At 44.1% G+C, this 69,492-nt stretch overlaps 5 protein-coding genes across 11 annotated transcripts; 3 read left to right on the forward strand and 2 right to left on the reverse strand.

Annotated features, from left to right (window-relative positions):
- Positions 1-685: 685 nt before the first annotated feature.
- LOC115056390 (acyl-coenzyme A thioesterase 4-like) lies at positions 686-5,306 on the reverse strand. 4 transcript variants are annotated; one of them, XM_029522780.1, is made up of 11 exons: positions 5,257-5,306; positions 4,406-4,602; positions 4,230-4,329; positions 3,965-4,155; positions 3,521-3,690; positions 2,966-3,085; positions 2,561-2,643; positions 2,363-2,456; positions 2,122-2,202; positions 1,558-1,699; positions 1,321-1,457 (listed from the first exon to the last, which is right to left on the reverse strand). In XM_029522780.1, exons 2-11 carry the CDS (start codon positions 4,599-4,601, stop codon positions 1,321-1,323), a joined length of 1,314 nt encoding a protein of 437 aa, XP_029378640.1. In that variant the 5' UTR covers position 4,602; positions 5,257-5,306. The 4 variants fall into 4 exon arrangements, with proteins under 4 accessions (XP_029378641.1, XP_029378640.1, XP_029378639.1 ...); XM_029522779.1 differs by having other exon boundaries at positions 4,406-4,625; positions 5,257-5,302; XM_029522778.1 differs by having other exon boundaries at positions 4,406-4,644; positions 5,257-5,296.
- Positions 5,307-9,419: 4,113 nt separating this feature from the next.
- On the reverse strand, positions 9,420-11,922 carry kbtbd13b (kelch repeat and BTB domain containing 13b). Its single transcript, XM_029522372.1, has one exon. It carries the CDS (start codon positions 11,920-11,922, stop codon positions 10,477-10,479), a length of 1,446 nt encoding a protein of 481 aa, XP_029378232.1. The 3' UTR covers positions 9,420-10,476.
- A 3,286-nt stretch (positions 11,923-15,208) lies between these two features.
- Positions 15,209-19,567, forward strand: LOC115056470 (serine/threonine-protein kinase pim-3-like). 3 transcript variants are annotated; one of them, XM_029522925.1, is made up of 7 exons: positions 15,215-15,248; positions 15,338-15,408; positions 16,181-16,299; positions 17,037-17,087; positions 17,186-17,549; positions 17,954-18,130; positions 18,213-19,567. In XM_029522925.1, the coding sequence occupies exons 2-7, from the start codon at positions 15,339-15,341 to the stop codon at positions 18,404-18,406; spliced, it is 975 nt and encodes a 324-aa protein (XP_029378785.1). In that variant the 5' UTR covers positions 15,215-15,248; position 15,338; the 3' UTR covers positions 18,407-19,567. The 3 variants fall into 3 exon arrangements, with proteins under 3 accessions (XP_029378786.1, XP_029378787.1, XP_029378785.1); XM_029522926.1 differs by having other exon boundaries at positions 15,209-15,408; positions 16,187-16,299; XM_029522927.1 differs by having other exon boundaries at positions 15,209-15,408; positions 16,199-16,299.
- A 984-nt stretch (positions 19,568-20,551) lies between these two features.
- Positions 20,552-24,329, forward strand: ftsj1 (FtsJ RNA 2'-O-methyltransferase 1). The gene is made up of 11 exons (XM_029523269.1): positions 20,552-20,585; positions 21,248-21,386; positions 21,500-21,569; positions 21,691-21,811; positions 22,131-22,209; positions 22,298-22,350; positions 22,423-22,476; positions 23,006-23,108; positions 23,197-23,280; positions 23,627-23,730; positions 23,862-24,329. The coding sequence occupies exons 2-11, from the start codon at positions 21,266-21,268 to the stop codon at positions 24,033-24,035; spliced, it is 963 nt and encodes a 320-aa protein (XP_029379129.1). The 5' UTR covers positions 20,552-20,585; positions 21,248-21,265; the 3' UTR covers positions 24,036-24,329.
- A 1,144-nt stretch (positions 24,330-25,473) lies between these two features.
- LOC115056733 (bromodomain-containing protein 1-like) lies at positions 25,474-35,673 on the forward strand. Of its 2 annotated transcripts, XM_029523422.1 has the most exons (12): positions 25,474-25,768; positions 27,982-29,372; positions 29,817-29,973; positions 30,066-30,194; positions 30,636-30,764; positions 31,562-31,874; positions 32,107-32,859; positions 32,939-33,065; positions 33,342-33,472; positions 34,561-34,655; positions 34,986-35,140; positions 35,250-35,673. In XM_029523422.1, exons 2-12 carry the CDS (start codon positions 28,000-28,002, stop codon positions 35,437-35,439), a joined length of 3,552 nt encoding a protein of 1,183 aa, XP_029379282.1. In that variant the 5' UTR covers positions 25,474-25,768; positions 27,982-27,999; the 3' UTR covers positions 35,440-35,673. The 2 variants fall into 2 exon arrangements, with proteins under 2 accessions (XP_029379282.1, XP_029379283.1); XM_029523423.1 differs by lacking the exon at positions 34,561-34,655 and having other exon boundaries at positions 35,250-35,405.
- Positions 35,674-69,492: the final 33,819 nt, after the last annotated feature.

A 69,492-nucleotide genomic window follows, 5' to 3' on the forward strand; every position in this document is an offset into this window, starting at 1 on the left:
CCGCCCCACAGAGACAGAGCCAGGCGTCAAGTCCAAGGCCTGACTTTGAATAACTCTTATAGTTTCTTTCATCTGATCATTTCTGCAGCACATTTTAAAAACAGCAGGGCTGCTGCACGAAAAATAAATGAAAGAACAACGAACTTCTCATTCACAAGTCACACAAATCTGTTTCCCGTCCATCCTGGAGTGAGCAGACAGACGCAAAAACAACCAGACAAACACGACAAAAATGTTTCCAACCATCAGACATAAAAGGAACCAACTCAGAAAATGGATCCTGTGTAATTTGGTATATTTGTTCATTTAACCTTGAACGTCAATTCAAAACAAACATCACGATGGAATGTTTCTGCAAAAGGAGCAGAGAAATGTACTGTAAATGTACTGCCAGCGTAATGTGGTCAACGTCGTGGAGACGTAGGTTTAATCAGTAACTTTAACTCTGCCAACATTGTTGTCTACACAGAAACACGTTTTTCGGTCCATACCTGAACAGGAAATGACATTCAAGCCTCTTCGTTTCAACGGATTCGCCAAAAGCTACATTTATGCAGTTCTACCTTCAGCTGCAAAAACAAACTTCTGTGTACAAACAGAACAGACCTCAGAACTCATCAACTGGAGCGTCGGTCTGCTCCCACCGAACCTCCAGCTGATGTTTATATGATCAATGACCGATGGCTCGTACTTCCAAACATATTTATTCATTTTGAATTTCCTTCGTGTGATGGAAGAATGAGGCCAACATTAAAAATCAACAAAACGTGACAACATAAACCCAACGTGATGGAAAGACTTGATGATGTTGATGATGTTTGATTGATTGATGAGACGATGATGTTAAATTACATTCATGTTTGTTTTTAGGAACAGGAAGTTTTTGTTTATGATCAGCCGGTTTTCAGTCTGCGGAGGTCAAAGTCAGGAAGTCTGCTGTCCTGAATTCAGCCGACAGCTGACTGGATCTAAAAATGGAGCTTTAAACATTAAAAAAAGAGTTCAGATTGTGTTGAAGTCTATGGGAATATGACCCTCCTCCTCCTTTCAACACAACATGATGTTCATTTTTTAAAAGATGCTCCATTTAGTGGAAAAAGGGAGGGGTTGGGGGCGGGGCTACCCACAGTGGAGTAATAATAAGAGTGAGCAGGTGTTCCTGATAAAAAGTCCGTGACTCATCTTTTGTGCCGATGGTTGAGTAAAGTTTCACAGGGAAGTGCTTCAGCTTTGTTGAACCACATTTGGCGTTTTTACTTGCAGAATCAGTGACGGCCAAAAATCTTCTCTCTTTGCTGCTCTGTTAGCCACCATCTTTGATTACAGGTTGGACAAAGAAGTCGCACTGAGGTTCCTGCTGCCGTACAGATTCTCCTTCAGAAAGACCAGCATCTTCTTCCAGGCGTCCTCCTGAGCACGAGAATGTCCCACTGCGTTTCCGCCCCAGATCGCCATCTCTGCCAAAACAGTCAGAAACGTGTCGCACCGTGAACTTTGACCTTTTAACCATTTAACCAACCAGAATCTGCGGCTTCGCAGTCTGAAGACAGAACTCACGTTTCTCACGTTGGGTGACCGATCTGAAGGAGCTGGTCCGGATGTGCGGCGTGTATGGGGGTTCGATCAGGTGACCGGCGTTCGGGTACGAAAGGACGGTCAGCAGGTGGCTGTTTCCTGCTCGCTCCATCATCTCCTTCATCTGGACGACAAGAAGTTTCTTATTTTTATTTATATATGTATAGATTTGTTTTGTCTGAAAGGAGCTACAAAGTCTAGTGAAAGACACAACAACAGGAAGTCAGCTAATGCCACTAATGAAAAAGGAAATGTTAATTATTGCAATAAACCGAAGCCCTTTAGCAGCTCTTCTGATTCTCAGTGAAGAGAGAGAAAAAAAAAAATCTGGCTTCACCTGAAATACTTTGACTATCAACATCACCAACGGCACCGACAGAGCGGAGAAAAGTTCTTTAAACTTTACAGACGTTTCGTTATTTCACGTTTTTAATGTCGAAATAAATAAGTTTAGTTTTGGCCTTTTTGGAGTTCCATACATCCGATTTCTACTGTCACACTTTTAAAACCTTAAAATCCCAAAAATCAGCATTTCAGTGAACTCACGTCCATCGCAGACTCGAGGGCAGGCCAGTTCTGATCGTCCTCACCAACAACCAGCAGCAGAGGACACTGCAGTCGTCCCACCTGCTCAGAGACAGACAGCAGCGTGGACACACATAAACGACATGTTTGTTAGCTTCATTTACACTTCTAATAAACGCAAATGAAAGTTACGTCTCCTTTTGTTGCGTCATCTTTGAAAGCAAAAATTCAAAAAAGCTAAATGAGGATGAAACAGACTCACGTCCACTTTGAGTGACGGGTCGGTCGGGATGGGCAGCAGCAGGTTTCGCATGATGCTGTGGTTCTCCTCGTTGAACCTGATGTTCGCAGCGTTCCTGATTGGACCCCCCCCAAAAAATTAACTCAACTCATGTCTTTCCATTTGTGGGGCTCAAAATATGAAGAGTTCAACAACCATCTGACTGAATCTTCAACTCACTTCCTGAAGAAATCCATTAATTCCTCCAGAGAGCCTTCGACCGGCTGCACGTGACTGCTGCTGATACACACCACACACCTGAGCTGGGAGACACACACAACAACACAAACACAAAGCAGAAACTTCAACTTCAGCCAATTTCTTTGGTCTTTGAAAAGCCAAAATTTGCTGAATTTAAAATAATTTAGCTCAGGCTTCAGTGAAGGAAAACTATCAACGATACAATTATTACGTTGTTTTAAACATAAAAGATTTTAATATTTGATCATATAACAGTTCTGTCATATAATCTTTAGTTAACTGTTGTCATTTATGTCTTGGACTCAACAATGAGCAAACTTGTTAACAGGTAAGAACTCGAACTCGCTGCAGCAATAAAATGGAGGAAATCATCATCAGACTTACCTGCATTGCTTTGGAGTAGGCGGCCATTTTGAGGGTGACACTGGTGCCGAAGGAAAGGCCCACCATGGCGATCCTGCTGCTGAGGACCTGAGGATGCTGCTCCAGGACTCTGTAGGCTGCCTGCAGAAGGAAAACACACCACAACAGGGATATGACGCACAAACACAAATATGAGTCCTTTTCAACAGGCCACAGCTCTCCTGGCAGCTGATCTGTCGGTTATAACATTTAAGTCGAACTTTGAGTCTTAGCTTTTTTATGTTCCTGCCTATAAAATGTAATACTGGTAATCTCGCCTGATCTCCTGGAGGAGGTTTTTTTTTTTTTTTTTTTAAGTGAGTTGAATGTTAACCGACTCCATTGTATGAAAACCCTCCAAGGCATATTTGTACTTTGTACTTTGTATAAACCCTAACCCTGAACTTTGTACAAATTAAAACAGTCGTCTCAACAGTTTAATTGTGTCCTTCCTTGAGCTTGATGCCGGACTGTTAACATCAGCAGTGTGAAAAGGTCAGAACTGATCACCAGGCGGCTTGAGCTACTCAGATTCACCTCAAAGTACGTGTTGTCCACCATCTTCCCGGTTTCTCTGGAGTATTTTGGCGTCAGGTAATCCAGGGCCAGAGAGGCGAAGCCGTGGGAGGCCAGCAGCGCCGCCCGGTTCTCCACCAGCTGCCCCCCGCCCCCCCACAGGTCCAGGAGGCCGGGGAAAGGTCCGGGTCCTCGAAACGCCAAAAACATGATCAGCTGCAGCTGTATGTATGTATGAGCTGTCCCTGCCACTTCAGATTTAACTCGACAGAAACGTTCATTTTTTCTTTGCCATCAGCTGAACAGTGATGAATAACGATTGTTTGTCTACATGTTCTGATGAAAATGTCAACAAGCTGAAAAAAACTAAAGTCAACATCTCCACCAGTTCGATCTGTGGCAGGAACCTGTCTGAACCCGAACCCTAACCTGACGGCAGGCCTGGACCCCCTCCTCTGGTCCTACCTGAGGGCAGGAACAGTGTCGCAGTCAGCTGGTCCTCTGTGATGGGGATCCTGCGGACCCCCGGAGCCATGTACCAGCGCTCCACCAACACGCTATCCAGCGACTTCTGATCCGCAAAGCCCTCCGTGTGGTGACCCTGGTACACCGAGACGGTGACCTCCATGGGAGTCTGGACGTTCATCTTCCTCAACCTGAAGGTTAACGGGAGAATCAGCTCCGGTGTCAGTAACTGGTCAGTCACTGATTTGCAGACTTTTAAGCTCACCTGAGCCCAGGTTTGCTGCCTGGAACTGTCCTGAGACTCCACAGTAGGCCCATTGGTTCAACCCCAGAATAAGTCCCGCCCAGACTGGGATCCTCTGAAACTGGAAGGTCAAAGGTGTGGAGAGTTATTCCTCATGTCTGTGTCTTATTTCCAGGTCTCTGTATCGGACTGCGTACCGTTCACGGTCCCAGCGGCGTTGGCGGCGTAGTGACCAAACGCCTCCCAGCTGTGTCCGTCGTCGCACCGATGGAGAGCGTGGACGGTCAGCCAGAAACCAGAGGGGGCATTCTGGACCAGGACGGTGAACTTCTCGTCCATGAGTCCTCTGGATGGCTGGACTGACAACATCACACAAATCTGTCCCCTGTCCATCCTGAAGTGAGCAGACCGACCAAACTAACAAACAAACAAACAACTGAGACAAAAAGGAAACACAACAGATGGTGGTGGAGTTTGACCCGTCAGCAGCCGTGAATACTGAAGCACACTGAGACAGCGAGGCCTCTGTCGGTGGCTTAAATTCTTCTTTTATATTCTAACTCTCCTATATTCTTCTCATTTGTTCGACGCTGCTGTGATGTGCATATTTCACCACGAGGGACTCAATAAAGGATTGTCTTACCTTTCCCCTGAAAATAAAACAGCGTCACTGACAGCAAAGGCACGCTGACCTGCAGCCAAACAGCAGCAGGATCAACAAGAAACAGAAATCTTTAAATCTGCTTTTATTTAATCACTTTGCATTGTTCTGCTGTGTTGCATCAATAAACTTAGCCTGTCTTAATAGAAAGAGGGAAGAAGAACCAGAGAAATTCATGTGTAAATGTGGTTAATTCAACAGGTCTGGATCGTTTCCACAAACCAGATCGAGGGAAACCACTTCCTCACCAGTCTGTGGTCCGCAGAGTCCCTTTAATTCTTAAAAAGCTAAGAATTAAATCTGTAAATGTCACAGACACGGAGCAGGAGGAGGAAAACCTGCGGGGCCCTCAGTCCGGATCACACCGGACCCGGAGCGCGTACTCACCTTGGAACTGCGATCCGTCTCCCGGAGTTGTGTTTGCGCGTTTGTGTCGTTGTGAGTGTGAACTTCAGCACAGACCAACAAAAATTGCAGTCTCCTCCCACGGAAAGAGCTTCATGTCCGGACACAAGGCGGCGCCATCCGGCTGCAACTTCACTGGATGATGATGAAGATCTATTTAGGAGAAGTTAGATTTTACCAATCGGTAAAAAGTTGCGTCACACCCACAGATCTGGCAGGAAAAGCCTCCATTACATATTCTACTTTATCAAATAATAATAATAAGAAGAAGAAGAATGGTGTCTGGAGGGCACCAACTGCAGTCTGCTTTGCTCTTCTTTCTCAGAAAGACTTCTGACATTTATTAATCTTGTACTTGTTTTATAGCTGTGCTCCCATTTCTCCCATTTCTCTAAAATATCATCAGCTCTCATCCTGTAAAGAGTTCTCATGGCAAGTCGTTCAGAAAATCTCATGTTTGCCTTCATTCTTTCTGACAGCAGTTTGTTTGTGATGCATCTAAATATCTTTATTAAATATCATGTTGGTGCGTGAGAGGAAAAGATGAGATGCTGGATTCATCCAGAAAAAGGCCAACAGTGTGGTAAGCTTAGTTTATTTTAGATTAGTTTGGCACATGGAATAAATGCTTCTCTGAGTTTCATCAGAACACAATAATCTGCAGCAGCAGAACGTTTTTAAATGTTGACTGTTTGAGTCTTCGTCCCTGAACCCGACGCTCCGCCATAACGGAGATAAATGTTGGTGGATTTATCGCTGGGATGATGAACGACCGTCATCTCCCAGCAGCCCCTGGGAGGCTGCGAGGCTAATTACAGCGATAACAACACAATATGAAGAAAACATATTGAGACGAGTTAAGAGGTCAAAGGTCAGCTGTCTCCGGCATGCTGAGAAATGTTTCCCGCCACGCCTCCACGGCTGTCTGCACACACACACACTAAATCACTGAATGGTTACAGGGCGGCAGACAGAAAGCTCTTCTGCTTTAAAATATATTCATACACTTAATATTCATGGGAGTCACACATCATTGTCTGACGTCGGGGGGGGCGGGGGAGCAGGCAGGGGAGGGGGGAGGAACCTCATTTAAACAAGGAAGCACAAAAGAGGGGACACCTGTTACCATCTGGACTGAGACGCTGGTGTTTCACTCTTTTTTATTTATGAAGAGAGAAGAAAAATAAAACTTTAATAAAACGTGGAACTGATGTCAAAGTCAGTGAAAACACAAGCAGGAAAGAAAAATGTGTCGTGTGAGGCTTCTGTTCTTATTTGTGAGATTATTAGATTAATACCGACGCAGCAAACGTTTAACAGCCAGTTTTATTTACTTTGTATACAGTCGGATGGATGTCGTAAATATCTGTGTTCATTTTTTTGGTTTTTCTCTTTAATCAAACCTGAATGAGATTAAACGCTCATCGCTCTCTTATAGAAACACCCAGATTGTCTCTAAACCTGGACCTGGACTCTGGACTCTGTCCGTCAGGGAACATTCAGTTGAAGTCTATGGGAAAATGTTCCCGTTTCTTTCTCATTATCTCATTTCTAATTATCTCAGCAAACGCTTTCCTTCTGAGTTCATGGTCCCAGTTTCCACTTTCATGTCTTTCTTGTCCACTTGTCCACTTGTCCTCCACTGACCCTCTTTGTCTGAGGGTCAGTGGAGTAAAAAGGACTTCCCTCTGAAGGTGCCTTAAAATGAGGTGAACAGCTTTCCTTTCCCTCCTCGTGCTCGTCGTCTGATTCGCTGCGTTTCAGTTGTTAATCCTCCAACACATCTGTTCCCAAAACCGAACAAAAAAAAGACTGTCTCACTGTGTCAGTGCGGTGCAGGAGAAGCTGTGTGTGTTTCCATTTAAGGCCGATGGTGCTGAAGCAGCAGGGAGTTGAAGCGAGGACACGTTGGCTCTGAGCGAGTCCAAACTCACGCACATGTAAATACACATCAGCTGCTTCAAAGGAGGAAAAGGAAGGAGGGGGGGCAGGAAAATGGACAGAGACTAATAGCTGTGACGCTGCTGTTTCAATATTGTGTCCAGTGAAATGTTATCGCTGGCCACACACGGGGGGATGTGTTGTGTGTTGTTGTATGGAGGATGCTAATAGCAACACAACACTGGCCTCCCACACGGCACACTGCGCAGCCAACAGCAGCAACAAGCTGGAATCAGTCACTCTGTAATCTCCACCACGTGTTTAATATCGTAATTACGGCGCCCAGTGCCAGCGTTCCCTCACGCTAACCAACATTCTGTGGCTGAACTCAAACAAACTTCGACTTTGTGCATCACCACAGTCACATCAGCAAAAGGTTTGATTTCTGGAGAGAGCTGCTGGGAGGTGGACCTCAGAAGAACCCCCAACCCGCCATGACATCACCGAGTGATTTATGAAGCCTCCACTTTTGTTTTGGTTGTTTTCAGTCCATATTCGAAGGTGGAGCTGAAGTGGAGGGGGTCTGACCTCCTTCCTGCTCTGTTTCCCTCTAAATGGAGCATCATTTAAAAAATGAACATCATGTTGTGTTGACGACTGAGACCATAAACTCATCAGGAAAACAGGAGGAGGGACATTTTCCCATAGACTTCAATATAGGGTGGTATCCCAAGACACGGTCTGACCAGTGGAGTCACGCCCTGATGTATATTGGCTAGAAGAAACGTTAAATGCAGATTTTCTTTTTAATGGAAACTGTAGTTGATAAAAAATGATGGATTGAAGTTGTATGTCATTTAAGGCGTGGCCACAAACCACACATGCCCCGCCCATTTTTGAAGAGATTTCTCCACAGAGAGCGAAACGACGTTTACGGACTGAACGTCTGAAATGACCGGTCTTTGTGTTGGAGGCTGTGAAGACCAGAATCTGAGGTGTGGGTTGGTCCTCCTGATGGACGAGGAGCGTCTTCGCCTCTAATCCATCAATTACACAAACGTCTTTTCAGGCTAATTAGAGAAATGGCTGACTGTCGACAGCTGGTTTCTTGCTAATGTTAATTTTTAGGCCGCAGATACAAATCAGGATGTCGAAGGATGAATTGAAGAGTTTGGAATAAGGTAGTATTTATTAAACTGAACAATGAATATTTTCAGATTTTTTATTCATTCTACAGCCTAAATCAAAATCTTCAGGTATTATAATCTGATGATTAATCCATAAATAACTGGTGTTGCTGCAGATTTTAGGAATACTGTGCTGAGGAGACAGTTTCCAGGAAAAAAAGGGAAACTCTTCAAGAAGTGACAACATTTGAAGGGTTTTTAGTTTTTAGTTTCTTTTCCAGGATTGGAAACATTCGATTTATCATCTTCAAAATCCACTTCTCCTTTTTTTTTTTTTTTTTTTTTTTTTTTGGGGGGGGGGGGGGGTACTTTCTTTGTGTCCATTTGTATTTTATTGCAGTCATGAAATATTTGAATCCTGTTTCTACCACTTTTTTTAAACATTGCGTACATAAATCTATAGCAGATTTTTGTGTATCTGTAACAGCAATAAGAATCTCAGGTGTAAATAATAGATGTCTGTAAAGGTGAAGGAGGATTTGAATGTTTGAGTTATTTTCTGACTCATAAATATGTGTGATCGTATTTATACTGACCTACTTCCTCCGCAGTGCTGCTGGGATGAAAACACATTGAATGTAAACACAGAGGTCATAAAGCGTGAGTCATCTCTCTGACCTCATATGGCCAAAACAAACACGCTCGTCTGTTATCAGACTGTTTGCCGTCATGTTTCCTTCGACCTTCTGTTTGTTGATTTGGAAAATCTTTGTCCTGAAATATTAAACGGCCCAACCTTTGGCCCTTGCACATCTCCGACAGCTGCTGGAGGCGCCGGCCTGATCTGAACAACTGAATTAGCAGCAGAGTCGACCAAACCTAAGATGGCCTCGAGGGAGGGCCTCTGAATGATTGATATTGTAAATATGTGTATATAAGTATGTAAGTATTAGCACTGATATATTTATAGCACAGTGTAAATTAATAGCTGGTTATATTTGGGAGGAAAAATTCCATTATTGTGGTGATGTTGGAGTACAAACATAAATTTAGTTTAATTTCTTCAGATTGAGGCATCGTCCTGAACTGACCCGTCATCATGTGGTCAAACACCAATAATCAGACTAACGTCCTGGTTTCTGGCTCCGCTCCCGCCCTGACCCCGCGGTCAGACTTCACATCGCCTCCTGCTGCTGGCGTCCCGCCCAGCTGCCCGCAGTGCCTGGCTCTGCCTGCCGTGGACCTCCATCGTCATCGTCGTCAACAGCGCCCGGTGCCAACAGGAAACAGAGGCTGCTGCAGGAAACAGAAGCTCTGTGTGAGGCCGAACACTGGAGCCCACACTGATGAAAAACACATTTATTTAACACGTTCTGTCCATGCTGGAAGATCTTTAGTCCAACAGACGGCATCTAAAATTCTGGTTTCTGCTTTCTTTCGATCTTTTCCGATGGAAACAAGTCCAATTTAACGCAATCAAAAGATTTACACATCAATAAAGTGTGACAATAGCAGGACCAAACTGACATTACAGGTTGAAGCGAGTCCTTGGCCTTTATTGGAATGACATCATGAGAGGAGAACCCCCAGTTTTGTTTGCATAAAATTCTCTCGCAGAACATTCACAGCTGGCTTTTGTTAACTTTTCCAAATAATTCAGAACACGTCAACAGAAACACAGCTGAGGGGATTTACCCTGAAAGGACACGTGGTCCAGTTTAATCCAACTGTTTGGATAACGACGGACTGCCCATCAGGGGGCAACTCCACTGGCTGTAAAAAGTAGAAGTAGGACTGTATTGAAGCCTATTGGAAAATGTCCCTCCTCCTCCTCAGTAAACATTTATGGTCTCAGTCTTCAACACAACATGAATTTTTTAGATAATGCTCCGTTTAGAGGGAAAGGGGAGGGATTAGGGGGCGGGGCTACTGGCTGATTGACAGACTGGACCAGAAACAGTGACCTGATGGAGAAATTTCAGCCAGAGGCTTCAAAATGGCGACTCATAAACCAAAAGGTGACAACGCAGAGGGTTCGGCCTTCGGTAGATTTCGTTTGACTCCTCGTTTCACCAAGTTCTCTCAGATTTGTTGAGAACATTTAAATGTTGACCGATAGAAATGAAGCTATAAAAACTCGTATAGAACTATAATGACAGGTTTCACTTTCAAAAGGTTCCCAGAGTAAATGAAGTCACTGCTGCAGTGTGAGAGTGTTTGGCAGCCGGAGCAGAAACGTCCACACGGATCCACTTCTGGGAAAACCCTTCATCTGCCGTCGGGGCTTCCAGGTTTTACCGTCGACGGCGTACTCCAGAGTCATGGTCCGGTTGAGGGTGAGCACAAAGTCCCCTCTCACCACGGCAGTGAACAGTGAACCTTTGCTGTTGGCGAAGTGTCCCGGCAGCGTCGACCACTGGCCCGAGCTCAGACTGTAACAGTCCATCAGGCATCGCAGGAAGTCGTCCGAGGGCCCGTTCCTCATGACGTAGAGGTTGTCCCGGTGGCCGACCATGCAGTGGCCGTAGCTCTGGTGCCGTATCAGTGTGGTAACTAACCGCCACTCATCTTTCCCTGAGACGTATTCATAGATCTCTGTGGTCTCCATCGGCCTCCACAAACACACAAATATTCTTCCCATAGCTTTGGTGCAGGCTGCTCCCACCGCTGGCCGAGGTAGGTGAGCGGCAAACCCCCACCTCCCTGTCCTTACGTCGTATGTCTCCACAGATGACATCACTGTCCGCTCATATTCTCCTCCAATGGCGTAAAGACGATCGTCTACGCCCATAAGGCTGAGATTGTATCGCAGCTGAGCCGGACTGGGGATCTTGCTCCAGACATTGTCGTCAACGCTGTAGCAGAAACTCGAGTCCACCACCTGTTTATGAACACCGTGAACTCCCCCAACGATGTAGAGGTTGTTGCCTAAAACGGTGACTCCAGCCATGGAGGTGCTGGCCTCCAGCGGAAGATCCGTCAAAACTTTCCACTTATCTGCATTTTCATCCAGGTAGCACACCGTCCTGGAGGCAGCGTGCACAGTTTCAGCCATGCCGCAGGTCACATGGGCCCCCACAGCCACAAACACCCTCGGGGTCAGAGAGTCCAAGTAAGAGATCAGATCAGGTGGTAAGGTCTTCCTGACCTCGGCCTCCAGGTCGCCATACATGTCCCGGATGAACAGGGCGGCGGCGTGGAACAGATCCATGAGGCCGAAGGTCGCAGCAGTGTGATACATCAGTAAACAGCTGTCAGAGTCGATGAGGTCGATGAGGTGTTTGGTGAGCGGCGCCACCTGCAAGAAAGCAGCACATTCAATAGCCTCAACAATGTCGTCGGCATCCAGGACGGGTGTCTGACCCCGCAGGACCGCCAAGGCGATTAGGAAGCCTCGAGCTCGCAGGGACTGGAGGTGGATTTCCTCCTGCCGACACTCCTTCATCCCAGAGCGGTACAGAGCCCGGAAGTAGTCGCAGCTCTGAACAAGTAACATCTTCTCCTCGGAGAAGTGAGTGCCCCCGACCACCACGGTCAATTTGGCAGACACAAGACCGGGAGCAGAGCCCGGCGGGAAGCTTCCGGCGTCCGCAGGATCACAACTCCTGCCGTCCTCTGATTCGCTGCAGCACGCTGACATTATTGTTCTCTGTCAGCAACATGCAAATGAAAATGATAGAGGCCGAAGCTGTTCCAAAAGTGTTGAAGCAGAGCTGCAGAGAAGCGAGGCGGTGTGGAGCAGCTTCTCTCCTCTGGAGGGGGGGTCATATTCTTCACAGCTTTCAAAATAGAAACAGCTAAAAATAGAAGAGAACAAATGACCTGAGTCACATTCGTGCTGTGGATGGTTGGGGGGGGTAGGGGGGTGGGGGGGGGGGGGGGCAGTCAACCAATGTAGGGTTTGTGTTATCTGCTGCTGAAAATCCACAAAGGGGTCAATTCACCCAAAGTTTTAGTCGTACAGATTGAATTGAAAAACATTTGAATGTTACAAATGTGTGATGTCCCACAACAGAGCTGAAACGCTGCTGATTGAGTGAAACTGCTCTGCAGATGTTGGGACAGGTTTTAATTCAATCCCTTTGCTCCCCTCGTGATGATCAGGCGCCTGTTTGTGAAGACGTGAGCTCGGGTCATTTGGAAGATGTCTTCGGGGAACAAAAGCCGTTTCTCTGTTTGTGTCTTTAAATATGCTTTTTGTCAGTCTGTCTCTTTACATGCACTTACCATGAAGGAGGAGGGGCCGACCTACATTTCAGCTCACTGGGGCAAATATTCAGCAGGTCATGTGACCCCCCCCCCCTCGGGCCATCCACCTCAGTCAAAACACCCCACCGGCCCCAGCAGTTTGTGACCACGCGGTGGTGCCCTGACCTGGTCCACATGGTTACAACAAAGCACTATGAAAGAGACCAGCAAAGTCTGAGGGCGACATTACAACCGCACAACACTGACGACAAACACATTATCATCTGTTGTAGAAGTTGGATATAAAGAAGAAATTCAAAGGGATGATTTGGTTTTGTTGCACATTTAGTTTGAGTTAGTAAGCAAACAGCAGGCCGATACAGTCAGGGATCAAACCTGAGCTAAAAGGAGACTGAAGATTTGATTTCGTCACTTTAACACAGCACTCCAATCTTGATGGACATGTAATTTAGCATTTTTTTGTAAGTTGGTAGCATGTCCCATCTTTGTTTTGCAGGCTATTCTGGTTGGGTTTAAACACAACTAACCGCTTTGGGTTAATGTGTGGTGTGATTAAGGTTCAGCAGCATTGAGCCAAATGTCTAGAGTCAATTAGAAATAATCATCCAATCTTACAACCATGTAAGATTCAAAACAATCAGTAGCTCCTTCTCTAAAGATAGAGCCAGAGCTTATTTTGGCTCCAAGCTTGTTTTCTTCTGGCCCAGTATCAGCTCACACACAGCAGGATGGCACCTCCATATCTGGACCGGTTCTTGCTCACACACAGAGCCGGACTCGGGCCGGGAGCTCAGACATATGTTGGGCCAGAGGCCTTTCCAGTTGCTGCTCCAAAATTAAGAAATTATTCAATCTCAGCTCTCTGACCTTTTTAAAGTCATCCACCAGTATATTTAGTTTCCGTGCCTTTTATTTTATTGACTTGTTTACTTTCTTTTTTATTTTAATGGTCTGTTTCGCAGCTGTCTGATGCGTTTCAATCTGCTCCATGTTTAAGGGCGTATTTTAATTATAGCCATAACAATCAATGAGATTTTGATTTAGGGAACAAAATATGGAAGTTCCAGTTTCACTTGAGTTTCACTTGAGTGGCATTCACAGACTAACTAGTCTGAAGTCTGAATATTGCTAACCAGAGAATCTGCAAGAAATATTTTATGCTACAACCTGAAACCAGTTTTAATCTGTGATTGGTTAACGTCCTGTCTGAGATCTCTATATATATTTTTTTTAATCTCACATCCTGCTTGAAGACCACACAAAATATAAATTCATCCACACCTGAAAATAGTTCCCAACAAATTTACTGCCTTAGCTAAAATCTGCAGCCACCGGCCATTTTGGGGAAATACGAGAAACTGGACATTTGAAAAGTCGTTTGAACAGCATGATGGAAAACACACACTCATGGAATGGACTGATAGAAAATAATTGGGGTAATTTTTAGGGTTATTTTTTCAGTAATTTTCTGTCGTGTTTGTGTCCCACCTGTCTGTGTTTTGGTGTTTTGCAGCGACAGTGAGATGTGTCAGCAGTGACTCACCGTCTCGCCTTGTGGTCCTGCCACGACTCTGGTCAGCTAAACATCCTCTGCTTGAAATGCAAATGACAGTGTTACATCAATAAATACATATTCCTGCTGCTTCATTAGTCAGGTGGATCTCGTTCACTTGGCAGGCTTATGCAACACAGAGTAACACAAACACACACACACTCTGTCCTACATAAGCTGATGTCAGGCTGCAGACCGGGGAATGCACAACAAAACAGCAGCCAGGATCCTGAATGAGGAGGCAGACGGAGCAGAGATCAGGAAAATGTGCAGCGTTTCCCTTCACTGCTTGTTGTTAGCACAGATGCTAAGTGCCAGGATTGGTTGATTATTTCTGCAGAATATCTTTCAATGCACTGACAAGATATTTATTGCAGCGTAGAACTGGTAACAACTTAAATTAAAGCAGCTAAAATTTAGACTTTTATTGTGATAATATGATACGATAATCTTTATCTGCAGCTCATTTTCAGTTTCATTGTTTATCACAACCTTACTTTTCCGGCTTACACTCACATGTTCATGTCATCAGATTCAGTCACATCCAAATGTCAACACGGTGTGACGTCACCCATCAGTTTGTGAACTGCAGTTTCAAAGCCTCCAGTTTGAAATTTGGATGTCGGCCATCTTGGCTTTTAAACACAGAAGAAAATACTAAAGTAATAAACTAAAAGGTGGAGCATATTAAAAAGTGAACAGCATGGTGTATTGAAGACTGTAAACTAGAGACTGAGAACATAAACTCATCAGGAAAACATTTAGTGAGCTGATAAATCAGGGAGGAGGAGGGACATTTTCCCATTGACTTCAATGAGATCTTAATGCTTTTTATAAGCAGTGTATCAGTGTCTACTCAATAAACTGACTTCAATAAAGTGTCTGTGTGTGTGTGTCTGTGTGTGTGTGTGTCTGTGTCTGTGTCTGTGTCTGTGAGTGTGAGTGTGTGTGTGTCTGTGTGTCTGTGTGTCTGTGTGTGTGTGTGTCTGTGAGTGTGTGTGTGTGTGTGTGTCTGTGTGTCTGTGAGTGTGTGTGTGTGTGTGTCTGTGTGTGTGTGTGTAGGGGCGGTGTTATTTAACGTCCATGCGGAAGGATATGTGTGATCTGCATAAATAGAGCTGCGGCTGTGGGCGGAGCGACACAGAGAGAGCGGACCGGTGAAGAGCCCGGAGCCGCCGGCCGACACGGTGGTCGCGCTTCTCCCGGTAACGGAACAACGTCTGGTCCCGGCGTCGTCGTTTGGACTTTATCAGGCGGGATATAAAAATTTGTTTGTTTTTTTTTCCTGAAGCAGCATGCTGCTCTCCAAACTCGGCTCCTTCTCCTCCAGCATGGATCTGCCGGCCAAGCTCCAGCTCCAGCCAGGTAACGGCCGCTGACGGCCCTCCCGGTGCCCCGACACCCGGTGCTATCTGCTAAAACCAACCAACCAAACAAACAAACCATCCTTCTCTAAGATCATATCATATCCAACCCCCCCAAATTCAAATCACATCACACATTTAAATACAATTCAGCACTGAAGCTGCCTAACGTCTCAAACTAGCCGCCATTTTCTAAACTTGAATGCTACGTGAACGTTTGTTGTTATTTGTAAACAAAAAAGAAACAACAACCCGAAAGTGATTCAGCAGACAGCGTCCAAAGGTCCGTTAATTCACAAAGGAGATGGCCTCAGCTGCCAAAGGTTGGCGTTTTTTATACCGGCGTTTTTATAACGTGCAGATATTAGAAAATCGATCTATTTCTAATGAAGCCATCGATCAGTGTTTTGATCTTAAATTAAAACCACGTGGAGCCGTAATCAGTGACGTAAATTACGACCAACCGACTCGTTTTTTTTACGGATTTAAGTGATTATCTGAGGCAGAGAGTGTTTTTATTTAGGTTGTAAAACTTAATAATAATTTAAAGATGTGTACGTTGGAGATCCTCCATTTTTAAACGGCCGGCTCACGAACAACAGGAGCCGGTTTGGGACGTTTGTTTATCGTACTGATCAGTTGTTGTTGTTGTTGGTCTGAAGTCGTTGGCAGATTATTGCTGCTGTTGTTGTTGTTGTTGTTACAGATTTTGGCGCAAAACTGAACGTGGTGTGAAATAACCCGCTTCTTTTTCTTCTTCGTGTGTTTCTTAGCTAAAGCGAAGAGCGAAGAGAAGCAGCCGTTTGAGAAGCTGTACCGGCTGGGCTCGGTGCTCGGTACCGGGGGGTTCGGCACCGTGTACTCGGCCGTCCGCCTGGACGACGGACTGCCGGTAAGTATCTTTGTTTTGGTGCCGGCACGTGGCCGCGGCTCCGACCGGAAGCTCATCGGAGCCCGGCGGCTGCGTTTCCGGCTGCTGCCTTCAAAATAAAACCAGACCTAAACACCTCAAAGCTAGCTGCGTACAGTGTCAGGTCTGTTGAGCTTCTATTCCTGGAATTCAGGATCACATTGAACAATGATTTCCTCAGAGAAGGAATTTAGTATAAAAAGGTGATTCTTAGAAACGTTAACTTCACACCACAGTATCATTGATGCATTTAACTGACCAACGCACTGATTTTCTTTATTATTAAATTCGAATTTGTAATTACTTTTTTAAAAATCCTAATATCAACTGTAGTTATCCAAGTTGAAATGGTTTTTGGGGTTAGGATTTGCTCTTTTATTTGAGGAAGTGTTATGTTCAGTTGTGGTTTGTTTTTATATATTGAAGTCATAACAGATCATGGAGCTTTCCTATCAGCTGGTACTATTAGTAATTTGCCCCGTAAGTGAGTCCTCATCACTCAGATGGTCATATGGCTTTTTTGATACAGAATGTTAAATATAGGAATTGCTGGTGGATGTTCCCTGCTGACATCAGTGGTTTATTCTGTAGTGATTAATGACAAGTTGACTGTTTATGGTACCATCTGTAATCAGTCCCATTTATTCTGCATTGCATGTCTATATAATATCTGACTGTGTGTACTGGGCTGTATGCTAATGGCCCATGTTTCCATGCAGGTGGCGGTGAAGCATGTGTGCAGGGACAGAGTCACGGAGTGGGGAACACTGGTGAGATTTAAGTAACAGTGTTATTAGAGATGGGCCAATCCTTTTTTTTCTACTGTGGAAGAGTGAATTGATCATATTCTTATGTTGCCCTCTCTCAGTGCGGTTCGGTGGTTCCTCTTGAAATTGTGCTGTTGAAGAAGGTGGGCGGGGCTTTTGGTGGTGTGGTGCGGCTTTTGGACTGGTGGGAGCGGGTGGACGGCTGGCTGATGGTGATGGAGCGGCCCGAGGCAGCTCAGGATCTGTTTGATTACATCACAGAGCGCGGCGCTCTGGACGAAGCAGTGGCACGTGGCTTCTTCTTGCAGGTGCTGGAGGCGGTGAGTCACTGCTACACCTGCAGCGTCGTTCACCGGGACATCAAGGATGAGAACCTGCTTGTGGACCTGAGGACAGGGCAGATCAAACTCATCGACTTCGGTTCAGGGGCCCTCCTCAAAGACACCGCCTACACTGACTTTGATGGTGAGTCTGATAGTCTAAACTTGGGTGCAGTTGCCATGACGCCTCAACGCGCAAAAGTAAAACGGCAGTGCTTCAGTCAGATGGATGATAGTTTGATTCTGAAATCTGCACAGGAAGTCAGAAATGTGTGGAAGAATAAGCCTTCATGTTGAATGTGGGCCACACGACGACTTCATCACACCATTCCTGTTTATTTGGTGAAGACAGATGAGCGGCCTCTTTGTTCTGCCCAGGAAGTGTCTGTCAGAAACACCAGCTGCTAACTCGTGACCATCAGCCCCCATTAACAGGCTGCATGCTGATGATGAGTCACTGCTTCCTGCTGCTGTTTCCCTCCACTATTGCTCTAGACACTCTCTGTTGACTGTAAGCTTGCAATTCATATCCTTATTTTAATTGACCAGGGACTCGAGTGTATAGTCCTCCAGAGTGGATCCGGTTCCGGCGGTACCACGGCCGCTCAGCTACCATCTGGTCGCTTGGCGTGCTGCTGTATGACATGGTGTGCGGGGACATCCCCTTTGAACAGGATGAGGAGATCCTGAGAGGACGGATCTTCTTCAGGCGCAAAATCTCCACAGGTGAGTCCATCCTCTCTGAGGATCAGGTTTATCTTATCAACAGTTGTCTTCAATATTGAAATATGTTGCGTTTCTGTCGCAGAATGCCAGCAGCTGATTGGCTGGTGTCTGAGCCAGCAGCCATCCGACCGGCCCACCCTGGAGCAGATCCTCCTTCACCCCTGGGTGACCAGCAGTGACTCTCAGCAGACAGACGACGGCAGCATCACGCTTCACACCATCACTGACACCCCCTCCTCCTTGTCATCACCCTCCTCGAGCCACCAGAGCCTCTGATTGGTCAGTGGGAGGCTACAGATGGTCATGGCTTGGACTTATGGCCGTGGGACTTATCACTCCAAGGAAGTCTTACTTTCTGGTGACGGGGTGAGTCGTGATCTCAGCTCAGGGTGCAGGCGACTCCACGGAGCCTCGATGCCTCTTCTCAATCCAGTGATGCTGTTTGAGTGCCTTTAACTTTCAAAACTGCTGTGGGGGAAGTAACGCCACGGTGAGGTGGGAGGGGTCTTCATGGTCCACTTAGATAAAATATAATGCATCTAAGTCACAGGTTCTTCTCCAGTGAAACAACTTTTGATGTAGCTGCTGTTTGGTTGAACAGGTGAACACACCTCAAACATTATAATTGTTTATACAGCTGCAACCGCATATATTTGTATGTATATTTATCAACCTGGCAGTTATTTTGCCCATTGATGGTTTACTTGGTGTACTAAACGTTCATTCTGTTGTTAAGGGTCAAAATCCCAAACTGGAGATGGAGGATCTGGCTGCTCTAAAGGAGGCTGATCTTCATGTCAAGTTGTGAGTTTGTGTTCAGTTTCCTTCTCTACGACGGGCTCCGTACAGTTTGAAATGTTTTCCGTGGTAGTTCCATTAACTGAGTTTTAAGTGTCGACTCCCCAAAATTACATTAAACTTTTTTTTTTTCCTTTGTTCTGAGGTTCCACAGCCTTTGTTTTTCTCCCTTTTGTTAATTTTCAGCGTCTCTCTCCCTCTTTCTTGTAAAAGACATGAGAATTATGTTCTGAAAGCCTAAAATCCTCCATCTTCTTTCGCCCCCAGTGTCGGGGTGTCAAATGCACAGTCAATGCAAACACTAAAGTTTTGTATTTTGAATATATGTTTAAAAAACAAATTTTTTTGGGAATGGATATTTTGGGTTTTTTATATGTATTTTGTACATTAAGTGTTTTTGTTTTGTTTTTATAATTTATTTATTCATGGAGACATTCCACATCCTTTATTTATTTATCTTCTTTTTACACTTAATAAAATGTTCCTAATTTTTGGACATTTTCTTTCCTGTGAACTAAAACAAGAAGAATATGTCAGATTCTCATTTGAATTTTCTCTCTTCAGGTTTAAACGTTTTAACAATTTTGCATTTCACTTGTTTTTGATGTTTTGAATGTGAAATTCAGACAGGAAAGTATTTTTTCATGGACGTTTTTCCAAATAAAACTTTGTATATAAAGTGGTTCTTTGTGTTATCTCTTTTCTGGCTTCACGCTGCTTTAAATAATAACCACCTGGTTAAGTTGCTGTCTCGCTCAATTTGAACTACAAGTGAGTGATTTGGTTTTAAATAATTGACTTTGGAGCTGTACATTAATGTATGTACATGAATAATTTATTTTCAGATACTGACATGAATATAAATTTTTGTATTGAGTATCCAAAAGTAGTCACAATGCAGAATGACCTGTTTCATAATATCTATTTTATGTATCGGTTATAACAAGCAATGATTAATGTGTAAGCATCACTTTAATGTTGCAGTATTTACAAAAGGGATTATTTAGGACTGATACTAGCTACACCGGTTTGTATCTTAATCTCCAAATTATTTGCCGAATTCTTTATTGCGTTAATCTAAATTTGTAAAATAATGAACTGTTGAATAGATGAAGTGGACACACAAAGATGGAGAGTTCTGTTAAGGTAAAAAAACCCATTCAGATTTAAGTCCAGTACTTTGTACTAATTATATATTTTATAATATAATCGGATTGTTTCTGTATTTGGTGCTTCAATTAATTTCTTTCTCCAGCAACTTTAAAACTAATGTAGCGACCCCATGTGGTTGGAAAATAGAAGGGAAAAATCGTGATATTTTTCATTGATAATTAATATTTTTATTATTTTATCATAAATGTATTCATTTGGTGGAAGACGCTTATAATAAATAAATACTAAATCTATATTTAAGATTGATTAATTAAATGGTTACGCCAAATTGAAGTATTGAATTAATTGCGGCTTGAAATACATTTGAATACAATGAAAAATAAATAACTACACAAATAAAATTTTTAATATATATGTTTATAAATTAAATGAAAAAGCTAAAGATGAAATCTATTTCTACGTAGGCGTCACTTTGAACAGGCGCTACGGGGGCAGCTAAACAGCGGGGTCCTTCAGTCGTCAACATCACAGCGACACGTGAACGGTGAGAAAAATGGCTCGTAAAATCTGTTTAAATGAGCTAAAACCGCTTTGTTTTGGACGTTTAGTTTAGAATACGTGTTTATTCAATCAACACGGACTCAAACACGAACACAACATCAGACAACAAACACAGACTGAAAAGAAATCGGTCATTTTTTCTTCCTGCGACGCCAAACACATTTAACGGTGTTTAAAAACGTTTTTGGAGCCACTAAAAGGTGTTTATAAATTCGGCCCGACATAACAGATAACAGAAACACACTTTGTATGAGTAAAATCCTGGATTTTAGGTTCATTTTGGTTCATTTTGTCGTTTATTTTAATACAAATGAGTTTTATCGGTTCAAACTGCTCAATGTTTTATATAGATGTCTGAAGGAAGACAATCAATGCACCAGAATCAGATATTACTTTATTAATCCTCAGGGGATATTTGAATAAAATAAAAATAGACATATAACTAGAAATGTGTACATACAGAAGAGTGATAGAATGTCAGTACATGTCAGAATGTAACCCTAACCCTAACCCAACGAATTAATACAAGTACAAATGAAGTGAATAGGCCTATGATGACGTAAGATTAAGTATTAAAACCTACATTAATCAGGCAATATCAGGTATTGTTATTATTAATATTATTATTATTGTTAACTCCATCAGGGGGTGTAGCAGCACAGGATGGGTCGCTCCTCCAAAGATAAGCGGGATATTTACTATCGTCTGGCCAAAGAGGAGGGCTGGAGGGCGAGGAGCGCCTTCAAGCTGCTGCAGCTCGACCACGAATTCAACCTGTTCACAGGTGAGACCCAGGGGACCAGTCAGGCCCCCCCAGGCTCAGTATATGTAGGTTTCATGGAGGAAATTTGAACAAATGTCTGATTAATCTAAATGGACTCAATTTGTGCCTCTCAGGTGTAAACAGAGCGGTGGATCTGTGTGCAGCTCCTGGCAGCTGGAGTCAAGTCCTCAGTCGGAAACTCAGGTTCATATTTTTTTTTATGCATGTTTTTTCCTCACTTTGACACAAATCCTCAGTCTTATGCAACTTTAATTATATTTTTAGCACAGTACAATGGAAGATCTTATTTTGTTTTTCCTCTTAGAGGACGCAAGGAGAAGGCCGAGAAGGATGAAGCGGGAGAGGAGGTGAAGATCGTGGCAGTGGACCTGCAGGCCATGGCTCCTCTACCAGGAGTCACTCAGATCCAGGGAGACATCACCAAGGTGAGGGGCTCAGTATCAAATCAACAAATAAACAAAAATTATGAAGATTCAGAGATGTAGAATAACAGTTTTTTTTTTTTTTTTTTTTACAGTTATGGTTTTACCAGCAAAACGCATCAGTTTGCAGCATCATTGTTTGGAAATGGTTTAAATCTAAAGAAACTTTTTTAGATTTTAAATGTGTTTTGGACGGCTGACAGGTTCATGTCTTCCACAGCAGGATCCAGGATTCAGAGTAAAGCTGATAGAAAATCATTAACAATCCCAATGTGTCATACGTAGCCTGGTCACATGACCTGCGTCCTCTTCTTCTTCTCAGGTGACGACCGCTCAGGAGATAATCCGACACTTTGAGGGCCAGCCAGCCGACCTTGTGGTGTGTGACGGAGCTCCAGACGGTGAGATGTTCCCTCCTTCACTGGAGTCTCCACGTTCTGTTGTTTAGATTCAGCATCTCAACGGTCATTTCCTGTTGTGTTTCCACAGTAACTGGCCTCCACGATGTGGATGAATACATCCAGGCTCAACTCCTCTTGGCTGTGAGTATCAAGAGGTGTTTTGTTTTCCTCTGTCGGTTTCTGGTCTCGTGCTGATCGCAGCCTCTGTTTCAGGCTCTGAACATCACCACCCACGTCCTGAAGTCCGGAGGAACATTTGTGGCCAAAGTGAGTCATCTTGATATTAAATGACCAAAGAAAATGTGGTGTGACAGGTTTGTCTGTGGGATTTGAAGCTTCTTGGACTCTGAGTCTCTCTGTTGGTGTGTGTGAGGAATATGTTGTGTGCTGTGGACATCATGCTATAAAATCAGACTCAGTTCTATAGAATTTTTCATCTTTTTACTGGTTTATAAAGCTGTTAGTAGATCTCATGAGTCAGGCATGTAATTGATTGGATGGAGTATCTTTATTTATATAATTTAAGTATTTTCTTATTGACAGTTATTCTATTATTATTTTTATTATTATTATTATTATTATTTCTTGAATCTTTTTTATATTGTTGTTTGCTTAGTGTAAAATCAACTTCAGGAGATTCTCAATAGTGTTTTTGAACTTCCTGTTAATGCTCTGTTTTCATTTCATGCTCTGCCCATGCTTTCATCACTTTTGTTATTTTGAATTTTGATAAACTGGTGTATGAAAAATGCTATACAACTGATCGATTGATTGATCGATGTCCTATGTGTCTCAGATCTTCAGAGGTAAAGATGTGACGTTACTCTACTCTCAGCTGAAGATCTTCTTCAGTAGTGTGACATGTGCGAAGCCACGGAGCAGCAGGAACTCCAGCATTGGTGAGCCGCCACCACTGACAACCAATCGCACATTGTTGTTGTTCAAATAAACTGTGAATCCACCGACCTTCACTGTCTCCGTGTGTAGAGGCGTTCGTGGTGTGTCAGAATTACTCTCCTCCTGAAGGCTACGTCCCCAACATGTCCAACCCTCTGCTGGATCACTCCTACGGTAACACCAGCCTCTTTCCACACATGGCTATGTCTGGAACTCTGATCTGGATCAGGAAAAGCTTGTGCTGGAAATGACCGGGCCAAGATTACATTTCTTGAAATTGATTTATAAAAAAAACCAAACTTGACTCTAAAAGGGCTCAAATGCTTGTAGGTTGATCTCAGTGCATGTTTTTGCCATGATGGTCCTCTGAAGACCCGACTGTCCTGGAAGAATCTGGTCCCATTAAATGTCTGTCTTAAAATTCGTGACATTAATCTGGTCTGAATCAGTTTTTAGCTTCTCCATACTTCCCGGTCCTGGTTCTATCAGATCTCAGTCTAGGCTCTGGTCTCTCAATCAGATGTGGACTTTAACCAGCTGGAGGGTCCAAACCGGGTCATTGTTCCCTTCTTGGCGTGCGGTGACCTCAGCGCCTTTGACTCAGACAGAACATACCCTTTGCAGGTGAGGAGACAATGGATGGATAAATTAGAGTTTTAATGTGTCAAATTCTGACTTTATGAACTGAACCCCCCCGTGCTTGATGGTTAGTGCTAATACTTAGCATGCTAACATGCTCTCACTCTCTTCTCCAGCTGGATGCTGATAAACAGTACCAGTACACGCCCCCGACTCAGCCGCCCATCTGTCCCCCCTACCAAGAGGCGTGCAAGCTCCGCAAGAACAACCTGCTGTCCAGAGAGGACACTCCATCTGTCTGTCCCACCCAGAGCCAAGACGAGCCAGAACCGCCAGTCGAGTCCACCTGATCCATCCAACTGGAGGAAAGAAAAAACACCAAGAGAAAAAGGACAATGTCTTCTGTAGCAGTTGAGCGTTTTAATTTCTGATCAATAACATTAACCTGTTTTACTTCTGCGTCCAGTACAGACATCGGTCCAACTGTTGACCAATGATCTGATTTTGTGTGAGTTTGGGAGTTCTTGCTTTGACCCTCGAGGCCAAGTTGTTTTAAGCTTTGCCTGTCGCTTTGCCTTCCTGAGAACAGAAACTTTTTAAGTGATTCAGTAAGTGATAATTTTATCTATAAACAATAAATTTAATGAAATGAAAAACCCTCATTGTGCTGCCATCAAGTTTAAGACTAGTTGACTTTAAGTTGAGAGCTTTATAGGAACTTATTACTCAATCCAAACTGTCGTTGGCTTTAACAGGAAGTCAAAAACTGCTCTGTTCTCTTTTGCGTTCGTTTAATCTTGACATTTAATGACATTTCTATGAGCTGTGTTTTTATATTGCCCTTTTATTATGCTTATTACCTCTATTTTTATTTTTCTGTTAACATTGACTTACCTTCTTGTATGACAAAACAAAAAAAAATTTATCTAATATAGTTCAACAGCAAGGAAGGTTTTCAATGTTTAGATCTGGGAAATTCTTATTTTACTATACAATTTAAAAATAGGATGCAAAAGCGACCTCTCCAAGGTATAATGGAAAAGGTTAGAATCTGATGTAATTAAATAAACATACATTTTTACTTATGTCGATTTTTATTTTTAGATTTTAATTTTAGTTAATTCTCAAAAAAATATTTTGAGAATTTCCCAGTTTGGGATCTATAAAGTACATCTATCTATCTACAAATAAATACTGTATTATAGTTTAATCACACCATGAACACTGAAATATTTAGAAATTTGATTCAGTTTCTCAAAATAAAATAGAAGCATTCCTAGAAAAACGTGCATACTCATAACCTATAAAATAGATAGAATGTAAAAATAAAATAAAACAGTAGAAAGCAAGGCAAGGGAGGATTCTATACAGTATTTAAAACAAAGGGAATTCAATGTGCTTTACGTAAAATTTAAATTATGGAACAGAGAAAATGAGAAAAGAGCTGAAACAGTAAAAGATCACGTTAAAACAATTAAAATGACATGCATAAAATCAAAACTATATAAAATCTCACAATAATTAAGATGAATTAAGTAAGACTATATAATTTGTGCCTTTTATACGAGCAATTAACACATTAAGTGTTAATTAGCTCCTCCCGCTTCAGTTGTCATGAAAATATCTTTACTCCTCCTCGTTGTTGTTGTTTTTGGTGTTTGTAAATAAACACACACAAAAAAAAACAAAAACAACAACACTACACAAGGTGCTCGTTGTTACGTTTTGTGCGTGCTGACGTCATGACGCAGCGGCTCACACAACGTACCGCATTGTTGTTGGGGGAAGAGAAGCTCGGGCAGCCGCTGAGCTCCGCCGCTTCCCAGTCCGATCAGCCCCCCGTCGATCGGTCGTTTCCTCCGGTCAGAGTAGAATCCCCGCCTCGGCCCCCGAACCGGCTCCGTCGCCCTGGATGCCCGCCGGTTCCTCTCGGGTCTCACTCGGTTCAGCGGGAGCCGCGGCCGCCGTCGGAGGAGCGGACTGGATGTGGATTTAACTGTCCCTTCGCTCCGCAGGCCGCGCCGCCATTGCTGCCGTTTTTTTTATTTTTTTTTTTACGGACTGAATTCGTGAAAATACCGAGGTAAGTTCAACCCGACTTCCAGCTCACCTCTTCGGCCTCCTCCTCCAGATCGCCCGGTCGGAACCCCCAACCCACCGGAGCCGCTCCGGGACAGAAGCCTCCTTTCTGCCCCCTCCAGTCGAGGCAGTTTCTTGTTGTGCCTGTCGCCATGTTTCCTCCCGCAGCCGTTGGAACAGAGCTCGGCTAACGGGCTAACGTTAGCTCCGTTTGAGAACGGAGGGTCCCGACCGGCGACCGGAGAGGCCGCCGCTCCGTTAGGGAACCCCACGGCCTGTCTTCCTCCGAAACAGGCCCCGGGAGTTTGGCGGATAGCTCCCCTTATTTACTGACAAAGCTTCAGGTTGAGGTTCAGAGCGCAGCTAGCGGAGCTAGCAGCCGCGGAGTCGGGTAGAGAGAGCCGGCAGAGCTGCCGCTGTTAGCCGGGGATCCTCGGCAGGAGCAGCGGCCACCTCCATGCAGCCGGCCCGGGGCTTTCCTCCCCCCCCCCTCCCCGGGTTAGTGTCGAGGCACACGGTTTCATTCATCCGCAGCCCCTGTGCTGTCACAGCTCCCCATGTGAGGGGAGGGCTGAAGCTGTTCCCCTGCAGCCGGCCGGAGGTGACCGACATGCTGGAGTCTCAGCTAAAGGAAGGACTGGAGCGTTTTCACGGCGTGTGTCTGTGGCTGAGCTCTGAGAAATGAAACAACACACACACACAATGGAGGCTCACATTTAAAGCCCCCAGCTAGCTGCTCTGCGTGGCCCCTTTCAGAAAACTGAAAGTTTAATTAACTGAAAATAACCAGAACTGTCACGATGGCTTCATCTGCAAATCCTTTTCACTTTTGGGAAACAGCGATTGTTGATGTCAGTAAATGTGTCTCTTAATCTGACCAGCTGCCCAAAGGCCAGATACACTGACTTTTTATTATCATATGCTCCATGTAAATACATGAAATTTACACATTAGAGAAGCTGGAAGCATCACGTTATTGTACTTTTTGAATATAGAAGTATTCCAAACAGTTTTTACTACGTAGTTGTGTGTCGGTTTGTTTCTTTTATTTTGTAAATAGACACCTGCTTGGCCAGTATGCTGACACACACACACACACACACACACACACACACACACACACACACACACACCTGTGGAAACCAAAGTCAGGATGTTTTCTCATCCTGTGTTTCTGGTCTCCCTGATGGCTAAAAGAATCTCTTCAGTGTGAATGTTTGTTAATATTATTATATCATTATATCAGTGCAGATGTGTGTAGAAGTGTGTACATCTCACAAATCTTGGTCATTATTATTATTGGTATTATTAGTAGTATTAGTAAGAGTAGCAGTGTTATTAAAGAAGCAGGATAGATAGGTAAAAAATTAATGCAGGGAGAAGAGGTGGTAATTGATGAATTAACTTCTTCCCACTTTTCATTTTTGTTCCATTGTCTGTAGCTTCTTTTGTTTTAATTTTGTTTTTGCCATATTTCAATGTTTATTCAAGTGTCTTTGAAATGTGGAAGGAAACTTTACTTAGGTTAATCTTAATTTTAAACTGATGCATTTAGCTGATTTTTTTTGATTTTTTGCATATGTTGCCCAATCCATGGTACTGCTAGTTGTTCTGGTGTCAGCACAGTGGCACAGACATTTTCGAACGTCCAGCAGTAATGTATTCAGTAAATTTGCATAATCAGCATCATCCAATAACTGCTGACAGAGATTTAGGAGTGCAGACCCTGCAGCAGATGAGACTTGGCTGTGCCATATGCAAACACACCTACACGCTGAGGGATTATTTGATGTTGCTGTTAGGTGCTAAGCCATTTAGAAATACTCAGTTTGTGGTTGTACAACAGGAAGTTGTACAAAGAAATGTTTCCTAAAGGGGACTCTTAAACACTAACCAACCTGACTCTCTGACAGAAATATATTATAGTGTATAGTTGTTACATATTTGAAGGTTAGAGGGGAATGAAGAGATTTTGCATCCCTGTGTAAACATATTAAATGCCTGACAATCTTCCTGAGAGGCGACATTGAGAGTTAAGGCTGTTAATCATTAGTATGTGCTTCTGTTAGATGTATTACATCCTGTTAAGATTGCCAGTTGTTGCTTCACACAGTCAGGGTTTGTCAAGGTCAAGGTTGCTGACACGAAAAATAGCAACTGCTTCCACAGCATGACACCAGCCAGTCATTGACCCTGTGCTTACATTTCTCTTTTCAGGGTCTTCACGGTTTCAACATGAAGAAAAAAGGTCGAAATCACCGCCCATCTGCGCTGAAGAGGGAGTCGTCCCCCATCAAGCCGTCGCCCAACCGGGAGACGCTGACATACGCACAAGCTCAGCGAATGGTGGAGCTGGAGGTGGATGGCCGCGTGCACCGGCTCAGCATCTATGACAAGCTGGATGTCATCGCCGATGATGACCCCACAGCTCAGGAGATCATGGAGTGCAACAGCAACAAGGAGAACAGCGAGAAGCCCCAGCAGGTCCTGGTGCGCTCCGTGCGCCTCAAGAACAATCAGCAGAAGAAGAACGCTGCCCTCATGGCCTCACATGGCACCGGCGGCACCCACGGCACCACCGGGGGTCTGTTGGAGCCAAAGGTCAGAACGGTTGAATACAATTTGCCGGTGGTGCCGAAGAGGCCGGTCGCGTATTACAAATACACGGAGAAGACGGCAGAGGAGCTGGATGAGGAGGTGGAGTACGACATGGACGAGGAAGACTATGCCTGGCTGGAGATCATCAATGAGAAGAGGAAGAGTGAGGGCATCAGTCAGGTGTCCCATAACCTCTTTGAGTTCCTGATGGACCGCTTCGAGAAGGAGTCGTACTTATCTACGCAGGGGCAGAGCGACCTGCAGTCTTTGGTGGACGAGGACGCTGTCTGCTGTATTTGCATGGACGGAGACGGTGCCGACAGTAATGTTATCCTCTTCTGCGACTCCTGCAATATCGCCGTTCACCAGGAGTGCTACGGTGTGCCGTACATTCCCGAGGGCCAATGGCTTTGCCGGCACTGCCTGCAGTGTCCACTGCGGCCCGCAGAGTGCGTCTTCTGCCCCAACCGAGGCGGAGCCCTCAAGAAGACAGATGATGACCGCTGGGGCCACGTAGCGTGTGCCCTGTGGGTTCCAGAGGTAGGGTTCTCTGACACAGTTTTCATCGAGCCCATCGACGGCGTCCGCAACATCCCGCCGGCGCGCTGGAAGCTGACGTGCTACCTGTGTAAGGAGAAGGGTGCAGGAGCATGCATCCAGTGTGACAAGATCAACTGTTACACAGCCTTCCACGTCAGCTGCGCCCAGAAGGCCGGCCTCTACATGAAGATGGAACCTGTCAAAGAGGTGACAACGTCCGGTGCCACAACCTTCTCTGTGAAAAAGACCGCCTACTGCTGCAGCCACATACCCGAGGGCTGCGACCGCCGGCCCCTCAACATCTACCAAGAGCCGCACCCCAAAAATGGAGCCTGCCACAAGAGGAGTGACAAGAGGGGGAAGTCCCGGGCCAAGGGCTGGCACAAGAAGAAGAGTAAGAGAGCAGACCCCGAACCTGAGACAGAACCTGAGACCCCCACCAACTCTGGTCCCAGTATTACTGCCTCAAGGTAGGCAAGAAACCCAGGACTCCCAGCATGCATCTTTCATATCAGACCACATATTTTCCTTTTAGTGTCTCATCCTTGACCTTCAGAACAATCAACTTTAAAATGAGTGAATCATACTGAAGGGAATAACTGATAAAAAATTACAGGAAGCCTTAACGCAGAGAAAAATCTGGATGTCTGATGGAAAATGTTTCTTATGAAATATTATAGTCAAATCAAATTTTTGTTTCCATGGAGCCCTGGTCCAGTGTTACTGCAGTAAAGTGCAGTTCCTGACCTGATTCCAGAGCTAGAGCTTTTATATTTAATGTACATTATAGTTTTGAGTTGCTTCTGGTCAGAGTCCCTGCTTCGGACTTTGGACCTCAAAAAAGTGTGAATATAGAATGAATAAAATGAGTGTTTATCCATTTAATAATTATCCTCTGCTTCCTTGTGGTTCAGTCTCGACACCATCCTGAACCAGGTGGCGGTGCAGAGGAAGCGTCCATTTGTGGAGAGGGTTCTTAGCTACTGGGTTCTAAAGAGACAGTCGAGGAACAACGTGCCGCTGATCCGCCGGCTTCAAGCGAACCCCCAACCACCCAAATCCAAACAGGCGGTCAGTGCTGCAGATCCATGGGCCACAGACGGCGGCCGCTAACCATTAACCATGGCTCTTTTTATCAACTGACATTTACGTGTTTTCTCCAGGACCGCATGGAGACAAACCAGGCACTGAAGGAGCAGCTGAAGGAGTGGCACCGCCTCCGCCACGACCTGGAGCGAGCTCGTTTGCTGCTGGAGCTCATTAGGAAGAGAGAGAAACTCAAGAGGGAGGAGGTCAGTTTACCCTTCAGGTCACATTAAGGCTCTTCCTTTGTGACTGAGTTAAGACTCACTGTGATAGGAGATAGTAGCTCAGATAACAAAGAATGGACATTGAACGTTTCCTTCTTTTCCTCATTTAAAAAATGTGTAAAGCAGAATAGCCAAAGAAAAGTTCCTCTCATGTATTTGGGTGGTTCTAGAGCTGATCTGAAGTTTCTATCTTTATGTGATCAGGAGTTCTGCTCATTCTTTGGAGCAGTAATGATGAAAAATCAGCTCTAAATATCTGATTGTCCTGAACACTCACTAAATAGAAGGAATGAAGATAGGTTTGTGTCGGTCAGAGACTCCACCCAGACAACACACGTATACCTGACACCAAGTCAAGATGATTTTCTCCGACATGTCTAATCCTTTTCCCACGTGCTGAACCCGTTTGTGCTCTCCTGGCAGATGAAGCTGCAGCAGTCCGTGCTGGAGGTCCAGCTGACTCCCTTCAACATCCTGCTCAGAGCTGTGCTCTGCCAGCTCCAGGAAAAGGACCAGTACAGCATCTTCGCTCAGCCCGTCAGCATCAAGGAGGTCGGCAACCGTTTATCCATCCACAACAAAAACAGTCCGAGGTCGTTCTGTGTAGCAGAAACCGTTTTTTAATCAGTTCACCCAAATGTCAGAACACCTCCTCTCTGACATTTCAGAGAGAAGTTCCTCACTCTGAAAGTTTGCTGTTGACCTTTTCAAACAGTTCACAAAACTAAATAATCTAAACTCGGAGGAGCTACACATATGAATTTAGGTGGCATCCCATTCTTAATCTGTAGGGTTTAATATGACGTTGGTCCACCCTTTGCAGCTGTAACAGCTTCAGCTCTTCTGGAAAGGCGTCCCACAAGATTTAGGAGTGTGTTTATGGGAAAGTTTGACCGTTCTTCCAGAAGCACATTTGTGAGGTCACACACTGATGTTGGATGAGAAGGCCTGGCTCTCAGTCTCCACTTTAATTCATCCCAAAAGTGTTCTATCGGGTTGAGTTCAGGAATCTGTGCAAACCAGTGAATTCATCCAAACAAAACTCACAGCATGGAATTGTCTGAAATCTCTTGGAGAGTCTCTTCCACCAGACTATACCATACAAGAGATTTTGGACAATTCCATGCTCCCAACTTTGTGAGATGGCCCTGTTCCAACATGACTGTGCACCAGTGCACAAAGCAAGGTCCATAAATGCATGGATGAGAGAGTTGCCATTACCAAAAGACGTCATATTAAACTCTGGGTTAAGAATGGGATGTCACTTCAGTTCATGTGTGAGCGAATACTTTTCCCAATGTAGTGTATGTCTGCGATGAAAGGGAATCAGTCTCTTTTGTTGCTCTCAGGTTCCTGACTACCTGGACCACATCAAGAACCCCATGGACTTCTCCACAATCAGGAAACGCATTGACGCTCACGGCTACAGGAGCCTGGATGAGTTTGAGGCCGACTTTGACCTCATCATCGCCAACTGTATGACCTATAATGCCAAGGACACGTTCTTCTACAAAGCAGCTCAACGGATGCAGGATCACGGAGGTGCCATCCTGCGCAGGGCCCGAAGGGAGGCAGAGCGCATCGGCTTCGACTTCCCCAGCGGGCTGCATCTCCCCGAAGCTCCGAAACAAGAGGCGCCGCCCCCCTTCTCCTGGGACGAAGGTGAGTGGGAGACATTTTCTGGAGATTGAGTTGAACAACCTGCCAATGAATTAATCCCAAAGTTAGTTTGTTAGATTTATATTTCTTATGTTACACATATTTTGACGTTACTTAACGTTAAGAGACACTGAGGGGAACAGAGAGGCTTCCTTCATACCCTGTGGAGGAGCTACAGTGATGTCATGGAGATAATACTGACCCATCTGTCTGTCTGACTCTCCCTCCTCCTCAGTGGACCGCCTGCTGAGCCCTGCCTACCGACAGCTGACCCCCCTGGAGGACCAGCTGAAGGAGCTGCTGGAGAAACTGGACCTGAGCACCGCCATGAAGCACAGCCCGTCCCGCAGCAAGAGGCTTAAACTGCTCAAGAAAACCATCATGGAGGTCCGCAGCGAGATGAGCCTAAAAAAGTCCCTCTCACCGCCACCCGCTTCCCCAGATCCTGACCTGACCCCTGCCGAGTCAGATGAGAAACCACCACCTGAGCCCCCAGCAGAGCCCTGCAGCCCACAGGAGGAGAAGTCTTTACCTCCTCCGACGTTAGAGCTGCTGACCTCGGCGTCACAACTCGACACTTCGCCCACTGACTCAGAGCCACCCCCTCTGAAGCCCATCGAACCCAGCATGGACCAGACTCCCATGGAGCTCGACAGTGACACATCTACCTCAGTAACTCCAGACACCCCCAATGGGCACATCCCAGACCCTTTGGTCCACAACGGCGACCTCGACACTGAAGCCCCCGGCGCCTGCAACCGACGGACCAACGTCCTCTTTCGCAAATCTAAGAGCGCCAGCCCCCAGAAACCCCCAAAGACCCCGGAGGCACCGTCCCCACAGTCGCCGACCCTGGGCTCCAAAACCTTCCTGTCAGTAGTGATACCACGACTGGAGACACTCCTTCTGCCGAAGAAGAGAAGCCGCAGCAGCAGCGCCGACAGAGAAGACGAAGACGAGGAAACGCCGATAAAACGCCTCGATACAGGTATTAATTAGAACATCCGTTAAAGTCCCTCTGATACGACATAGGTTAGAATCTCAAAATATTCTTTTTCCATCTTTAGGAATAGCAAATGGATTTGTGGTAGAGGAGGAGGAAAGCTCATCGTCTCCTCGCCTGCTCGAGCCTCGTCGCCGCTGCGCCTCCGAGTCAAGCATCTCCTCCAGCGGAAGCGTCCTCTGTGGCACGAGGTGAGATCTGGGAACAGGATGACATGAAAAGTTTTGAGGAAATCTCATTTGCCTGAAATAGTCAGCTATAAAACAGCAGTTTCATTTACATTCCCTGTAATATTGTTGTGATGAGTCCAAATGAATAAATTATACAGATTTAAGATGTGTAGGTTTTTGTTTTTCCTTGTTTTGAGCTCAATAACAGTAAACTTGGTATTTGATTGAAGAAATAAAAAGATGAAATGTGTCCAGTCAATACTGATCACACATCTGTTTCCTGCTCATCTCTCTCAGCACCGTCGTCATGTCTAAAGGCGGGAAAGGGCGGCCAGCGGCGGCCCGACGGAGCACAGTGGACGACAAAAGCTCTTTAATGACCCACATTGAGAACGGAGAGTTCACCAAAGCTGCCAAGATCTCGTCAGGTGAGCAGAATGGTGACGGTCGGTCTGTCAGGTGAACGTGCATGAAACAGCATGGCAGCGCTTTGATGGGTCAAATCTTTGAGTAAGACGTTTACTAAACATCTTTACTAATCCGGTTTATGTGCCAGCATGCGTGGTTTGATTTACTGGCTGACATCACAGTGTACTGGATCAGTATTTTAAGGGTCTGGAACCAGCAGCTCCTCAGACGTGGTCCAGGGGTCTCTGAGGTTCTGGATCAACTCAGCAGAGACCCAAAGCTCTCAGTGCACAGGAACAGGAACCTTTATGATGGACGAGGTGGAAGTGAAGGCCATTTGGTTCAGTGAATTATTGGTTCATCTCTCATCAGTGAAATCGCTGCACATCAAAGATTGTCAGGGTTGAGTGTTTATATTCGAGAGTTTTTAAAAGTTTGATTTAAAATGAATTATTGTCTGATAATTGGTTTTTAAACGGCTTTGGCCCATTAATTAAATTCTTGTCCTCCATATAATCTTAAAAATCAGCCATCATTGATTTACAGCAGAGAGAAAATCCAGCACAGTCGATGTTTAGTCATCGCTCATTGTTGTTGTTGCCGTGACGACAGCAGGTGGGCCATATGCTAGAGGCTCACAGGTATTGTATCTTCACTAATAACTGTCCAATGATACCCAGCCCCTGTCTGTGTGTGTGTGTGACTGTGCAGTTCCCCTCCTGTGTGATTGGCATTGTTTATTGGATCCATATTAGCTGTTACCACGGCAACAGTCTCAAACACATGTAAAAGCATATGACGAACTGCCAAATTGAATCCTTACACAATCATTGACACAATTCACATGAATTAGTGACAGAATTTATTTTAGTTCAGCCAATCAACAGTCAGGTCAGTTTTGAAGCGTTAAAACTGATCCTGAAGATCAACTCAGGACCAAAACCTTTTATCAGTCTCATCAGGAATTTACTCCAATGTTTTTTAAAGGTAATCTTTAAAAAACCTGTGTTGTGTGGGTGTGTGTGTGTGTGTGTGTTTGTTCAGACTGCTTGTGCTCTGTGTCTGTTGCAGTGACTCCTTCATAACTTGCTTGTCGTTGTTCCTGTAGAGGTGTGGAAGTCCACCGCTGCTTCTCCATTTGTTCTGGAGCCTCTTAAACTAGTTTGGGCTAAATGTAGTGGATATCCCTCCTACCCCGCCCTGGTGAGTGAGTGTTAGTCCGCTCTGTGTCTCATTACCCATCTGCCCCTCCTGCCATCGTTCGTGCCGTAGCTCGTGATTTGTGCTCACAGCCATGCGGGCGCTCCCAGCTTGGCCGCTCGTGGACTGATTGGTGTGTGTGGAGTTGGCCGCTGCGCTCAGAGCGTTTCTGGCGCGACTCAGCTTTGCATGCTTGTGTCTCTGAGTGCGGGCTTCCTCTGTGCGACCGCCGCCACCAGGATTTTGAGTCCATGCCGGCACCGTTGGCGAGGCCGTCTCACTTAGACCTCCCCCTCCCCTCCCCTCCCCTGTGCTGTCTCCTGGTCTCTGCAGATCATGGACCCCAGAGTGCGGAGGACGGCGTCTCAGCACAACGGGGTGGAGCTTCCCCTGCCGCCGCTGGACGTCCTCAGAATCGGAGAGCGGATGCAGTTCAGGTCCGAAGAGAAACTCTTCCTCGTCCACTTCTTCGACAGCAAGCGCAGCTGGTGAGCAACTCGCCAATGACGATGATAAAAAAAACAAACCAAAAAAAAACAAAGAGCACAAACTATAAACTCACGCTCATCTCTGTCCTCCGTCTCTTTCCGTCCTCAGGCAATGGCTTCCTAGATCCAAGATGGCACCCTTTGGGCTCAACCAGACGCTCGATCGGATCAAGCTGACGGAGGCTCGCTCCGCTCACATCCGAAAAGCTGTGCGGCTCGCCTTCAACCGGGCCATGAACCACCTGAACCGCGGCAGCAGCGAGCTGGAGCCCAGCGCTGACCTCGCCGTCACAGACTGAACCCCCCCCCCCCCCCCCCCAATCTCACCATCCCATCATCCACCTCTCCACCTCCTCGACCTTTCAGCTTTTTCTTTCAAACACCACCATTTACGCACAAAGCACACACACACACAGACACACACACAGACACGCACACGTCATGTTTACCATTTCCTACAACTGGATCCTTTTCGTGCCTCCCCCTCCTGCTCGCCCCCACACATAACCCCGCCCCCCCTCTCCCCACTCCCCAGTACAAAATACTGTAGCTTGTGACGGCTATCTCGTTTTGTCAAAGAGCTATGCAATGAAATCAACTCGGTTAGCGGGTTCAGAAAAAAAAATCTAATTTTGGCTGTGAGGACCGAAAAATCACGGGTCTGAACCTGTTGAATGTGTCGGAGTTTGACCTCTGACCTCTTTAAATGTGCTGCAAGACTGCTGCAACAATCTCACTGCCATGAAAATGTCCATCAGTGTGTGTGTGCGTGTGTCTGTGTGCGTGTGCGTGTGTGTGTGTGACAGCAGCAGCTCCTGTAAATACAAGGTCTGACACTAATTTATTCACTCCCTGGTTTGTTTCGGTTCAGATATTTATACGGTCGGAGGCGAGGAGCCGCGTCGACGCCGCCGGTGTCGATGTTTCTGCTGGTGCTATCTCTACAGAGAGAAACAAACATGCATACTGTACTGAACGTTTTTATTTCAGCTCCTTTTTTACAGTTTTTTGTAAGTTATTGAGTTGTCAAGCTTCAAGTTCTCGTCTTTGGCATTAATTTTTCTTTTGTGTGCATCTTTAGTTTTTTTTTTTTTTACCTGATTGTTTTTACTGGACTACTTTTTTTTTGGTTGTTTGTACATATTTATATAAAATCTATATAGAAGCTCTCAAAATTTAAAATGCCTAAAGTGCATCATTCACACAGAAACCAAAAAAAATCTGCTGCCCACAAGTTTCCCACTAATGTGTGTGTATGTGTGTGTGTGTGTGTCTTGTTTTTTTGTGTTGACTTGTGTTTTCAGCCTTCCTGTTTGTTTGCTGTGATGAGTTCAAATCATCTTTTCCACCCGGACTGGTCTACAGTCGACTGTAGGAGAGAACGTGCCTGTACTAACTTATTGTAAAACTGAAAATGTATATGCATTACTTTATAGAGAGTATTGTCAGAAAATACTACGGGCACATTAGGAGCCACACGTAGAGGCCCCTCCGCTTCCTCTTCTTATTTTTTTTTTTTTCTATATATTTTTTTTATTAATAGCATTAAATCTGAGAGGTGAGGTGATAGTGTCTGAGGTTTTATTTTGGCAGGGTATCGCTGGGTAGACTTCCTGTTTTCTTTGGCCCCTCTGGATGTGGATGTTGTGTGTAAATAGATTTGGTACTTTAGCTGATTCTCTGGGAAAAACCACAGTTATAGCCAATGGGAGAGGAAACCAGCCGACAGGCCGGTGGGTTTTTATACTAAAACACTGAAAAATTAAAATATGTTATTGAATCACTGACTCGGCGTGTCCCGGTTTTTATCATTAATAATATTCAGTGGTTTTATTTCAGCATCCACTTGAATCATTTTCATTTTTTCATCATTTAAATCTAATCATAGAAAATATAAAATCGTTTTCTACACTAAATATATTGTTCAATTTATTTAGTAGGATGTTTTAATTTTTTTTTTTTTTTTTCTGCGATCTTGTCTTCTGGATATTCTTAATTGATTTATTGCTAAATGTGTTACAGTTCCTCATGAGGATTAGTCATTTATACAAACAGTCAGTTAAAAAATCAATGATATTTATATAAATATGAGGACAAACAACAGTTTGGTCCATTTTAAGGAACGTCACATAAAAAAAAAAAAGACGACTCAGGTTAAATCTATACAATTCAAATCAAATTATCAGCATCATGCAATAATGAAAACAGAAATGTTCCTGTTCCTCCAAAAGGTGGAGCTGTTGGTTCGTCTCTGAAACAGCTGATGGTGCAGAAATGAAGATGAAAGACGAACTCGGGGTTCGTGTAGACTCAACAGATGACGCCTCTGTGTCAGCTTGGAAGGGATCACAGAAATAAAACCACACAAAAAGCGGTGACCACAACCTTCTCCATCTCAAAGGTGACAGGTCTGTTCCTGAGATGATCTTTTTCTTCTCACAGATATCAGCCTTTGGTTGCACGTAGTTCTAACTCAGAAATGGACACTACTGTTAGCCTGGTAGGTTGTATTGTCAGTTGTTTTGCACTAAATTTTACTGACACTGATTTGATCTGTTCCGGTTCGTGACATGATGGATAGAACGTTTCATATTATGGATATGCTGTATTAATATTTTTTTCAAAGATTCCTGTATTGTTTGTGTTTATTGCTTTATGCTTTGCATAACCAAATCTAACATGTATTTTGTTTTAGGTTTGTAGTTGAACGATTTTATAGATATGGGTAAATTATTGCAATTTATTTTCTTATAGTTTGTACTGTAATGTGTTAAAAATAATCTGGCTCATTGGTTGGTATTGGGCCAACCCATCTTGCTGGGCTGGTGCTATAATAGTTTTATAATTCTCAAAAAACAGCCCAAATTGGGTTATTTTTAACCCAACAGCTTTTAGTGTGTAGAAGCTTCAAGTTAAGTTAAAAAAAAGTAACAAGCATTATTTTGCTAAACTTTATTTAGAAATATTTGTTAGCCTGACTGTAACTTAAAGTGTATTCATCCATCTGATAGAAACTCTGGAGCTAACAAAGCAAAGGCTGGTTCATTTGAACAGTAATAATGAATAATGTTTTAACATTTAGGTTTAGTTTCCGTGCGAAAGCGTGCTGGAGAACGCTCAGAAACTGGGAGATTGTTTTTATTTTCCCCGTTTTGAGACGCCAATTCACAATTCCTCCTTTATAATCAATCAATTATGGCAGTCTGGAGCTTTGAGCAGCTTTTCCCAGAACTTCTCACCGTTTAAAGAGTGTGTGTGTGTCCTGCTCCTCACTCTGTTCAGCTGAGCTGGTCTTTTAATTGGAGCCATAACGAGCTGAAGTCTCCGGCTTCGTTAGAAACACTCTCACACCTTTTAGCTACAACGTGAGCTGCTGGTGAGCGCTGATTGACAACGCACTAATTAACCAATCAGGGAGAGCCGGGCCGCCGGGCACCTGCGCGGTCACTCCAACTGCAATTACCTTCTGCCTGCTCCCCAGCATCCTGTTCAGCCAATCTGTCGGCCGCGGAGAGCCTAATGACCCGTTAATAAGACAAGTGTTCTGGAGTCCATCTTAATGGAAATCCATCGACCCCTCCCTCCACGCTCTCCTCCTGATGTGGCCACTGATCACGAGTCCGGTCTTCGACCTTTCATCACCTTGGCTGGCGGAGACGCCACGTGGCGTCAAAGAATATTAAAGCAGAAAGATGATTTCCCAAAAAGCTCGTTGGACTTAATTCCCTCCCCCGAGACGGAGAAATGAGTTGGCGATGGACAGTAGCCCCCGAGGCTCAAAATGAAGAACCTCGGGTCATTATTGGGTGTGATTGGATGAAGCTGGCGGGTCCACATGTCTGCCTGGAGAGATCTTCACCCCGGGGGTGTCCATTTGGGCGAAAATCAGGAAAGAGCCAAAGAGCATGATGATGTCATGTTGTTCAGAGTCAAAGCGTTTCAGTGTCGCACTTTCCAGCTGAAAGAACCTCAAATATCAGTTCTCTGAGCTTTTCTCAATAAATTGGCGCGGTGGCGAAGGGGTTAGCACTCGCCGGTCGTTCTGTGTGGGGTTTGAATGTTCCCTCTGTGCCAGAGTCCTCCCCCAGGTCAAAGACACACTCAGCAGGTTAATTGGTGACTCTAAATTACCCGTAGGCGTGAACAGTTATTTGTCTCTATATGCCGGCGCTGTGATAAACTGCTGACCATCTGTGGTCAGCTCCGCCCTCGCCCTGTGTCGCTGGGATGGACCGCAGCCCCCCCGTGACCCTGGATTAGTAAGCAGACGGGATAATAGATGATTAGATGTTGTAACTTTGGCCCAAAGTCTTTAAAGATGGATCATTTGTGATGTTACTTCCTTCAGGACGTATCAGGAAAAGGAAAGTTAAACACAACTTTAACAAACAAAACAAAAAGCCTGATCTGTTGTGACACAATGTCCTCTTCTCTTAGCTGAAGAGAAGTCAGGAATGGTCTGTTTCCTCTAAATTCAAAAATAACAGTGTCGTGTTGAAGACTGCAAACTAGAGACTGAAAACGTTTACTGAGGAGAAGGAGGGACATTTTCCCATAGACTTCAGCACAGTCTGACTTTTTACAGCTGGTGGAGTCACCCCTGATGGTCAGCAGATAGAAGGAAGGTTTAAAGCTCTTCAGAGTCAACGTCCACTTTCATTAAATGTGTGGTAAAATCAGAAGATAATGCAGGATCTGATGAGCAGGTGTTTTATTCTGAAAGAGACAGGAAACAGGTGCGTTTTGAATGTCATCAAATTGAAATGATTTTGTTTCACATGGCTCTTAATTTGATTTCAGTCGGCCACATTAATGGCTGCGTATGACAGAATGAATCGTTCGGACGGATGCTCAGCTCAGAGGAAACACCCGATGACACCTGAAGCATCATGGGTAACCAGCCGTGTCCACACACACACACACACACACAGCCAGTCTGCAGTGTTTTTGGATGACAGTGATCAACGTGCAGTTACAGTCTAACGCCCTGCTATTATATCTAATGGGATATTGGACTCTGTGTGTGTTGCGGGGAAAGTGACAGTATATTTTGCAGAGGTATGAATATTTTATGGAGAGAACTCATTAGACGCTCGGCCTCTCGGGAGCTCAGAGGAGAGTTTGTTTTGTTCCACATTATTTGCGTGATGAATTATACATCTCTGAGATTCAACAATATGAAAACAACACAGCTACAATTAGAGGGAAGAAGGCGGAGGACTATATTTACACTCCACACATCAAAAAGCTGCCTGGCCCACTTTACTGTCCAACAACACACAACTCACTTCCTGTCTGTGAAGGATGGCTTTAAAATAATAATAATAATTATTAACCACAAAATAAATAAATTAGAAATAATAAATAATAATAAAACAACAATGTGATCATATTTTCACGTCCGTCTGCTGAAGTTAAGTTTTAACATTTGGATTCTTCGCTGGCGCGTCTGTCTTTCAGTCGGACTGCATCTTTAACGGAGCGGCGGCGGTGGCAGCGAGGGGGGGCGGGTCTCGGTAACTGCAGGGTCATCTCCAATCTCCACCAGCTCTATTACAGAGCTGACAGGGCTGTGAATGGGCTGGAGGCCTCGTGGCCTCGGAGCAATCACCGCGGCCATTTCACACCCTGCTGATCCCCTCATCTGCTGCAGACACCTGACGGGGGCTCCGAGGGCCCCCGAGGCTCCTGATGAAGTCCTGACCTCCCTCCCTGAAGAACCCACGGGATTAGAAAAATACTGCTCCCGCCCAAAGTGAAGACGGTTGCTCGAGTTACTCGATGGACAAATTGAAAAGTTTTATTCCAAGATGAGGAATGAGACTCTGTGAAATAAGTCGGACTTCACACGGAAAGTTTAGATCATTGGTTTCAACGTTTTCTGAAGAAATCATTCTTACTGACAACAAATAAATTCAAACAGTAGCCCCGCCCCCTAACCCCTCCCCTCCGCCCTGCTCTGTTTTCCATCATTTTAAAAATGAACATCATGTTGAACTGAAGACTGAGACCATAAACCCATCAGGAAAACGTTTTCTGAGGAGGAGGAGGGACATTTTCCCATAGACTTCAACTCAACCAGACTTCTTTATCCATCCAGTCGGCCCCTGATGGTCAGAAGACGGAATGAAGGTTTAAGGCGTCAGTATTTAAGGAAGAACTGCACGTCTGTCGTACATTTATTCTCTCACTATTTAATAAACTCAGCGAAGTCGCTGTCAGGCTTTTATTTAACGGTCTGACTCGCTCTGTCACCGTCTGTCCGACCGGATGAGTGTCTTCTTCGGTTATCTTCATTCACTGACGTCTATAAAACTCCTCCAACGCAGCAAAAATGGACAAATCTGGAACTGTTTATTCCCGTTCACATCCGTGTGCAGGATTTCTTTCTGATTCACTCCAGAACACTTAAATGAGAAAAACATTTTACAGGTTTGTTTCTTTAAAAGAAACCAACACAGAGGAGCAGTTATTGAATTAGATTAGTTTGAATTAGCTGCCGTCATTTCTCCGTCCCACAAACGGAGAAAGCTCAGCGGGTTTCACCCTGATTAATAACATTATGATGATACACTTTATTTCAGACTCGTGGCAGACGTAAAAAATATCATTTCATTTTTAAATCTGATGATATTGAACTATTATTTACATTTTTTATCCTTAATCAGAGTTAATTAGTCATTTTGTCACTTCTGCTGCTCCGTCTGGGCCTCTGGAATATTTTACATGATGCTCTTTCCCCCTCAGCTCCAAAAAAAATGGCCGACAGACAAATTACAAACTGGAGACCTTAAAATTCTTCATATTTAACTCATCTTTTATATGGTTGTGTGTTTTTCTATGCTAACTTTTCTGTTCTAATTTTGTAATTTTTATTTTTATTAGTTTGTTTTTAGCGCCTAGCATGTTAGCGACCCTTTCATAATCCAGGCCGCAATGCATGATGGTCTATCTAAATCGGATCAAGATGAACTTTTCCATTGAAAATCCAAAAACAGCAAGTCCACATGGACACAAAGTAAAATGAAAGTGTGTTGCGTGTCGGTGATAACCAGCTCACAACAATTAGAGCCGTAAATGACAATCTGCCGCTCGACGAAATCAGAAATGAGCTGGAGGACAAAACGTTGTCTCCACTCCTGTAATGATCTCAAGTGGGAGGGCGCCAAATGGACGCCCCCCCCCCCCGTCACCCCCGCAGGCTCCTGTGCATGACGCTCATCAGCCTCTCGGCCTCAAATGGAAGCTGATGTTTCTGGTCTCGGCCCGTTTCGGGGGGAGAATGTGAGAATTTCAATTACTTCGCCCGAGCGGCAGCCAATCTTAATAACTTCTTTCTTAATTCGTGTTCACGTCCACGTCCAGGCATTTCCCGCTCACAACGGCCCGTCGAATCCTTGACTGGCACCATTTAGCTCCGTCAGGACCCCCCCACAGCGCCCCCGCCCGTCCTGACCGCCCGGCTCCTGTAGAATAAAGGTCAAGTAATCAGGCATCTGGAAGGACAGCTCATTTGTCATCCCTTGATAAATGCGTCAGCGGCTAATCTGTGGAGCAGGACCTCGCTGCGCCGCCCCCAACAGAAAGGTTAACCGATTCAAAACAGGAAGGGACGGAGGACGATAACAGAGCGGGTGAGCAGCAGTGGGAAAGGCAGAGAGAGGGAAAAAAGAAAAAGGGCTTCATTTTGATTCAATTGTTTGGTGGCTATTTCTGGAGCGGTGGATTGTGGGAAGGCGCCGACAATAACCTCCGCCCCGCCACTAACTGACAGCAGACTGCTGCGAGCATTAACTCTGACAAGACATTAGCAGCGACGGGGGGAGGAAACGCCCCCCCCCCCCCCCCGCCACTCTCACTTCTTCACTGCGTCCAAACGGGTTCCACTGAAAGTCAACTTCACACCACAGAAGAAGAAGAAGGACAAAAACATGGCGTCCACAACAAAGAGACGCGTTAACGCTGACTTTGTTGGTCCAGCTGGCACCTGGTTTGTGTTGATGTTGTGATGTTGTGTGTGAGACAGCTGGACTGAAAAGGTCTCACACTGTGTTTCCTTGTAATCGTTTTGTGTCTCTTTGTGGTCATTATTTTGTGTCTTTTGTGTAGTTGTTTCACTCTTTGTGGTCATTTTAAATTGGTTGCCATTGTTTGGAGTCTCATATTGGTGGTTGTGTGTCTCTTTCTGGATGATTTTTTTTCTTTTTGTGTCTCTTTGAAGTTGTTTTTCTTGGCAGATGTTTTGTGTAAATTTGTGTTGCGTCTCTTTTGTATTATCTTGTCAGTCAGATCTTTTTAAATTAAGCTTTTGTCTAATTGTAAATTCTACATAATAAAATAATTCAGACAACAATTCTCTGATTGTTGTCAAAACAAACATTGTGGCGTTGGATTTGGTGATGTCATCTCATGATGTCATGTGTGAACTGAGCGCGCTCAGCTCAGAGTTCAGAGGGGGGTGCTGGTAATCGCCATGGCAACCACATCACAAAAAACAAAGCAGCAGAATCCAATTATTCTTTATTAATTATCTGAGCAGCAAACAATTTCTCTCTCTCACAAACTCAAAGGTCAAGATTTTTATGAGGTTTGAACTTTTCTCAGATTCCTTTAGTGGACTAAAATCTGACACAGAACCGAACGCACAACTTTACTCTTGGCTGACTTGTTTCATACAATTTATAACAAATACATACATTTCATTTAAAGCTGAAACAAATCAATGATATTTTGGTTGATTGGCCGACTTGTTTCTTTATCCATTAGTCATTTTTTTTTTAATGCTGGTAGATTTGGAGCACTGAGAGGAGAAAATAACTCAAATTAATCTTTGTGTCAGCCAGCTCAGATAAATAAAATCACCTCAGACAAACAACCAAAACTACGATCCTCCCCGTCCACCGTCTGTGGGACTCCTGAACTTTCTCTGGAGACTAAACCAACCTGTCCTCGTCCTCTGAACCATGATGAATCACGCATCCAAACCGCTGACCATCCATCTTCCATCGGCGAGCAGGTGAGGTCGATCAGAGTCTCAACGAGGATGAGACAGCAGAGTGAGACAGGATTATTAGATATTACATATCTGTCCAGCAGCAGCTTCACATATTTTACTACATAAAAGTGAAAAACATAGTTTTATATTTTAGTATTTTATTCTGTCTGTCTGTCTGTCACATCACTGCATCTCTAACCTCCACTGAGCTCCTCTGATGGGTCCTGGTCACAACAGTAATCCAATCAGGATCCACTTCTGTGCTGTGGATGTTACCTGCTGGGCGGGGCCTCTGTACCTGCACAGTAGGTGGGCGGAGCTTGTCTTGAAGCGAGTCATCATCTTTTGGCTGCGTCGCTGTGACTGACAGCTCCGTTAAGTGACTTATCGATCAGCTGATTCATAAACACATCAGGAAAATATTCAGCCGCTCAGCATCGAGTATCTGTCAGGCTCCACACACACGCTCATTTACATATTCCACACCTTTAATTAATGAACTCTGACAAGATCAACCACTGAGTTAGCAAAAAGTAAATCTTTGTTCAAGGTCAGCGTGTTAAAGAACTGCAGGCGAAGCAGGCGACATTTAAAAGCGCTGATTCAAAGAGAAACCTGGACGGAGCTTTGACGGGTTATTTTCTAAATTAGTTTCCACTTCACATTTTTGATGGATAAGTGACGTCAGCCATCCGCCTGTGAGCTGCTGGTTTGAAGTCTCCAGTTTTTAATTTGGCTATTAAACATTTTTTCTTTTTTAGAGGTCAATCACACAGTAGCCCCGCCCCCTAATCCATCCCCAAATTTCTGCTCTATTTTATTTCATCATTTAAAAAAACAAACGTTTTTTTAAACGTTGTGTTGAACGTTAAAAAGAACACAATTTCTTTTTACAACCAGCAGAGTCACACCCTGCGTTGGTTTCCGTTTACAGACTCTTTTTAGTTTATACTGGACAAAAAGAGGAACCGACTGCTGATAAAAATAAAATGAAATGTTTTGTTTCACCTTCTCATGATGACAAAGCTTTCCTCCCTCAGTGCGACTCTGAGAGCCGCAACAAAGACCAGGAAAAAAAGTCAGGTCCAATCTACAGTGAGCACGTGTCACAACAACAACAGCGACAACAACAACAACAACAACAGCAACAACAACAACAGCAACAGCAACAACAACAGCAACAGTAACAACAGCAACAACAGCAACAACAACAACAACAGCAACAGCAACAACAACAGCAACAACAGCAACAACAACAACAACAACAGCAACAACAGCAACAGTAACAACAACAACAACAGCGACAACAATAACAACAACAACAGCAACAACAACAGCAACAACAACAGCAACAGTAACAACAACAGCAACAACAACAACAACAACAGCGACAACAATAACAGCAACAACAACAGCGACAACAATAACAGCAACAACAACAACAACAACAACAGCAACCACAACAGCAACAGTAACAACAACAACAGCAACAACAACAACAACAACAACAACAGCAACAACAACAGTAACAACAACAACAACAACAACAACAACAACAACAGTAACAGCAACAACAGCAACAACAACAACAGTAACAATGACAGCAACAACAAAAACAAGAACAGCAACATGTGACTGAATCCGTTCTTGTTGTTTTGGGACGTTTTCATTCTCGTGTCTGGTCGATAAAAAAGGATTTGAAGAAATCATCTTAAATTTTTGACCTCGTCGGTCTCAAGCTGTGAGTCTGACAGGTTGATTTAGTTTTTTCCTTTTTCTCTTTCCCGTCTCTGGTTGTTGTGTAAAAACGCTCCTCCTCGTTATTTCGGGGCATTTAGATGTTGTTGCCCCGGGGCAAAGAGACGTGTGAGTTTATTGTCACTGCAGTCATCTCTTAATGTTGTCGTTTCTGTTGCTCTAAACTGACATCAGTCAGACTTAAATATTTGGTTTTAGATTTGAATTAAGTCCACTCTGAGGTCAAACCGCTTCTTTCGGAGACGCCTGTCATCTTTTCGAGATTCAACGATGCACTCACTTTATCGTTTTTTTTTTTGTGATGAAACGAAGTGCAAACAGGCCCGGCCATCCTCCACGCATCGGCGAGGCCGCTGACGAGAAGATAATCAAATTGCTCATTTTCAATTTTTCATTTCTTTCATCATTTAAAAAGGCGCTGTCAGCTGCTCGGCCTCCGTCTGACCTTCGCTGATTATTATTTGTGCAACAGTCTCGCTGTTCGTTCTCCATCTTTCACCTCTTCCCTCCTCCAACAGTCTGCTCATCATCTCCTGTCAGATGTTCATCCTCCCCCGAACCGCAGCGTAAATAACCAACAGCCCATAAATCTGTTCATTACTTTAGAAATCATATTGTAATACGAGCTGACGCTCTCAGGTCTCGGCGTGATTCATGTTGTGCTGCTGTTATTTATTTATTTGCTCATCAAACTTTGATTAAAAAAAAAGGCCAATTTTTTTGCTCTGTTGTTTTCAAGTTGTCCTCGAAAAAAAAAAAAATCAACACAAACAACAAATGTTGAGCGGAGTGGATAAATTCAGCTTTTCAGACTTTTGGATTTGCACGTCATATATAAATTCATGATCACAGCGTGCATAGAATAATTTTGGCCAATGGACGACACATTGAAGTGAATGGGTAAATGACCTGAATGTGGTGAAGTCTGAGCTCCAGTCAAACTGTAAGTGTAGAGCAGATGTAAATAAAAAAATGTGAAATAAAATCAGAATCAGGTCATCAAAAACAGCCAAATAGGTTCAGACCCCTGAGGAAGGTGAACATCCGACTTTATGACTGTTTTTGAACCAGTCAATTTCTGATTGGATGAGCCAGAAGGAAGGGGGCGGGGTCAGCGCCGACTATCTCACAGTGAATTTAGAGCAAAGACTGCATTTTTAAATGTCACAGATTTTTTTAAGAGGCAGAAGAAGGAAAGCTGGTAACAGACGTAGAACGCAGATTTCCAGTTTAATACTCAGAGAACAACCTCAGACCGGGATTATTTTTTATTTAATTTAATTTAAAGTGTTTTTTAAACTCTTCTGGCAGCTTTAATGGAGACGGTGACATTTCAGAGGAAACATTTTCAAACCTTCCTGTTGATGCAGTCAGCCAATCATGAATCAGCAGTTCAGTGCAGTTAACGAGTAGGTCAAAATGTTCCACAGTTAGCATGGTGGCTAATTTGTTTCTGAATGAGCTTCAGGGTCATTAGTGTTTATTTGCAGTGATAAAGTTTGGTGTCATTGCCCTTAAACACACACACACACACACACACACACACACACACACACACACACACTTTTTCTGAGGCTGTCTGTCATCACATCAGTCGTCAGGAAACGTTCGGCGTCTGCAGCTCTGACCGCACTGACAGATAAATGCTTTTATAACCTGCAGCCTGCTCCCGCTCCGTCTGGAGTCGGCGGTGCAGAGGTCAAAGGTCAGGTGATGGAAGGATACAGTCCATCAGCTGCAGAGAGAGGCGAAGCCAGGGATCAGAGCTGAAGTCCCACAGGAGATAAATCTATTAGAGGGAGAGCGATGGTGGGAGGTGGAGGTAATATTTCTGTTCTCCATCACGAAGCTCTGACGCTGCGTTCTGACTCACAGCCAAGCGAATCTTAAAAACTGATTTTTCAATCAGTGGAGTTTTTTCCAGCTCATCATCGAGTTGTGCTCTGAAAAGTGCAGAACATGCAGCTCAAAAACATCTTTATCACAGCAGTGGAACGTGTCAGTGAAAACATGTCATTTTCTTTGAATTGAAAAAGTAAAAGTTTATTTCCCAACTATTTTAGCAGGTTCACAAGGAGACTGATATTTTAGTGATGTTTGTCAAAAGGTCTAAATTATAGTCTGAGGGGACCAAAAAGCTCCAAAGACAGAACTGGACCGGTCTCTGGTGTCCCGGGTGTCTTTGTGTCCTCGTCCCTGTTTGCTCCAGTTTTTAAATTCTCCTCCAGGTTTCCTCCTCCTCCGGCTGCTGCCTAATAATTCACTGCAGTTATAAATACATGAATCAAAGCTTATAAATTAATATCCAGCAGGCTTGTCTGAAACAGTTTGCGCCGTAATTCATCTTCGGAGCTCATGATCGGGTTATGTAAGTAAATATGGGAACGATCCGCCGCCGGTGACCTTGTTACTTGCACCCGAGGTCACCGCTAATTGGTGGGAACGAGCGAGTAAGTGAGCGCGGCGGGCAGGAGGCGTCGATGAGACGGCGTTCACTGAGCTGGAGTCGACCGGTGAAGGGAAACCATCAGAGGTCAAAGGTGAAGAGGAACAATAAGACAGATCCGTCAGATGCTGAGATGATGGTTTATCTCTTTTTACTTCGACTCTGTTATGAATCTTATGCAGAAGAATTTACGTTTGATATTTTACACGGAAAAAATAAGACTTATTTTATTTGCATAACAGATTTAGCAGCTCACTAAATGTTTTCCTGATGAGTTTCTGGTCTCAGTCAATCAGGCTAGAGGACAGAGCAGATCAGCTCCACCTTCTGATTTAAAAAACAAAATGGCTGGCGGACAAATGATGGATGGCGTCACCATCAGGGCCATTTTCCCATCGACTTCAACACAATCTGACTTCATCTTAAGAACCAAGTCAGCTCCTCGTGGTTAACATTTACAGCCATGGTGCTGTCCGACCTACAGGCGCCTTCTTCACAGGTTTCTGAAAGTGGAGGCAGCAGACCGTGGAGGACGCAGGAAGCTGCTCAGGCTGATGGATGCCGGAAATTCACGCTCCGCCTCGCCGCCACTTTATTCTGGAAGGTTATTTCATTAATGTAGTCTACTGTTCCTGCCACCACACTGTCCATTGCTCTTTTCATTTATGACCCCCCGCCTCCACCTGCCACTGGAGGAGGGGACGTAATGGTTTATTCAATCAGCCTCTCAGACCGTCTGCCATGTTATGACAACCTATTAAACACTGAATTAAATGTGCTATTTGCCCCTCGAGGACGTTGGACGTTTCGCCGAATGTTTGACGTTTCCATTCTGAAAAGCTGTTTGTTCACCTTCTGTCGCCACCGGAGGGGCCCCCGCCGGTGCCACCTTCACCGCCTTCGCCGCCTCAAAACAGAGACAAATGGCCCGTCAGCACGAATGTAGACAGTGTGAGTCCCGACAACCCAGAACGCCGCAGCGTCGACGTGTGAAGGGCCGGCTGATTGGCTGTGCAAATGAAATGTCGCTGACTGCACGCGCCCGTCAGACAGCTGAGTGAGACGTGACTGCTGGAAACCATTGTGCCTAAAGCTACAGAGGCAAAGCATTCTGGGTAAACTGGGACATGTTTATAATGGCAGATCTTTTATTCATATTTTTCCATTCCAGGAAAAACGTTGAAGCTCCATATTTCATTAGAACTAGAAAAGCATCTCAGTGTCGTTTTACTTCTCGTGGAGCGACACCAGCATCAGCCAATCAGACGGGAGGAGCTCAGCCTGTCAGGTCAGTACTTCAAATCTGTGGGCCTTTTTGTGGGAAAACCTCTGAAAAAAACAGACGAGATGAACAATATGACATTAAAAGAAAGATTTAGTTTTAGATCAAACAGACAGACGATCCGACGTTTGAGACATTCTGAAGGGAAAGTTTGTGGCATGATATCAGGTGTGTGTGTGTCCCTTCACTCTTTCTTATTAATCACAGATCATTGACCTTTCACGCCCCCTGGACTGTCCTGGGGGGGGCGGAGGACAGACCCCTGGACCGAGCACCAGCCGGCATCCACCTCGCTGCCGTTGGCTGTGACACCAACATCCATCACCTCTGGATGCAGGTCGACATCCATCAGCGGCGGCGAAGCCTCGGCAGGCCGCCGGCTCCGCCCCCCTGGGTGTGTGTGAGTGTGACATATTGACCTGTCATGTGAATATCTAACGAGGAGAGCCGAGAGTTTTTCCATCACGCTTTCTGCCTGAGCTCAGAGAGGAAATGTGACAGAAGAATCGGAGGAAACTTTCTTTCATTTCTTTATTTTCTGTGGAAACTTCAGGAATAAAAACATGTGACAAACATTCATTTCCATCATGAACAATGTTTAAGTGCTAACTCCGAGCAATGCATGCTGGGAAGTCTGACAATAGATACGCTCAGCTGTCGAAGCCTGAAAATGAAACAGAAACACACAAAGATTAATTAACCTGAATTAAACAAAACTTTCATAATTAGCTGACGTTAATGAGAAAAGTCCGGTCCGCTCCATTAAGATGGAGCGTTTTACAGGAAAGTTCGGACATTTTTATGAAGCGAGGGTGCTTTTTTAGAGAGCTGGCTGTGGCTCCAGATTAGTTTCTCCATTAATCACTCGGTCGGCCTTCTTCTCGGGGACGAGCACATTCCATTCTTCATCTCAGTTCACGCCAAGTTTGTTTTGTTTGGCGGTTTTTGTCTGTAAATCTAAAATGGAAACCTACAGAGACAGAAATCCTTCACTTTCAGCGTCTGTTCGGGACGAGTTTGATCTCGAGATGACAGATTAACCGTCGACGCAGCGATTTGTCTTCAGAGTTTAGAGCTTTAAGATTTCTCTGGCCTTTTCATTTTAAAAGGTCTGAACAGGAGTCCTTGTCTGACATTGTTGCACCTCCATATTTTAGAGCCGTCAGGCGGTCTCCCTCCCTCCGCAGCGACTTTCCAGCGTTAAATCAGAGTACAAAGTTTTTGACAGTGTACGGTGTACCTGAGCTCCCTGTCCGCTTCAAAAAACAGAAAAAAACAATGGCGGAAAAAAACTTTATTTAGGTCAGAGCGTCCCCTCTGGTGACGGAGGATCTTCTGGCTGCTGTTTCTGGAACAGATTGCGTGGGGAGTTCGACGGGATGCCTCCGTGGCAATAGAGATTAGGCAATTAACCTCCGTGTCACTGTAATTATTAAGACACTTTAGCAAAAAATGAATTAATTTCCCAAAAGGTGCCAAGAGAAAAGCATGTGGCGCCGCTCGGCCGCAGGAAACACAGAGTGATGCCACGTCAGCGGATAATTAGAGGAAATAAAGAGCGGGAGATAAAGCGAAGGATTCAAATTTTCAACGTCGGACCCCAGCTGAGGCCCCACGAGCCGCGCTGCGTTCACAAGCCGTCAGAATATCACGTCAAACTCCAAAAACTGGATTCACATCCAGATTTTCAGTCGCTCACTTCATTCTTAGTCTGTTCCTGTTTGCAGTTCGTCGTTTAATTTAAATCAACAAGTACAGAAAGCCAAATCAGACAGTAGACATTTGGAAAAGTTTTGAAATTCAGATATTTTTGTGAAGATGTTCTTTGGTATTTTGAAAACAGAAAAAGTTCAGAGTACTTCAGCTGAAGAACGAGTTGTAAAGAAAATTTAAAGCTTTTAAAGCTCTAATAACAATAACAACCACAAAACAATATTAATACATTTATATTAAAAGACAAAAATAGACTAAAATTCAATGAAGAACTGACTGAATGACTCACTTAAAACATTTTAATTCAAAAGAGGAGTTATAAAAATGTGAACGGCTCCTCCCGGGGGCGTTGTGTTGTGTTGTGTTGTGTAAAACGAGGAGCTGCTGAGGGGGATCCGGGGATTTCATCTGGGGGGGTCAGGTCATGTTCAGACGTTTCTCTCCCACATAAATAAAACCTGGACTCTCAGCTAATGATGCCAACTCTGCAGCTCCATCAACGTTACAGCAGCTAAAACACAGACTGACAAACCAAACACGTGAAGCACATTCCCACTCTGATTTAAATATTAAATATTCACCTGTTCGCACAGGTCGCTGCTCGTTTCAGGAAAGTTTCCTTATTCCAAAAACCATTTAAAGAAAATCTCTTTCACCTCTTCTGTCAGTGCCGCTCATGAATAATTAAAGTTAAAGACTGTTTCCTGTACGTCCCCCGTTTGATGGACACGTCTGAACATGTGGGAGGACGGAGGGACCGCCGCCCACATCTTCAGCACCTCGCTGATTGATATTCACCTCCAGCCGCTCCGCCGGCTCGTTAATTACATCTGAGTGCGGTGAGGATTAATGAAATCAGTGTCATCGCTGCAGCTCGGAGGGGTCAGAGGTCACAGAAAGACCAGAGGGAGCGGTGTTAGTGAGCTGGATGCTGAGGGATACCGCGGTATTTTAATTAGTATGCTAATGTGTGACAGTGTGAATGTTTCCAGCTCACGCTGACTCCCATTAACTCCACTCACTTATTTATGAGCACAACGGCCAACGAGAGAAATGTTGACACGAAGGCTTGAACGTCTGAATTCATTTTTATTTGTATTCATCTCACTCCGGGGTAATTTATCAGATTTAGGAAAAAAAAACATTTCTTTTGTATCTGAGCAAGTTCAGCATATGTTAAATATTCATGTTTTTGTTTTTGTGTCAAACTGTGTTGAGTTTATTTGTTTGCCCAATTAAAGCAGCTCAGTGAAGGTTCAATAACGAGGCTTACACAAAGACTGCAGAAAGAAAACAAACAAATAAAACACGAAAAACAAGAAAAAGAATCGTTTGGTATTTTTCCTTTGAGTGTTTCGTATTTATTCCACATCAGTCCAATTAGACGGACCAGAACCATGTGACTGATGGACTGAAGCAGCCAATCAGGTCAGATCCCCCCTCTTCTCCAAATATGGTTTCTTCAGGATTAAAAAACAAGATGGTGGCGACGACAAACCGGCAGATGACGTCTTAGATTTTTGAAGAGAGGGAAAGGTGTCCGTGCTGTTGTTGGTTTCGGCTGATCCAGCAGGTAAAGCTTTTTCCTCGTCTCGTTTGTTTGTCCGGATGATTAGAGCTCAGCGAGCTAATGAGGACGCGCCTGCATTCATCTTAACAAACGCTAATTACAGCCACTCGTTAGGCCTCCGCTCGGTGCCACATTAAAATTCTGAAAAACCGAGGAAGAGCTGAACTCTGACATGTTCGCTCAGATCCAGTCGGTGAAGAAAATGAAACCAAATACATTTTGTTTTTTAGTTGCTGGTTCATTTCTGGACTCTTTGACCAGATTGAGGAAACAGCAAGTGTCCAACTCAAAGTACGACTCAGCATGAACTCTCCTTTATTTTTCATTTAATATCAGTCTTTTATTAGCATGACAGTGATTTTCAGTTTTGTATATTATTGTAACAGTTTTGGATGATTAAATGTGTGTCCTGATAAGATAAAATAAGAATATGTAAAATTACTCACGATCATATTTTAAGAGGAATCTGAAGTCTTTTCATGCTGTTTCAGTTTAACGTTTGATAGAAAGACGGGAAAATGATTCACAATAAAATTTTAAATGAATTTAAAATGTATTTAAAAAGAAATAGAAAAAGCGTTTTCCCAGTTTGAGAGTCTGAATCCCTTTATCATCATTCCCCCTGAACAGCAGGATCCATTTCATCGGCCTGATCAGATTTTTTCTGTACAATTCACTTCATCCTGTTTTCCAGCTGATTTATTTGGTTTTTCCTGAAACGTTACCGTTTTAACTGCGCATGTGCGTAAAAAAAAAAGCGGGAACACATCTGAAACAAAACACAGAAACAGAGAGCTCGGCTGATTCTGCTGCATCGATTCACACCTTTACAGTAAACCGTCCGTCAGCGGCGGCACAGCGTTCGACCTGCTCAGACAGAACGGAATACGTAAGCAGTTTATTAAGAACGTCCGAACAGAAGTTTGACAGAAACTCAAACTTTCTGGAGCCATGTTGGTATTCCTGTAACCGCGACGGTTCGGATTACAGCAAACAGTGAGTGAGTAACCAAGACAACCAACCAAAGTTTGGTTGTGTGCCTCGTTCACAACCGGTCCGGATCAGTCAGGGAATCACAGTTAGCTTCAGCAAACAAACGGTCTCCGTGGAAACAGGAGAACTGCCAAAAGGGCCATGTCCATGGCAACCACTCCGAGAACAATTGGACTCCGTGGAAACGACGATTTTACCGTTGAAAAACGAGCCGTATCCATGGAAACAGCAGAATGCCGTAAATGTTCGACTCCCTCAACACTGAAGTTGAAAACTTGTGGGTTTTTTTGTGCGTTTTTCCTCACAGTATTTGATTTCTATCTGAAAACTATCACTTCATGCTTCCACAATAACTGTAACTGTAACGCTGAAAATAAAGCAGAACGGCTGTCAAGAAGAAATGAGCCACACCTCCAACATGGCCGCCTGCAGAAACACTCGACCTTCTTATTTATAGCTGTTTTATTTTTCCGGTTGTTACTGTCTGCCTCTGAACAGATTAATATTTCCCCATCAGAACAAATCTTTACTTCATCATTCGTCCCTGTTAGCGGCCTCGCAGCTCTGCTTCCAGCCACTCATTTACTCTCTCCTTTTTCTTTTTCCCCATGAATTATGATCAGAGATGAGTACATTTATTATAACAGGAGGTGTGTTTCCTGGAAGCCATTTCTGTAGGAGTGGTTAGCTCCCGTTGATGAATGCCGGCTAATCGCAGGTGTCAGAAGTGGCTTTCTCTATCATTTATCACATCTTTAAAGGACGTCCCTACGGGAATATTAACCAGACCGCTGCCGCCGCCGCCGCCGCCGCTGCCACCGCCGCACTCTTTAAGGAAGTCTTTAGTAATATTACTGACACACCTTCAGCTGATGGAGGCAGATGGCTGTAGGTCAGACAGCAGACACATTTCTCTTCATTTAGATGTTCAGCTGAACACAAACATTAGATCATATGTGACGCCAGCTAATGTGTGTGATGTATTCATTTGTTCTACCAGTCAAAACATCTCACGCTGTTGTTTACTGAGCAATTATTTCACATATTTATCTCCCAGAGTGTCTAGAAGTCTGAGTCAGATTCAGGCTCATTTACGCAGCACGACGTATAAACTCAAAGAGCTCTGTAATTACCGTCAGAGATGAAGGATGAAGCATCACAGTTTTATTTTTTATTTCACTACGAGGCCGTCTGAGGCGCTGCTGACGTCGGGAATGTCGCTGGAGTTCACTGATTGGACCGACATGTTCTCCAGCTGCTGCTCCTCTGCTGTAAATGTTGCTGATCGGATGGAGTCGTGTTGTCATGACAGAGTGTGTAATCATAATGATGTTAACGCAAAGGGGAAAAAAAGCGTCACAAACTCCCGCTGTTTTTTTTCCACACTGATGTACTGAAGCCTATGGGAAAACATCCCCACTTCTCAGGTGATGTGTTAGCACAGTAACTGTTTTCCTCGTGCGTCTTTGTGCGGTGGTTGTGATATTTTTGCTGCGGACACGGTGCCTTCCGTCCGTTCCTCTCCTACCGAATAACTCTGTTCTAAAAATAGACATAATAAGGAAAGAAGTTGTTGAATCCCTGAAATAATTCAGACTTCCTGGACTCTGCAGCAGCAGCAGCAGCTTCATCAATCTCAGATCTCTGGAGAAACCCTTCAGCTTCTGGCCCACGTTCAGGATGTGGCTGTTCTCCAGCCGTCCCCTGGAAATGTCCTACCTGGTTACGACGCTTCACGCTGCTGTTGGTGCTTTGAGGGAAATGTTGCATGGTGATGGTTCGAGCGGCGTTTTCCGGGTGGTAGTCAGATTAAAGGATTCAGGTAATTAGGTGAAACTTTCCTGATTAAAAAACTGCAGTTAACCACCTGCTGAACAAACTTCACTCCAGAAAATGCTCCCTGTCCTGTCCTGGACCGGACCGGACCGACTCGGCTCGGCTCACCTTGTCAGCTCTGATTTGTGGGTCTTTCAGGGGAGGAACAGGAGGAACTTCTGCAGCTTAAATCTGAGAACAATGAGTCCTCTGTGGTCGTGATGGATGGTGCACATCGCAGCACATTTGTCTGTGCTTTACGCTCACCGAGATCAATTGTTAAAGAAACTTTGCTTAACATGCAGTCCTGAATGTCTGCCAGTCGGAGAGGAGGAGGAGGCGACGGAGGCAGGAGATAAGATGGATGTTGGCTCGACTCGGGGAGAAATTACTGAAGGAAATCTACTGTTTTAAATTCAAAGTCTCCTCAGAGATTTATTTATTTTTTGGTCAGATAACAGGGATCAGACTCAATAATTCAATAATCAAGGTCTTTCTCTGTTAAGGTCAGAGAGGATCAGCTCTGACGAAAAGATGAGTATCAAACTGAAAACTACGGCGGCCAAAGAACCAAACGCAGGAATTCATCACAGGTCGCCCGTGAAGAAAAAAGGCTAATTGAAATTGGGGGTTGCAAAAAAAAAGATGATTTAAAGTCTCAGCAAAGAGAGGAGCATTTAGCAGCTTAACCCAGCTGGTGGAGACCAAACACGGAGCTAAGAGAGGAACTGATGACCATGACAGTCTGGATTTAAAAGGTCTGTCGCTGATGTGCAGGAGCCATGACGGGGAAAATGGGTCATTCTGTTTAGCTGCAGAACAAAACAGAAACAATACATGTGAGTTTGTGTTTTTTCCGCTCTTCTTGTTGGAGATGCTGAATGTATCATTTAGATTACGTGTTTTGTTCTTTGCCTTTGGTTGTGATGAAACTCTGAAACCTGCCCGGTGTTTTCTGACGGGGTTCTTTGATCAGGACGGTTCTTTTGAGTCTTTGAGTCTTTTGTTGTGTGAATCAACAGAACTGCGGTCAGTCATCTACTAAAACGAGAAACGCTGCGGTGTCTTCAGCACATCGTTCCAGTTTTATGTCTGATGACAAAGTTGTCGCAACAATTAAAAGTTTACTCAGAAAACTCAAACTTTTAGTCTTTATAGTAGGATTAGCCTCAGAGCTGTGTATTCTTAGCTTCTTTCCGATCCTGTGTACATTCAGCCAATCTGCCGGCTTCATGTCCAGCCACCGCCGGCTAATTGGACCTCCGGAGGAATAATGAGGTGACTCCATGAAAGCGGCGGGGCTCTTTGGCGTCACCAACAAACGCCATTCTGCTCCCGTTTGTACTGCAGATCATGGCGCCTTGCCGCCGCAGCGGGAGATCCCGCCTGTCCAGGAGAAGTCAGATCAAACTTGAACTATTATTGGGTGCTCGAAATGTTTTGTTGCTTTTTTTTTAACCCTCCACTTACTATGAAGGACGCACATCCAACGTCCAGCCTGAACATTAAAAACCAGGACTCACAATCACCAAAATACTCCCAAAGCACATAAAGAAGAATAAAATATGCATAAAAACATGGTTAGCCTAGCTCCAATGCTAATACGATATGAATTGTTTCAGGTTAGCTGCTGAATCAGTTTCGCAGCTAAACAGCTAACAAACCAACAACTGGGCTTGTTTCAGATTCCCAAACACTTCAGTTTAGCAAACTGCTAACAGCATCAAATTGGTTCTAGCTTTGGAGCAGTTTTAGAAGATTATGTGATTGTATTTTGTTTTTGTTGCCATTAAAACGTAAGAAATGGACGGAGCCAATGAGCATCAGAAGGACTTTAAAAACACGAACTCTTCCGCTTCATGATGAAAAACCAAAAACTTTGTCTGAAATAAACTGAAACCGGCAGAAATGATTTTTAATTTAACATTTTAAATAATTCCACCTGAGAGGACCGAAGCGCTCTCAGATGAAAACTCAGTCATACCTTCAGCAGTGAACTCCCACTTCAACCAGCTGATTTTAATTCCAGGTAAACGACCCCTCGGTCATTCTTTTCTTTTTATATGAGCTGTGGTGAAGACACATATTAAGTTCTTCCATCCAAATTCTCCTTCTGTCAGTTTAATATTTAAAACTTCTTCTTCTATGATTCAGTTTTTCTCCCTTTTGTGAATGTAGCCTGTTTACCACAAACTGACCAGCTCTGGAGCCATTAGATACCTTAAATAATGAAATTAAACATTTCAGAAATATATTCAGCCTTCAGACCATTCAGTGAGTTACATTTATGTTCAATAAAACTTTTTTAGGATTGAAGAAGTTGTATCTGTGTGATGTTCTTATTTGGTAAAGTGCTTCATATTTGGATCATAATTTAGCTGCAATTAAATGATTTGGCCTGAAAAAATCACAAAATATTCAGAATGAGCTGTTTTAAACCTCCAAAGATCTCAGAAGTGAATTCGTTTCCTCTCCTGCTTTCCTTCTGTGTGTTTATCCGTCCGTTCTCATCCTCCATCTTTGATAGTGACGTCTGGAGTCACGTCTCTACGTCGGACGCTCCTATTGGCTCCAGTGGGTGATGTCACAGCCAATCAGAGCGTCTGTGGATCAGTGCTGTATGTTTCTGAGTTTATTGTGTTGACAGAATAAAGAGCTGATTTTTCATCATTAATGAGCAGAACTCCTGATCAGATAAAGACAGAAACAAACACATGAGAGGAACGTTTGTGTGGAGAAGAAGGAAACATTCAGAGTGTTTGTGGTTTTTTCATTTCATCATAATGAGCCTCAGACTGATGTGAATAATCGGCCGAGCTCGAGCTGATTCTGAAAATGTGGAGCCTAAACTTCGACAGTGAGTTGTATTGACGGTGAATCTGTGTGTCCTGGCCCTGTTGTGTGTTCTTGTGCTCTGGTTTGTGTGTCTTCTTTACGGACTTGGGTTGTGCATCGGACGGGAACGCCTGCAGTGTTAATACAGTGTATCTGTTCTGATGATCCACTTATGACAAATGGATGGAACGAGCCGGAGGAACTCTTATGGGGGAGCCAGCCGTGTGAAGTCAAGTGCAAAATTGAGATTTGAGGACATGTGATGCATTGTGGGAGCCTGCTGTGCGTCTGCATGTCGCCACACCGAGTCTGTTTCGATCGCGGCTTCGTCCACAGAGGGTTTTTTATATTATTATTTAAATACTCCCTCCCCCTGACCGTGATGGCAAACGGATGTTAGCGTATAAATGACCTGGAAAATTGTGGCGTTACAGAAGCCACAGCTCGTTTTTCTTCCACCACAGTAAGAAGAGAAAGTGACGATAAACCCCCAAAAGTACCAGCTGGGTCAGTCTGAGAGACACGACTCAAACCATAAAGAGGAACAAATTCGATTAAGAATCCTTCATACACGTTTAGTTTCTCATCAGATGATGACGTCCGATGTTTTGGCTTCAAATCTTTGTAAATGTTGTTATCTGTACTTAAATTAGCTTCAATCAATCGATCAGTGAGAATAAAAACTGGGTGTTGCAGCTGCTGGGCAGATACTCGAGGGCCCAATACCCCAGAGGGGCCCCGAGCCTGATTTCAGATCAGACCAGAAAAAAAAGAAAGAAAAAGTCATCTGGTTTTCTGAGCTTCGTCAGCAGAAACGACTGAAGTTCCCTCTCATTATGGCGGGGCATTTAAATGTTGTTGCCCCGCGGCACGGAGACGGGTCAACGTGACACCGCTCACATTTGGACTTTTTTAGCTTCTTAGCTGTTAAATGTCAAGTAATAATAACCGTCCTCGTCACATTTAGTGAGTCTGAAAGACTTCCAGCTGCCATAAAGTTCACTCCAGTTCATCCCGGATAAAGAAATGAAACTTCTGGTCCAGATACTTCCAGAGTCCTGCTGAAGGTTTTCTGTGTTTGTGCCAGATTTCAAAATATCCATTTTCAATCAGGCCAGATTCAGGAAACAGCCAACTGGCCGAAGAAAAGCAGTTCTTACGTTGCTCTCACTGCAGTTTTACATTTTTAATTAGTTGCTCTTACTCTGGTGGATTAATCATATTCCTACAAATTATATTTGATATATTTTTAGAAAATAGTGCAAAAATAAAAATGTGATACTCTACAATATGATTCTAGGTCAAACTGTCCCTTCATGGTTTTCATCATCGTACTTCACAATTTACATAAAATTTTTCAAAAGTTTTGACCCAAATAAAACAATTATGCCACAAATGTGAGAAAAGTTTCATTGAGATATGATTAAATATTTAATGAAATGTAACTAAAATGAAACATGATAACGTGAGTTATCTGTGATTTAGAGGAACGGATGGAACGGATCTAATCACTAATGTGGATGTTTTGTCGAGCATTGTGTGTTTGTCATCTGGGGCAGCTGTAACCCTAACCCTAACCCCAGCTGGGGATAATAATCCTGATTGGAGGTTTTATGTGGAGTTTGTCTGCACTGAGCTCAGTTGGTTGTGTTACTGCAGAGTCAACACCATCAGTTGTTTGTTGGTCTCTTTTGGAAAACACAACGTGCAGTTCTGTTTTTGGTTGGTTTCCTGTTTCAGCATTTTGAGCCAACACAGATTTAGTGTTGTGTTGTTGTTTCAGTCTCTGGAGGGAAACGTCTCGACAATGTCAACACAAACTAAGTAAACAGTGTTTCGGCTCTGCAGTGATTAAACCTGCTTTGGTTTAGTTTTTCCAGATGATCGACTGAGAGCAGCTTCACCGTCTGAATGCTGCGACGCTGAGTTGTTTCACTCTAAACGTTTATTTATCACCGCAGCTCCGTGTGGATTTTAAAACTGAGACCGTGGAGCCGAACGCTTTGCTCTCGGGACCAAACATCCCACCGTCTCCCTCGGCGGCCATGATGGATGATGCAGGAGAGGATCAGGACACTTATCCCAGGAGGCCGAGCGTCTCACTGCAGGTTAAACTGCCGACAGATGATGTCTGAGGCGGTTCGCACAATAACAACGCAGCAAATGCTTCAGGACACTATCTGATGACAAACTGCTCAAGGCAGAATTTATAAAACAAAATGACACAAACGAAGTTGTGCTTTCATTGATTCTACTGAGGTTGACATTTGTGCTTTGGAATAAAAAGTCCGGTTCATCAGGTCAAAACACTTTACTTCAGTTAGGATAACAACTTCCTGCTCTGTTTCCCTCTAAATGGAGCTTCAATTAAAAAATGAAGACTGAGACCATAAACACATCAGGGAGGAGGAGGGACATTTTCCCATAGACTTCAATATGATCCGACTATCTCCTTTTTCGAAGCAGACTGCTTCTCGTCCTGATTGGCTGGTGTCGTGTCACTTCCTGCCACCACGTGTTTCTCCCTCAGCGCACCGGTCTAAATGTGTCCTGGTTAAAGGCTGCGATCTTTGGACTGTAGGAGGAAGTCTGGGATTCGAACCCAGAACCTTCTTTCCCACCTGGCAACACAAAATATTTCCTGTACGCCGAATGAGAGAAACCAGAGCAGTTTTTTCTCTTCGTGTCCTGACCTACGTTTCATTAATTGATGTGGATTATTTCCATATGTGCCGTCACACACCGTGACATCACTTCACGTTAACATACACTCCAATGCAGGAAACATGTTTTTCCTTTTAGCTCGCCGTTTGGCGCTCCAGGAATGGCGGCAAAAAAGAGATGGCGCTCAGCTCCTTGCTGACCATCTGCAGAGAGCACGGATGAATCATTGATGACGATCTCCGGTCCATCTGCAGGGAAGGGAACGGGGAAGAGTTTTATTTTCACGGGAACTCTTCGGTTGTGCTTTTAATCCTCCTCCGTCGGCCCTCATTGGTCCAAAGCTCCGACACCGACTCTGGAGCTGATGTCTAAAATAAAAATCAGCCTGTTCAAATAAATAGTGTTTTACTTCATCCTTCCTCCGTCAGGGGACGAAAACCAAAACGGCTCGACCAACAGCAACAAAGTTTACATCAGAGAACAGGAAGCAGTTCCAGCGGTGCCGTCGGGATCTGCAGGAAAAATCACATCAGCTCTTTAAAGTGTGGCGACGCTGAAGGAGGTTTAAATTAGGAAACAAAACGAGTCCGGAGATGATGAATGTCTCTGGGATGTAATTTAGCATGTAAAGTGGAGGGAAAGCTGAGGTGGAGGGAAGCTCGGGGGAAACCAGCGGCCTGCTGGGAGTCCGCCGATGCAACCGCCTGTCCGCGCCCGTCCACGGATGTCAGCCGGCCCCCGTCCCCATCTGACCTTCAACAAACCGCCGTGACCCCGGACATTAATCATCAGCAGGCAGTGGCATCCCTCTGGGACTGTCACCGCCTCCGCCGAGACTCCAGACGGCGCCGGACATGTCTTCCTCCTCCTCATTCGTCCGGTAACCACGACAGCTCCGCCCCCTCTGCTCCTCGTCCTTCAGGACTCTTCGTCCTTTCGACCTCACCTGTCCTGTCTCGTTGAGGTTTGTCACATGACCCGATTGCAAAGGAGTAAAGATTTCCTTTAATCAGTGTTGATCAATAATCACTCTTGTCGAAGGTCAAAGGTCAAATGGTGATGTAACACGAATATTTCTGCTCAGGTAACGTTTTCCGGCGGTGTCTCGTCTGCGTTGACTCCCATGATGCCTCTTGTGTCTCCAAAAAGAGGTGAAGCTGCAGCCGTCGGTGACCTTCCGTCCTGTATGTGGGACAGTAACCCCCCGACGGCGTGGGAACAGCAGGCAGGAAGCATTTTATTTGTTTTTGTTGTTGCTGTTGTTGTGAGCCGGCGGCGCCGGAGACCGAAACTGATTGATGCACGGCGGAGCGGAGCGTCCTGAATGTCACCTTCCTCCCTGAGAGGACGTTTACATCCGGAGACATGACGCCGTTCAACGTAAAGGAGCGAGCACAGACGTACGACATCTAACAGCTCCGAGCGTCAAAGAATAACGAATGAAAACGGCGTCACGACTGAACAGGAGCACAAACCAAATATTTTTCCCACAATCAACTTTGATCGGCTTTAAAAAGCGAGTTTGTTCATGATTCGGTCTTTGTGTTGGCGCTCTTCTCACCAGAACCTGAACCTGCTGTCTGCCAAATAAAAAAAAAAAAACAACACAATGTTTAACTGTGTTCACGTGCGCGCTCTGTGCTTTAGCTCAAATAATTCTGTGATTGCAGCGAGACGAGGAAAAGATAGACCTTCATCAACACAACGTCAGCAGTGTGTGTCTGTGTGTAAACATGCAGCAACACATCCTGAGACGACAAACACGAAGGTCTTCACTCAATTATTCAACACACACACACACACACACACACAACATACATATAATGTGCTGTATGCAGCTGGAACATGAAGCTGTGTGTGTCTTTGTGTGTCTTTGTGTGTCTTCACACTAATGTTTCATTTATGATGAGTTTCTCCACAAACACAAAGTGAAACCAACAACAGTTCGGCCTCACGTCCGTCTGAACGCTTTGAGGATGAAAACCGTTTCTGAGTTCGACCAACATTCGGTCTGAAAAGTTCAGAAGATGAATTCTAACGTGAATATTTTATCAAAGAAAATAAACACGAATCATAAACGACTTCCTGTCCAGTTTTTTTGTAAAATATCACATAATGACGTCCGACCGGATGTTTTCATGGTCACTCTCTTGAATCCGGATGATTTTGGGAAGTTGATTGGAAGGAGGATGGAAAGTTTTTGTTCGTCAGCATGGAGGTGAAATCTTTAACGTTTGATTTTCAGAATAAGAGTCTGAGAAACAGCTCCTGGTCTTTAGTTCTGAGGAACTCTGGTGGAATATCAAATGTGAGGAGCTGCAGGGGAGGATGAACACACACACACACACACACACACACACACACACACACACACACACAACACACAACACACAACTAACCCTCCTCACACCACGGGTCACATTTTAATGGCATCATGTCAGTGAAGTTGGCAGAGTTTAATAGAGCTCTGCTGAGCTTTGCCAAGTCTGGTTTAACATTCACACACACACACACACACACACACACACATCAGGACTGTGAGTCCAGATGAAAACAACTCCATCGTGTTTGTCGGGAGGAAAAATCAGCTCTGCCAGAAGTTCCATCCATCGAAAATAAAATCTGACATCGGATGAATAATTCAGGTTTATTAAAACTTAATTTTTATATTTATGTTTTTCTTTTTGTTGTTGTTGTTGTTGTTGTTGTTGTGTCGGTTATTTGTGTTACTCATCATAACGTTGGCCGCACCATCTTTAAAAAAAAAAAGAAAAAAGTAAAAATCCTTCCGGGTTCCTTCACAGCTTCAGTTTGTGGATATTTATCTTCAACACGGTTCACAACGGGGAGACGACAAAGGGCCAAGCTAAAAACGGGGAGGTCTCTTTTAGTCAAACACATTTTGTTGCGTGTTGATGTCGACAACGTGTTGTTGTGCGCTGACCTTCAGGGCAGCAGAGAGTCGATGGAACGACTGAACTGAACGGCAGAGTGCAGCGAAAATGACGTTTTTTGTTGTGGTGATGTCACTTCCTGTCAAGGCCACCATTATGAAATGATGATTGTTCAGGCGTTCATAAGCCTTAAACCTTCATCTGCTGACCACCAGAGGGCCAGCAGAAGTCAGACTGTGTTGATGTCTATGGGAAAATGTCTGGTCTCAGTCTGAAATACAACATGATGTTCATTTAGAGGGAAAGGGGAGGGGTTAGGGGGCGGGGCTACTGTGAGCTCCACCTTCTCCACCAAATAAGGTTTCTCCAAGAAAACGGGATGGCGACGTCACAGCGACTGATCTTCCAACGTGTGTTTTGTGTTGAAAACAAATATAAGGCCTCCATATTTAACTTGGTCTGACTCCGGTGGTCACCATCACGTTATTTTATCCTCTCTGTTGGATTTCAGAGGCAGAAGAGGAGTTCCAGTTTATCTGGAAGACGAAGACGATTTTAATAAACATGTTAAAACTCAGAGCTGGAGACGATTTCTGGTAATTTCCTCTCCTGTGTGTAAAAAAGTGGGCTAATAGTGTGGAGGAGGAGAAGTAGGCCAGAAAGTGAAGTTAATAAATAAAGGAGGATAATGTAAGAGCAGTGAAGCCTCGGAGAGCTCAGCCTACATTCAGCAGTATTTTTAGTTCGTCTCAAAGCCGACATGTTGACTCTGTGAATTCAGCACCGAACCGACAGTCGGAGCTCCAGATGCAAATCTTTGGAAATCTCTCTGCAAACACAAACGTGTGTTCTCTCTGCTGAGAAGAAAGACGTGGCTGCCAATTAGTTTGTGAATGTCACAACCTGATTAACATGTTTAGATATCAAATCATCTTCTTGTGATTAACTGTCTCATTATCTGGAGAAGTCAAACCGCCGCTGAGAGCGCAACTTCATCAGGTCAGCTCAGGATTAAACCGTCTTTGTTTTCCTCCAGTAAACAGAGTTTGTTTCTGGCTTTCTGAGAGCTTACAGAGTTTATGAAAGGACATAAATGGACTCTTCACTTATTTCAGTTATTATTAAAATATTTTCTTACTCAATAATAACATATTTTATAAAATAATTTGGGTTGACAGTTTATCTCACAAACTTTTACCAATTTGAGCTAAAAAAAAAAACATTTCCTGACACTCATCATTAACATTCACCTTTTGCTGATATTTAAACTTCAGAAAGTTCTTCACATTTAATTACATTGTGGATTTTCTCTTACCCATTCAGTCAATTATAATAATGGAAAAAAGTTTTTTGACTTTTCTACAAACTTCTAAAAAGACATTTTTCTCTTTTCAGACATTTTGTTGTCATTTAATCATAAATTGGTTTAAATTGCTATTTTTACTTATCAAGGCAACTTCAGCAAAATTTTCCCAACACATTTTTCAAAATTTTGCACATTTGTGAAAGTTTATCATGTTTTGACATATTTGCTTTTTTGAGTGTAAAGTGAAAATTTTACTGATAAATTCAATAAAATTTTTGCAATTTGTGAAACTTGTGTCCTGTTTATTTTTGCTTCTCCAACATTTACAGTGTTTTAATGCGGAGACAGCCTTTTATTTCCACGTTTCTTAATAAAAAAAAAAAACCTTTGTGATCAAAGTTGTGTTTTCTGTTTAATGAAAAGTGTGCTTCACAGCAGCAGAGCATGAAAACAGAGATGGTGAGTTTAATAACGCAGTCGTACGCAGATGTACAGACGCACTGCATTCTGGGATGTGGGATGCCACTTCCTCGCACAAAAAAAAATGTTTTCTAAGTTGTAACTAAACACAATGAATTATTTACTCGTGCCTTAAAGTTTGACTGACGTTCATCTCCCTCCAACATGACATTTCATTTGCTGCTCTTTCATTCGAGCTCTCACTAAAACATTAGTTACAACATATAAACTTAGCGGACGAGCATCAGCGAGTGGAATCATAAAATTTTCCTCCATCCCTGTTGAGAAACTGTCAGAAAACATTATCGAGCTTTGAACAGCAGCAACTGGCTGAGGATGCAACAGACTTTTACAAAGATACAACATATAAAACTGTTAAATATAGAACCTTTAGGCTTCTGAAAATGCATTTAATATTATTATTGTTATTATTCTGACAGCTTGGCCTCTGCAGAGAAATATTTAGCTTGTTGTGTCTTTAAAATTTGCCATGCTGACTCTGTGTTGTGTTTCCAAATGTGAAATCTGATTTAATGCATAAAGTCTGAGCCAGGTCAGATCAGTCTTCATCATCATCGTCATCATCATTCGGCAGGTTTCATGATAAATAGAAACAAACATCCTGGAGATGAAGATGATGAAGATGTGAAATAAAGAACATTTCCTGTATCGTTTGAGCTAACATCAAAAAGACAACATGTTAAATCGCAGACTGCTTTGAACAGACGTGTGCTTCTCTTCCTGAAACCTGATCAATCCCAGGATTCATTGCACACCAATGATGAAAATAATACGGCAACAACAAAACCTTTGGTAAATCTTTGGGTTTTTAAAATCTGACAGTGGAGAGTTTCAGTTTCAATAAGTTTTTTTCAGCAGCTGTCTGATGTTCTTCTGTCTCGACCAACCAACGTCACTGCTGAAATGTCTCAGTGAGTTTGGAATGAATCAGATTAAAGGAGTTATTTTCTACAAAGGTCTTGACTCTTCCACTGTGGCTCTGTTTATTGGTTTAAGTTTTTAATTTGGCTCACCTGAAAGCTGAAAACAGCTCATTTCTTTTTGTTTTGCACTGAAGCTTTCATTTTCTTTGTGTAAATCGATTATTTGGGAGAAATCTGTTGAGCGTTAGCTGAAATGAATAAACATGATGTTTAATAAGGAGGAAGCCATTTTTGGAAAAATAATTTTAAAGTGATTGAAAACAAAAATGACTGACGAAGTTCGTAGTCAGGGATGTGAAATGAACATTTTGTAAATGATCTGATCAGCCAGAACATCGTGACCACCTGATGCTCATCCTGGAGGTCTGGACCAAGACGTCAGCAGCAGAGTCCTCCGTGGTCCAGCTCATCCCACAGATGCTGGACTGGACCTCAAACCGCCTGAACCATGAAGACCTGGACTTGGTCTGAACCAGGTTTGGGTCAACATCCACACCAATGAAGGACTTCATGCTTCTGATCAGACCGGACCACCAGGTCTGATCCTCATGTGTCCGCTGGACCGTCTGCAGCTCCACAACAAACTGATCTGTGTGTTCTGAACCAGCATGGTTCTGCTGGACCGGTGACCTTTGACCCCTGACCCTGTGGGCCAGCGGTTTTCCTGGTCGGTCCTGGTCTCTGCAGAGTTGGAGAAGCTCTGACTCGTCTCCTCGCTCTGATAGACCCCGCCCACTGAGGGGTATCCATGGTAACCAGGTAGTTCACCTATCAGCGGTCCTAATGTTTTGGACGATCAGTGTTTAATCTTTGGATTAAATCAGTCATCAGGATTTTGACTCCTGCTTCATCAGCTGACTGCACAAATTCAACTGCACAAAACAACAATTTTCAGACGTGAAATGAAATCAAAATGGGCCCAAAGAGGCTTGAAAGTGACTTTTAAGTTTCCATTTTATTGTCTGAGAACCATGTGTGTGTTTCTCCTGCCTGAACAGTACATTCACCTTCGACATTATTCCTGTTGATTTACTGAAGTTGTGCCTCTAAAACCTTAAAACCTCCAAAGCTTTCTGTTTTTGTCATAAAAACGGCTGACGTGATTTTTTTTTATCTTCTGACATCCAGCAAACATCAGCAGCATCTCCTCGTACACATACATGTTTGATCAGCTCGCGTACATTATTATTTTGTTGAAGTCACTTATATGTCACAATGTGTTTGTTTACATGAAGATGGCGTCGTGCTGGGAGTCCTGTAAGTCCCCCCCCCGCTCAAAAACGTCCCATCTCCATCTCTGTTCATCTTTGGTCTGTAAAAAAAACGAAACAGAGTTTGGTGCCAAATGAAATAAAAAAAAAAAAATCGCTCCAGCGGCCTCATCAGTCCAACGAACCGAGTCACTTTCTTCTCAGGAAGAACGACGCCACCGACGGCCGCGATGGAACCAGTCCTTCAGGGGAGCGTCTGGCCTCGCCACCGCTGTCAGGAGACCTGGAGGACAGGAAGAAGCTGCGTTAGAGGCGGCTGGCCTGCGATAACAGCTACAGGAGGCCTGAAGTCTGCCTTCTGACTGCTGATTATAAACCAGGTCCAGGTTCTGAATTCGTCCCGTCGTCTTCCTCTCGTTAACAACAAACATAAAACACAAACTGGCCGACTTCGGTCAGCCTGAGTGTGTTAACACGCCAACAGAAGGATCATCTGACATTCATCAATCACACCAACGTACAGATAATATCGGCCGTGCTGATGGTGCAGTCTCACATTAAACATCTGAGCAGCTACAATAAGTGAAGAATACGGAGATAAATCATATAAAAAGACGCAGATTAGGTTCCACCTGTTGCTTTAAAAAGCCTCTTCGGCCGCGTGTCCTTCCTGCAGCTGTGAAACTCCGGCGACTCTGCTGGGCTTCATTAGAGGAAACGAGCCTCACACAGATTCCCTGAATTAAAAAGCCCAAACGGCCTTCGGTCCAATTAAAGCAGCTGAGCTGGAAGTTAAAGCCAACGCTGACAGGATGGAAATTTATACACCAACACGTCTCTGCAGAGGGAGGAAGCTAACAGCCGGAATAAATGAGGATCTGCAAAACATGGAGCACAGAAGAAAGTGCGGCCACAATACAAAACAACCACCTGGATTCTGGAAGAAAATCAACAACGTGTTCATCCATCCGTCAGCTCTGATCCCTCCGAGAACGGAAACCTCACACACATTCAGCAGACTCAGAGAGGAGCTTTATGACAGCAATTCCTCTGGATTCATTTATTTATTGTGATTAAAGGTTTTATGCAACAAGATGACGTTTGAAGCTGAAATACGGTCGTCAAGAGTAAAATAGTTTCAGCTCAGTCACATCAGATTTGGAGAGAAAACGTCAGAACAGCAGATTAACCGCGAACACTTTCCATCACTGTCTCCGCTGCAGTTTTTTAAATATGCGTTAGCATGTGGAAAAATAAATTAAATTAAGTGGGTTTTACCACAACTGGGATTGTTCTTGATGATTTGGTGGAGTAAACAGTGAACATGTCATGACCTGACATCAGACTTCATTTCAATCATTTAACCTCCCGCCCCTTACTTTAGTGTTCCTGGTCTGTTTTCCCTTAAATTAGCACAAAAAACATTTTTCAACACCAAATTTTTATTCAACATTCTTTAGCTGTGAA

This window comes from Echeneis naucrates, chromosome 16, assembly GCF_900963305.1.
Source record: "Echeneis naucrates chromosome 16, fEcheNa1.1, whole genome shotgun sequence".
NCBI lineage: Eukaryota > Metazoa > Chordata > Actinopteri > Carangiformes > Echeneidae > Echeneis > Echeneis naucrates.

What these genes read in the sequence shown, in the direction of transcription:
- LOC115056390 (XM_029522781.1), bottom strand. Translation starts at nt 4,601, where the DNA reads ATGGACAGGGGACAGATTTGTGTGATGTTGTCAGTCCAGCCATCCAGA. An exon ending in GACACTGTTCCTGCCCTCAG is followed by an intron (nt 3,691 to 3,964) that starts GTAGGACCAGAG and finishes TGGCGTTTCGAG; the next exon opens with GACCCGGACCTTTCCCCGGC. An exon ending in CCTACTCCAAAGCAATGCAG is followed by an intron (nt 2,644 to 2,965) that starts GTAAGTCTGATG and finishes TGTGTCTCCCAG; the next exon opens with CTCAGGTGTGTGGTGTGTAT.
- kbtbd13b (XM_029522372.1), bottom strand. Translation starts at nt 11,922, where the DNA reads ATGTCAGCGTGCTGCAGCGAATCAGAGGACGGCAGGAGTTGTGATCCT.
- LOC115056470 (XM_029522925.1), top strand. Translation starts at nt 15,339, where the DNA reads ATGCTGCTCTCCAAACTCGGCTCCTTCTCCTCCAGCATGGATCTGCCG. An exon ending in CAAGCTCCAGCTCCAGCCAG is followed by an intron (nt 15,409 to 16,180) that starts GTAACGGCCGCT and finishes TGTGTTTCTTAG; the next exon opens with CTAAAGCGAAGAGCGAAGAG. An exon ending in CGCCTACACTGACTTTGATG is followed by an intron (nt 17,550 to 17,953) that starts GTGAGTCTGATA and finishes TTAATTGACCAG; the next exon opens with GGACTCGAGTGTATAGTCCT.
- ftsj1 (XM_029523269.1), top strand. Translation starts at nt 21,266, where the DNA reads ATGGGTCGCTCCTCCAAAGATAAGCGGGATATTTACTATCGTCTGGCC. An exon ending in TCCAGGGAGACATCACCAAG is followed by an intron (nt 21,812 to 22,130) that starts GTGAGGGGCTCA and finishes TCTTCTTCTCAG; the next exon opens with GTGACGACCGCTCAGGAGAT. An exon ending in ACAGAACATACCCTTTGCAG is followed by an intron (nt 23,731 to 23,861) that starts GTGAGGAGACAA and finishes TCTCTTCTCCAG; the next exon opens with CTGGATGCTGATAAACAGTA.
- LOC115056733 (XM_029523422.1), top strand. Translation starts at nt 28,000, where the DNA reads ATGAAGAAAAAAGGTCGAAATCACCGCCCATCTGCGCTGAAGAGGGAG. An exon ending in AGCGTCCTCTGTGGCACGAG is followed by an intron (nt 33,066 to 33,341) that starts GTGAGATCTGGG and finishes CATCTCTCTCAG; the next exon opens with CACCGTCGTCATGTCTAAAG. An exon ending in AGCTGCCAAGATCTCGTCAG is followed by an intron (nt 33,473 to 34,560) that starts GTGAGCAGAATG and finishes TTGTTCCTGTAG; the next exon opens with AGGTGTGGAAGTCCACCGCT.